Source organism: Schistosoma haematobium, chromosome 5, assembly GCF_000699445.3.
Source record: "Schistosoma haematobium chromosome 5, whole genome shotgun sequence".
NCBI classification, from domain to species: domain Eukaryota; kingdom Metazoa; phylum Platyhelminthes; class Trematoda; order Strigeidida; family Schistosomatidae; genus Schistosoma; species Schistosoma haematobium.
The window spans coordinates 18940213-19001160 of record NC_067200.1 but is presented as its reverse complement, the minus strand read 5'-3'; the positions used below and the strand labels follow the sequence as shown (position 1 = coordinate 19001160).

The 60948-nt window shown below is 38.9% G+C and overlaps 5 protein-coding genes across 7 annotated transcripts in view; all 5 read left to right on the top strand.

Moving 5' to 3' along the window:
* The first annotated feature begins 8019 nt into the window (after positions 1 to 8019).
* Positions 8020 to 13015, top strand: MS3_00000728 (uncharacterized protein). The gene has a single exon (XM_051208385.1). The coding sequence runs from the start codon at positions 8893 to 8895 to the stop codon at positions 9700 to 9702; it is 810 nt and encodes a 269-aa protein (XP_051065100.1). The 5' UTR covers positions 8020 to 8892; the 3' UTR covers positions 9703 to 13015.
* A 5706-nt stretch (positions 13016 to 18721) lies between these two features.
* P4HB_1 (Protein disulfide-isomerase) lies at positions 18722 to 26142 on the top strand. 3 transcript variants are annotated; one of them, XM_051217673.1, is made up of 7 exons: positions 18722 to 18981; positions 19018 to 19349; positions 19382 to 19522; positions 19556 to 19780; positions 21154 to 21472; positions 21852 to 22027; positions 22683 to 26142. In XM_051217673.1, exons 1-7 carry the CDS (start codon positions 18840 to 18842, stop codon positions 22794 to 22796), a joined length of 1449 nt encoding a protein of 482 aa, XP_051065098.1. In that variant the 5' UTR covers positions 18722 to 18839; the 3' UTR covers positions 22797 to 26142. The 3 variants fall into 3 exon arrangements, with proteins under 3 accessions (XP_051065098.1, XP_051065099.1, XP_035586403.2); XM_051217674.1 differs by having other exon boundaries at positions 19018 to 19522; positions 22683 to 23255; XM_035729594.2 differs by having other exon boundaries at positions 19382 to 19780; positions 22683 to 23074.
* Positions 26143 to 28827: 2685 nt separating this feature from the next.
* MS3_00000727 (uncharacterized protein) lies at positions 28828 to 33044 on the top strand. The gene has a single exon (XM_051208384.1). The coding sequence runs from the start codon at positions 29566 to 29568 to the stop codon at positions 29905 to 29907; it is 342 nt and encodes a 113-aa protein (XP_051065097.1). The 5' UTR covers positions 28828 to 29565; the 3' UTR covers positions 29908 to 33044.
* A 13945-nt stretch (positions 33045 to 46989) lies between these two features.
* On the top strand, positions 46990 to 49249 carry MS3_00000726 (uncharacterized protein). The gene has a single exon (XM_051208383.1). The coding sequence runs from the start codon at positions 47996 to 47998 to the stop codon at positions 48662 to 48664; it is 669 nt and encodes a 222-aa protein (XP_051065096.1). The 5' UTR covers positions 46990 to 47995; the 3' UTR covers positions 48665 to 49249.
* An 8144-nt stretch (positions 49250 to 57393) lies between these two features.
* The window catches only part of MS3_00009322 (uncharacterized protein), a gene marked incomplete at both ends in the record, with an annotated part of 6657 nt that continues 3102 nt past the window's right edge, over positions 57394 to 60948 (top strand). The window contains one exon of the mRNA XM_012943008.2: positions 57394 to 57508. Within this exon, the coding sequence (XP_012798462.2) occupies positions 57394 to 57508 (115 nt within the window). The remainder of the gene's footprint in view (positions 57509 to 60948) is intronic.

The window sequence follows — 60948 nt, the reverse complement described above, 5'->3', positions numbered from 1 at the left end:
ATGATATTTGCATCAACAAAAATTCCGAAGGACAATGGAAGATGTGAGAACCAGGAGAGGAGCTGACGTAGCTTCAGATCACCACCTAGTTGTAGCCAATTTAAAACTGAAGCTAAAAAAGAACTGGACAAGTGGACAAACAGCACTACAAAGGTTCAATACAGCCTTCCTTCGAGATACTGACAAACTCAATAAATTCAAGATAGCTCTCAACAACAGATTCCAAGCCTTTCAAGATCTACTGAATGAAGAAGAAACTACCATGGAGGACAACTGGAAAGGCATCAAAGAAACATTGACTTCAACGTGTCAAGAGGTTCTGGGCCTAAAGAAACACCATCATAAGGAATGGATCTCTATAGAAACACTGGACAAGATTAAAGAAAGGAAGAACAAGAAGACAGCAATTAACAACAGCCAAACACGAGCAGAGAAAGTCCAAGCACAAGCTGAATACATAGAAGCAAACAAGCAAGTGAAGAGGAGCATTAGAGCCGACAGGAAGAAATACGTGGAAGAATTAGCAACGACGGCAGAAAAAGCTGCTAGAGAAGGAAATATGAAACAGCTCTACGATACAACGAAGAAACTATCAGGGAAATACAGTAAACCAGAGAGGCCGGTCAAAGACAAAGAAGGCAAGCCAATCACTGAAATTCAACAACAGCGAAACAGATGGGTAGAATACTTCGAGGAACTCCTGAATAGGCCAGCTCCAATGAATCCACCGAACATCGAAGTAGCACACACAGATCTTCCTATAGATGTCAACCCACCAACGACGGAGGAAATTAGAGTGGCCATCAGACAAATCAAGAGCGGGAAAGCAGCAGGACCCGACAACATACCAGCTGAAGCACTGAAATCAGACATCGAAGCAACCACAAGTATGCTTTATCTTCTATTCAAAAAGATTTGGGAGGAGGAACAAGTGCCGATGGACTGGAAAGAAGGACACCTCGTCAAGGTTCCAAAGAAAGGAGATCTGAGCAAATGTGGAAACTACAGAGGCATTACACTACTGTCAATACCAGGGAAAGTCTTCAACAGAGTGTTGCTGAACCGGATGAAGGATGCAGTAGATGCCCAACTTCGAGATCAACAAGCTGGATTCCGAAAGGATCGGTCGTGCAAAGACCAAATTGCAACACTACGGATCATCGTCGAACAATCAGTTGAGTGGAACTCGTCACTATACATCAACTTCATTGATTATGAAAAGGCATTTAACAGTGTAGATAGGAGGACATTATGGAAACTTCTTCGACACTACGGAGTTCCTGAGAAGATTGTCAATATTATCCGGAACTCATACGACGGACTACAGTGCAAAGTAGTGCATGGAGGACAGCTGACAGATGCATTCCAAGTAAGGACCGGAGTCAGACAAGGCTGTTTACTCTCTCCCTTCCTCTTTCTTCTGGTGGTCGACTGGATTATGAAGACCTCGACATCTGAAGGAAAACACGGGATACAATGGACAGCTCAGAACCAATTAGACGATCTGGACTTCGCAGATGACCTAGCCCTCCTATCACGTACACGTGAACAGATTCAGATAAAGACAGCCAATGTAGCAGCAGTCTCTGCATCAGTAGGCCTCAGTATACACAAAGGGAAAACCAAGGTCCTCAAATTCAAAGCGGAGAACAGCAATCCAATCACCCTTGATGGCGAAACTCTGGAAGATGTAGAATCCTTCACATATCTGGGAAGCACCATCGATGAACAAGGAGGTTCAGATGCAGACGTAAAGGCGAGGATTGGCAAAGCGAGGGCCGCATTCCTACAATTGAAGAACATATGGAACTCAAAACAACTTTCAACCAATATCAAAGTGACAATCTTCAATACGAACGTCAAGGCAATTCTACTGTATGGAGCTGAAACTTGGAGAACTACAACAACCACAATCAAGAAGGTACAAGTATTTATAAATAGCTGTCTACGCAAGATACTCAACATCCATTGGCCGGATACCATCAGCAATAGCCTTCTGTGGGAGAGAACAAACCAACTTCCAGCTGAAGAGGAAATTAGGAAAAGACGATGGAAATGGATAGGACATACATTACGCAAATCGTCAAACTGCATCACGAGGCAAGCTCTAACTTGGAATCCTGAAGGGAAGCGGAAAAGAGGAAGGCCAAAGAACACGTTACGTCGGATAATAGAAGCAGATATGAAAAGGATGAATTACAACTGGAAGGAGCTGGAAAGGATTGCCCAGGACAGGGTTGGATGGAGAATGCTGGTGAGCGACCTATGCTCCTTCACGAGGAGTAACAGGTGTAAGTAAGTAAGATCGCGGGTTTTGAACCTTCTTGCTGTGACCTCTGAGATTATTAGTGCTGGAGGGAGCAAAAAGACAAGACATATTAACACCTAACTCATATGTAAAGATACGATGTGCCAGTATGAGGTCACCTCGTTTTAAGTGCTCATCTTTCCTACACTCTGAACACGCTTAAGCGAGTTAGTATCCTTTATCAGACATCAGCTAGCTGCTTGGATACAGTACTCTAAGTGTGGTCTTACGCACGTGGGACATAAAATTCGAAACATTCCTCTGTCAAAGCATTTGAGTGCTCGGCGAAATGACCATAATGCGCGGAAACCTTTGGCACCAGCTGCGTCGCCAATAGCAGTTGTTTTCGAGTCATGATTTATTATTACTCCTAATTTTTTAAGTTCCTTAACGCGTTAAAGATATGTTCCACCAATAATATAATGGTAACTATCACTGTCCGATTCGCATGAGCACAGTCTTCCTAGAAATAACTTCCGGGCCCCAACCTCGAGCCCATCTAACTAATTCGTCTAAGTCAACTTGGAGATCAAAATGATCAACCTCAATTTTTATTGTTCTCCAGATTTTGACATCATCCGCCAATAATAATGTTGATGACTTAAGCAATAGCATTGATTCATTAACGTAGAGAAAGAACAGAAGAGGGCCTAAAATGGTGTCTTAGGGTATACCATCTTTGACCGACTTCCATTCGGATGGCGTGCGACTAGCCGTCACTCTCTGTCCGTGGTCACATAAGAAGTTTCCTATCCATTCCTGTACGCCACCTGTCATTCCGAATTTCTAGAGCGTCTGCATAAGACCTGAGTGTGAAATCTTGTCAAATGTGTTGCTAAAATCTATGAATATCACGTTGATAGACAGACAGTTATCTAGGGTTTCTGTCCAATCCTTTCTCACAATAATTAAGTTAGCCGAGCATGGACGCTTGTTGCGAAACCCATGTTGCTTGGAAGTAAAAAGATTGTGCGGATCTGCGTGACTATTTTTTCAGGTAACTTAACGACTATGCTGGTTAGACTGACTGACCAGTAGTCTCTGATCATCCTTAAATATAGGACTGTGGCGTCTTTCTACTCTCTAGGGAGTTGGAGGAGTTGCAGGGGCATGTTGAAGAGCGTCGCCAGCAGTCTTGAAAGAAGGTCCGCATGAGATGACTGTAGTCGTGGATGCTAATCGTTAGGGACCGGTACCTTACAATAGAAGAATAGTTTCCTCGGTCACATGTACAGACCCTGTGCTTGATATCTTGGTGTGATTGGGACAAGTATTTGTAGATTTCGCCAAAATACTTTGAAAAAGTCTCAGCTTTTCCCTGATCTGACTCAGATAGTAAATCTGAAGTTTTGTGTAACAGTAACAGCAGAATACCATCACTACGTTTTGTTCGCCGTTTAACATGCGGAACCAATCGTTTCGGACAACTACGGCTGTCATACACCAGCTGTCATCCGTAAATAGCAAGGGATTTAGCTATGGTTCTTTTACATATACTCCGCATTTTTGCATTCACGCTTAAATGATGCGTGTCCTGTCGATAGGAATATGTTCTAGAAGTGTTTCCTACTTTTCAACAGCTCCCGAGTTTCCTCAATAACCCATGGAGGGCAATATGTTAGATTACATGTTGGCCATGGGATAAACGGTGGTGTTGCGAACTAGAATGTGGACTTAAACTTATACCATTCATCTCCGATCGATCCATCCGCATTGACCGACCAGTCAGCCATTGCATTTCAATACTAGCGTCAGTTAGACATATCATCATTAAACCGAACTTGTCAGTAGGTGACTTAAAAGCTCCCATACCATTAAAACCTATGTATTTCGTGTAGTTAGAAAAGGTTTAATAGTGCACGTGAATTCGTGATGACCAAATTAGATTTTACGAAAAGATCCGGTCACCTTACGGGATACATAGTGCATTTCTCGGCTTATCAACACTATCCAACCTAGTCACTTTAACAACAAGAATTTCTGAAGATAAATGAATTTATTTTTCATCTCAAAAATATTATCTGTGTTTTCACCGACGTTGTCGCTAAGGCACTGATTAATAAGCTGCCACAGTACAATAGGTTGTGAGTATCCAGACCCAAATACACACTTTTATAAGCTGGTGCAAACAAGATGGTTTCTTTGCACTGACGCCTCGATGGTAAGGTACGTATCAGGCTTTTTGGATTTCGTTCGCCGATTGCGACGTTTAAAACCAAACTTTATATGTTATTACATAGATTTCAATTAATTGTTATCCATAACCAAAAGATTTTTATGGCACTAATGACGTCATTGGAAATAATAAGAACCATCTCATATTAACACGTCTTACTGCGTTTTGCGACTGCCGATACCACGTTATCAAGTGGTCGGTCTGTTGATTGTGGGGCGAAAATTGCAAAATTAGAATCCATAGAAGGAAAGAGGACAAATGTTGAAATAAACAATCTGATTGAACAAATAAATAAATGAAAATATCAGAACACGAAATAAATAGATCTCACAAGAAAACAGAACTTCACCTACATAAAACAAGAGACAAACTCAGCTGAGGAATTCAATATTAACAGCGACTTATTTGTAAAAAAGTGCGTAAAAGATGTCACAGAAGTTCAGTTCTTGACAACGCTGTTGTCCACAACGCCTATTGAGGTCAATATCATTAACGAAGGCTTACGAAACCGCTTATTTCAAGGGTTAATTTACCTCTACAGTTCACTTAGTTGTAATCTATCAACCGGTAAACGATGGCATATAGGTAATTCTTTTTCATATTAGAAGCATTTTGAGAAGTCCTAAAGCTGTATTTTGTTCACTTAATCCTACCCTATATATAACTGACTTAGGAACTTTCGAATGCAGTCATCAGTGAATCATTTGATTTGAGACATATTTGATTTATCCATCGCCTTGACTATCTTATAAAGTGTCGAGCGCAGATAAAACAACTTAGTTCCGAATAACTTTAAAACAGGATGGTCATCAATGATTAAACGTGTTAATCTCTCCTTACGATTGTGTAACTACTAGTTATAAATGTAGTTTTTGCGTTTTAAGTGAGAAACCTGAACTGTGGTTGGAAAAACGTCTCTCAAGACCTAGAGTAACTTAGTTAAGATGACCGAAATGTTGGACGTAATTCATCGATTAGACCATAGTTGTTGTTAACCGTCCTTCTTCCAGGTTGGTTGGTGCATTATACGCCGTATTTGGAGGCTTGTATAATCAGGGTGTAGTTCGTTATTAGTACTGTTGTAACAACATACATAATTTCGAAATTATGGATTTGTCATGATGTGACTACCTTTCGTGGAAGTTACATCATCGTCCACACTGACTCATTGTATCGTGACAACAATATAGCCCTTAGCACTTAGGAGGAACATATTTTGGCTGAGCATGGAATGATATATTTAATGTGGAAATTTATGGGTTACGCAAGAATGACCACCCCATGCCAACAGAGTGTATTGAATGTTCCCGCGTACACCATTGTTGACCTTCTCTTTGTGTTAGTTGTTGAATATAAAATTCTCCATCAATTATATGCTAGGCTACAAAGGTCATATAGTCAGGAACTAATGTCACCACAAGCTCATTTGTTGGAATGTGTTTGAGCACAATCTTATGAACTTGAAAAAATCCACGGGCCGGTTATAGAGATAAGCCATGTATAAAACAATTATTACGCGTATACCCAACTGACCTACAGTGGCAAAGGCCCTTCTTATCTTTGTAGAAAAGTCTTGTATGAGCCTGTCACAGTTTCGCATTCACTTTTGAAGGGACAGGAGGCTAAGTAGCCTGTGTTAATGGTGATCTCTCAGTTGATTTAACTTTCTTTTGAAAGGGACGACATATAGAACTTCAATCACATGTTGAATTAATGAATTCCATTCGTTCATGATTCTATGGGAAAGTTGATAATCATCTGACAAGTGATTTGTTCTAGGCTTGTGAACTTTTTTTAGAATATCCTTGTAAATTCTTTCTTTCGCAAGACAAGAAAAATGAGGACATATCATATGCAAATTTATCACTAAGCAGTTCGAAAACTGTAATCAATTCGCCTCTGGTTCTTCCATAAGACTATGGAAATAGGTTTAGTTTAATCAGTCGAGCATGATATTGGACCTTTGCTATTCAAGAAATCAGCCTAGTTGCGATTCTTTGAACCTTTTTCAACAGCTCACTGTCTTGTTCTGTGTATAGGGTAGCTGCTTGTATGCAGTGCTCGAGTTCACGACGCACAAATACGGTATGCAAAGTCTAAAAGGTTTTAGCATCAACATAGATAATAGCCCTAAGTATTAACCATATAGTTCTAAAACCTTTGGTGGCTATCACATGACAGTGTTTAGCAGGTTCTAAGTCTTAGCTAACGATGACTATCAAGTCATCCTGTGTCTGGGCAACAGGTAACTCAATGTTATTCATCATGTACGTATCTGTACCTTAGCGACCAATATACACCTCAATGCACTTGAAATTATTGGTCGGCAACTGCCAAGTTCGAGACCATTCAGTTGATTTCTCCAGGTCATTTTGAAGCCCTAAACTATCACCTTTACTTTTTATGTCTCCATATCTTGACATTGTTCGTACATAACAAAACCGACGGCCATAAGAAACTAGAAAATTCATTAACATACAAAATTGTCATAGCCTAAAGCCGCCAATCAGAAGCACCGAATTATCGATCGAACTAAGGACGCGTAAATTACGTGCGAGCAACTCAGAGTCCTGATTGGTCCTGCTTTCCACCTAGCCCAGTCAGTTAAGTCCAGAACACCAATCTCAGGCCCTGCAATATGAATCCTTGTATTTCAAACATACTCGATTGATATACCAATCAAACAAACCACAACGTAGCATAAAATAAAAAATAACATTTGTACAAAATTTGACCAAATGTGGCTATGAATGTGGGAGGTAGTGACTAATAGGTAGGGTATAATTCACGAATGGTAAAACGTATAATAACGGTTCATATGTCAAAATAAAGTTTATAATAGGAGGAACATAAATATGAATAGTTTAGTTATTTAACAATTATACGATAAAAATATACGCTAGTATTGGCCCATAAAATGATCCCAAAGTTATCATTCATTATGTTTATCAGGACTTAACACACCTCCCCTTTTTAAAGATCCGGTGTTGATATGTGGATTTTAAATTTTTCATGTCCTTTTTTTGGGGTGGGGAAGTATATTCTGCAAACAGCCGGAAACGAGCGATAACAAAAAACACAATTCAAGACGTATATTTGAGTATGGGTACGTTAGATCCCCAGAACTCATTTGAAAAGGATCTAATTTTGTAATTTTATTTAGAAAATTTGAATTTCTTTATTTTCGCGTCAAAGGCACTCTTGTCACCTTCATGTCGTATTTCACACTGGGAAATATCTTAAACGCTATTGGTCCGTTGGTATGCTATTTTGTGACACTCTCCAAGGACGGTTTTGTACTGTATATATGCGTTTTGAATTGCGTTTGTTGTTATCACTCGTTTCTGGCTGTTTGCAGAATATACTTCCCCATTCCAAGCTTGGACGTTTTATTCTAGTTAGCGGGGCTGGGACACATCAATAACTAGCTTACTGGTCTTTGGTCACCGAGTCTTGTTTCTCGATCGCAGATTAAGTGAACTCGTGATAGCTTCAACCCTAGCAAATTTGGCGACGGTGGCTTCGGAAACATGGATTCTTCCAAACATGAATTATTACTCGAGCAGCAGATAAAGCTTATTCATATGTTAGCAGGTACAAAGTTTACGCCAAATACTTAACCAAGCAGCTCTAATCCTACTACTATTGCACCATCACTTGATGGTATCGCTAACAGTATCTCCGAGTCTCATTACGATCCGGAATCCAATGTCACCTTTGATATGTGGTTTCGACGTTACGAAGACTTATTCAGATTTGACTTTGCTAATCAGGATGATGCTTAGAAGGTATACTTGCTGCTTCGAAAATCGGGTTCTAGTGAACTAGACAGGTATTGCAACCTAATTCTGTCTCTAAACCCACGCGGTCGCTCATTCTCGAACACTGTCCAGTGATTGAGCCAACAATTCGGAAACAACTCCTCACTATTCAATACGCGCTATCGATGTTTGAAGCTCACCATGAACGAAGATGCTGATTTTTTCACACATGTGGGTATCGTCAACCGAGAATGAGAACGCTTCCGATTGAAGTCACTTACTGAAGACCAATTTAAAGCCCTCGTTCTCATCAAAGAAGTTCATTGACATTAGAACACGTTTGCTAAGTAGATTGGACCAAGACCTAAAACTAACTCTTAATGATATTGCAAACGAATATCAACGTCTAATCAATCTACAGCGTGACACTACGATGGTCTAACGTGGTGGTTCGGATCGTACCGAAGTTCATGTAGTCCAACAACCACCCAACTCTCATAAATCTGCCTCAACGATATCTAGTTCAGGTCAACAGACAAAAACATATCCTCCTTCCCCATGCTGGCACTGCAGTGAATGGCATTTTGTTCGAAGCTTTCCACATAAACAACATCGGTGCAGGAAATGTAATGTGATGGGTCATAAAGATGGTTTTTGTCGAAAAAAAGCCGTGCAGCTCCAGAGGTGCCAGCGAGCCTACCCCTAGATTTAACACGAATTCGTTGAGTCTAATACTAAGCTGTAAGAACTCAACCCCAGTTGAGAGGAAATTTATTACCCTTAGTATTAATGGGCGCCCATTTAGATTGCGAATAGACAGTGCATCTGACGTAACAATTCTCTCACGAACATATTGGATCAGAATGGAGAGACCATGCACGGTGCCAACAACACACAAACCTCGAAATTCATGGGGTAATTATCTACGTTTGTTGGGACAACCGGATTGCAAAGTTTCTTTTCACGATCCGACGTTTACCGGGGTACCTTACATCACACCAGTTTATATTAATCTACTTGGTTTAAACTGGTTTGACCGACTACATTTAACTGACGTTCCGTTAAGCACCGTATGCCATCTAGTGAAACAACCTCATGAACCTGAAGTATATTCAAAAGAACTAATGGTGGAGTTTTCAACCATTTTCCAGCCTGTATTGGGTCAGCGAATTGCTATGAAAGCAACACTTCGGCTGAAACGTGGAGCTAAACCTGTCTTCCGTCCAAAGAGACCAGTGTTGTACGCAGCGTTATCGAAAGCTGACGAAGAACTCAACCGCCTTCAACTTCAGAGAGTTATTACACCTGTTTCTTATTCTGCACCTATTGTGGTTATTAAGAAGGTTAATGGCACAATCCGAATATGCGCAGATTTTTCCATAGGTCTTAACGCAGCTCTTGAACAGCACCATTGCCCACTGCCAGTCACTTCAGATGTTTATGATGTTAAATGGTGATAAGTTCTTTGCAAGGCTGGATCTCGCTGATGCCTATCTACTAGTGGAAGTGGCTGAGGATTCAAGAGAGTTACTTACCACAAATACTCAGCGCGGCTTTTTTCAGTACAATCGCCTACCATTCGGTGTTAAAACAGCCCCATCTATTTTTCAGCAGCTAATCGATACCATTCTATCGGGTATTCCGGGGGTCGCAACTTATCTCGATGATATCTTAATTGTTGCCACATCGTTATAACAGCTTCGAGAACGCACGACAGCTGCACTACAACGCGTAAGCGATGACGGATTCCGATTACGCCAAGAAAAATTCCGGCTTTTCTTGAAGTCAGTTGAATACTTAGGATTCATCTTTGATACCACAGGTCGCGGACCAGATCCTGAGGACATTCGAGCTATAAAACTGATGCCGACTCCCACTAATATTTCTGGGCTACGATCATTCCTGGGATTAATTAGTTACTATCCAGCTTCAGTTCCGTCGATGCATGACATACGCGCTCCGCTAAATCATCTTATGAATAAGAATACCAGCCGGAACTGGACAAAAGAATGTGAAGCTGCATTATGCTAGCTGAAAACAGTCATAAGCTCTGAACTATTACTGACGCACTACGATCCGTCCATGCCTGTCATTGTCGCCGCAGACGCTTCAGCTTTTGGACTTGTGTTTTCAGTACGCCGTTTCCACAAATTCTTGTACGGTCGAAGATTTACTCTTCTCATTGATCACGAGCCTCTTCTCACAACTTTCGGTTCGAAATCTAGTGTTCCAACCCATTCTGCAAACCGTCTCCAGCGATGGGCTTTGATACTTTCGGATTATGATTTTGACATTCAGTACGGGCGCGCTCAACAGTTTGGTCAGGCTAATGCCTTGTCACGACTTGTCAGCGAACACCATACGGCCGGTGAAGATGCAGTTATTGCCTCCCTAATGACAGACGACCACGTGCAATGTAACCTAACATCCGCTATTCGTGCTTTGCCAGTCTCAGCAGCTGAAACACAATCTGAATCCAAGAACGACTCCATCACAAAGGAAGCGATGAAATATGTCAGCAAGCGGCCAAGTGTAACGCGAAAGTACTGCCGGTCCCATGGCCACAGTCTGAGTATCCCTGGTCCAGGATACATGTCGATTTCGTATATCAGGACCTACCAAAAATGAACAAAGATGAACACGAGATAACTGGAAAAATATGTATCCAACATTTGTCATGATGTAACTGCCTAGTCTATAAGAGCTTATGCGAAAGGCACATCATTGCCTACTCTGACTCATCGTATCAAAATAATCACTAATATATAACGGAGGACACAATAAGACTGAAGATAGAACGATATATTTGATATAAATAAAGGTGACGAGTTACATTGAAACGACCAAGTTTGCAAGGCTGAATCATGCCATCCGATTGAATTGAATTAATTCTTCCCGGCTTCTTCATTGTTGGTCTTCTCTCCGCGTCAAATGTTGAACATATATTTTCCCAGTTATCTCGTGTTTAGCTTCAAGGAGTGTGTAATTAAAACCCAACGTCACTCTACTACTCTCCCACCAGAATCAACGTGACGTCGGTTCGATACCATATCGAGTGGGACTGTTGAGCGCCGAAGTTTACCAAAAGAACAATAAGAATCGTCCGGGTATCGATAAGCTGAAAAATAAGTCAAAAGGAAAACGGCAACAACTGATCGAAAAATATGTGTAATAATTTCAAAAATTTTGATTTTATTATTAAAACGCAAAAAATGGAAATCTAAGTGAAGATTGCTTAGGAGTTGAACAGAGTGGGATTATAATAATTAGGAATGACTTCGGGATGAGATATACTTAACAGCTTTATACTACAACATGCAACTATGAAAAAGTCTGTTGTTTACAGGCGAAGTACATTAGATTCAAAAAATTATTCAGCATTTCTTAGTTCAAATTATCTTTGCCACAGATTTATAAATATTGTAAGATCCATTTTGAATGCTTTGTGTGTTTGTGAAAATCCCTCCATGTATACACTTGCACTTTGTTCCTATTGATCCCCTTAGTTGTACATTGTTAGTTTTTTGATTACATTTGAATCGTTAATATTTGCATTTTATCATAGCTTTTATTTTATTACGCCTTCACTAAGTTTTTGTGCTTCTTCCCGAACTGTATCTGCGTTGTTTTATTTGACGCTTGTTCTTGGCAGCAGCCATATTGATTCGCTCCTCCTTTTGTATGTGATCTATCCAGTCAGGATAGAGTAGCGTTCACTGTTGTAACTGGTAATTTTCCCACATCTTTTGTTAACTTTATTTAATGTTATTTAGATTTTATTGATAGAACAATTATTGGTTGAATAGCCGGGTGGTAATATTTGTTTAGGTAACGATTTACATATAAATTTATGGTGAATTATAGAACCGCTATTTACCCGATTACTTGTTTTGATTTTGACGGGCAAAGGCGCGTGTCTAACGTACCTGGAAGGCTATTCAGCAGTCCAAACCATAGATTGGATCTTACAAATATCGCTAGGCTAACTTAAACAGCTTCTTATGGAAAGTTTATAACTCGTCATATTTCTAACTGAAGTCCTATAAGTCATCCCAACTTCAAAAATATTTTACATCTTGGCCAAGTTTTTCTTGTTTTTTCTGTTCCTCATCAACCTACACGTTAACCTAGCTTATAAATGTATTTTACTATATCATCTTTGCCGTTTAAATTTAACAACAACCCGTACTCATGTTGAGGCTGAACTAGGAAGCTTTTTATCCACACTAATAAACTTCCTCTGACCCCGATATTACTTAAAATATGTAGCAGTCGTTTGTGAGAAACTTTGTCAAAAACTTTGCTAAAGTCAATGTATGCTACTTCTCTAGGTAACCTGTGATCTTTTAATGAGCACCAAATTTCACAGGCTACTAATAAGTCAGTGAGACAAGAATAACTCGTTCTAAAACCATACTGCTTTCTAGAAAGAACCTGGTTTCCGAAGAGATACTTTAATAATTTATGGATAGTCTTTTCTAAAATGTTAACAGCCACGCTGGTTAAGCTTAGGGGTCCATAGTTCTCAGGTTTCATACGTTTTGTGAATGTGGAACTTACTACGGCGTTCCTCCAGTCTTTCGGTAATGGATGGGTTAAAGATAGACTGTAACTTATGCTTAATGAAATCGCGACGAAATTTGAAAGTTCCTCTGGTAACCTAGGATGCAATTCATTGAATCCCAGTAGATGAAGGAGGAGATGACACAAGTATTCAGTGTTTGACAACGCTTCTACCAGCAACACCTAATATAATTCGTAACCACCAAGAGAAATCAAAAGACAGAGTCGAGGAGATCGGAAGAGTGTATTTGGTGATTACAAATATATCGGAATTCTCTGATCTAATCTGGCTAGCGATTGCGGTTGATGTTGAGCACGGCGTTGCCACACGTGATCTGGTGCGGATGCCTGACCGAGCGCCTTCAGCTAGATGAGTCCACTAAAACATATGGTCAGCATCCAATGTCGAAAACTTACAGGGCTATTTATTTTGGGGATTTATTCACCGCTACAGATCACTCCCCCCCCTAGTGGGTTAGTGATGACCCTAAGACGTGGCCAGCCAGAAGTTTAAACCCAGCGAGTTTGTCGTTGGTAAACACTCTTCTGATAGCTTGCAAGGATTAGCAGCGTCTGGTCGTCTTTCCTTACTATATGGGACCGAGGTACAACATAGTAAAAAAAGAAAAAGTATGATGAAAATTTCGACTCCTCATAAACGTTTTCGTTCTTTTCCAGCCGGCCTGGAAAAGAAAATGTAAGTGCATGTCGAAATACACTCGTATGTGCGTAAAAACAAAATGTCGGCGAAAAAATTGGAATCTTAACTAATTTACACGTAATATCGATAGAAAAAAAATTTGTTTTTTTGTTTTGTATTTTTTGGAATAAAAAATAAAAATATATAAGCATATTAAAATTGTATTTTTTTAAAAAAAATATATATATCGTAAAAAGAAAGATCGAGATAATATTAAATATCTAGTAGTGCCTTACGTGCAATAGTCGTTTAAATGCTCTGGAAATCTAACTCTTCTTCCAGAACGCGTCGTTTAAAGTTTGTTTTCAGATACATTCGGAGTATCATCGCCAGTGTTGGTTGTCGGTTGAGGAATTATGAGTGGAGTCGTGTCGTTCGATTGTACCGTAGGAGAATCGACGTAGATAGGATTTCCTTCTAAATACGCTGCTTTGAGGCGATCGATGCTGATGCTACCGTTGGTTCCGTTCTTATCGATTATATAGTACTTCGGTTGGCGTTGAAGAACTTTGAAAGGTCCTTCGTATGCTGATTCGAAAGATCGTCGATGCGAGTCTCGACGAACGAAAACGTGTGTACTATATCGTATGTCAGGTTGAACGAAAACATCGGTGGATTGTGGTCGAGTGGAAGCAAGTTTAACTGAACGCATTGCGATTGTAAGCCTGTTCGTGTAGGAGGTTAGATCTATGTTCATTGAAGAGGACGAAGGATCCACAAATTCTCCTGGAAGTCGAAGTGTCGTTCCATAAACGAGTTGAGTCGCAGTGTATCCAATGTCAGCTTTCACTGCATTGCGGATACCTAGTAAGACGAGTGGAAGAGCGTCGGTCCACTGTGAAACGTTTGCAGCTGATAGTGAAGCTTTTAGTTGTCGGTGAAAGCGTTCTACCAACCCGTTTGCTTGTGGATGGTAGGCAGTCGTCCGGAAGCGAGTGGTTCCTAGTAGTGTGGTCAGACGACGGAAAAGTTCAAATTCAAACTGACGTCCGCGGTCTATAGTGATGGTTGAAGGGCAGTCGAAGTTTGCTACCCATCGTTCGACGAATGTGCGGGCCACTGTTTCAGCAGTGATGTCCTTGATAGGTACTGCTTCTGGCCATCGAGTGAAACGGTCTACGCAGGTTAAGAGGTAAGAGTATCCATTTGAATCTGGTAAAGGTCCTACCAAATCCAGATGAACATGATCGAAACGAGCATCGGGAGTTTTAAACGAGCCTAAGGGACATTTATTGTGTCTGATAACCTTGAATTTTTGGCAGCTTACACAGGAGCGTGCCCACTCCCTCACGTCTTTATTCATGCCAGGCCAGCAAAACCGTTCTGCTATGAGCTTGATGGTTGCACGAACACCTGGATGAGAAAGTTTGTGCAATGTATTGAAGACATTGCGTCGATAATGTTTCGGCACGATTGGGCGATCCCTACCTGTAGATGTGTCACAAAGTAAGGTTTCCTTACCTGTTCCCATCTGTTTGATGCGTAGTTTAAGGGTTGTGGACGATAACTCGTGCTGAAGATCAGTGTCTTCTTTTTGAAGCTGGGCGAGCTTAAGAAGGTCGATTCCTTGGAAACTGTTCAAGGAAGTTATTCGAGACAAGGCGTCTGCGACTAAATTGTTTGCTCCAGAAACGTGTCGAATGTCCGAAGTAAACTGCGAAATGTAGTCCAGTTGTCGAGACTCACGGGGAGAGTACTTGTCTGAAGTAGAGCTTAGAAAGAAGGTGAGTGGTTTATGGTCAGTGAAAAGAGTGAATTCACGACCTTCAATGTAGTGTTGAAAATGTCGTACAGCACAATACATAGCTAGGAGTTCCCTACCGAATGTGTTGTACCTCGATTCAGTGTCTAGCAACCGTCTAGAGAAAAATGCTAAGGGTTGCCATGAGTTGTTAACCCATTGTTGTAAGACTCCTCCGATTGCCGAGTCGGATGCGTCTACTGCGATACTAATGGGTGCTTCGGTGTCCTGATGTGCGAGCATTGTTGCTTTAGCGATCAGTTCCTTACCTGTGGAGAATGCTTTTCGTGCGGTGTCGTCCAAATTAATGGATTTCGCATTTCCACGAAGTTGGTCGGTCAGAGGTTTCATAAGTAATGCGCATTTCGGTATGAAACGTCTATAGAAACTTACGAGGCCGTTAAACGTTTGTAATTGCTTGACGGTGGTCGGTTCTGGGTAATCCAGAATGGCCGCCACTTTGGTTCTAAGGGGTCGGATACCTTGAGCATCTATAGTGTGTCCTAGGAAGTTTAATGAGTCGGTTCCGAATTGGCATTTCTGAACGTTTACAGTTATGCCATGTTTTTGTAACCGTTCGAAAACAAGATCCAGATGCTTGAGATGTGTTTCTCTGTTCGGACTTGCAATTAGACAGTCGTCAACATACGCGTGTACGAAGTTGAGACCTCGAAAAACGTCGTCTATGAATCTTTGGAATGTTTGAGCAGCGTTCCTTAGACCGAAAGGCATTCGCAAAAATTCATAGAGTCCGAAGGGAGTAATGATGGAGGTTTTCGGAATGTCGTCAGTAGCCATAGGGATTTGGTTATACGCTTTAACCAAGTCGATTTTCGAAAAGACAGTTGTACCTTTCAAGGTAGCTGTCAAATCGTGAATGTGGGGCAACGGGTAACGATCGGGAATAGTTTTCGCGTTCAATCGCCAATAGTCACCAGTTGGACGCCAATCGTTGCTGTCCTTTTTAGGGACCATGTGCAACGGAGATGCATATGGGCTACTTGACGGTCGTATGATTCCTAAGTCTATCATATGGTCGAACTCGTTTTTCGCCAACCTCAGCTTTTCAGGAGCTAGTCGGCGTGCTTTAGAAAATACAGGTGGTCCTGTAGTCGTGATGTGATGTGTAACGTTGCTGGTTACACATGGTAATCTCGGTTGCGTTTGTTGTATCTCAGGATACTTGTCGAGTAGTGGCTGATAGAGTGGGTCTATCCTATGCTTAATTGTGACTGGGGATAATCTACAGCCGGAAGAAGAAGTTACGCAAACGGATAAATTAGTGTTTCCGTCTACTAGCCTCCGTTTGCGCGTGTCGATGATCAGATTATGGTGTTGTAGAAGATCCATACCAATGATTGGCATAGATACATCTGCAACAACGAAAATCCAGTGGATGGGTTTGCGTAAACCCACGTTAAGGTAGACGTACCTTTTGCCATATGTAGCGATCGGTTTTCCGTTTGCCGCCTGTAAGTTTAGAGGCGATTCGTTAAGCCGGTCCTTAGGATTCGCTGGGAGAACGCTAACTTCTGCGCCAGTGTCGACGAGGTAGCGAACTCTCGTTGTCACATCTGTGACGTATAACAGACGGCTGTGTTTGCCGGCTACGGTTGCCGTTAACGCGTGCCGGCTTGGAAGTTTCCCGAATTGTTTTTCGAATCAGTCGGCTTCGTGTTGGGAAAATTGCAGGGTTTTCTGCAATTTCTGGAAAACTTTCCATACTGGTTATGATACCAGCACCAGTCGGGGTTATCTGTCTCTCGTGGTCTAGAGACAGATCGCTTACGAGAAATGCTTCTACGTGGTGTGCGCGATCTCCTACGGTCGGTACGAAGACTAAGATAACGCGTGAGTGTGTGACATAAGTCGGTTATATCATTTTGAGTCGTTTGAGGTTTTTCTTTGACTGAAAATACCTCGGTAGTAGGTTTCGTAATTTCTAGAATACGGTCGGCAGATTCAGCTAGCTCGTCTAGGGAGTTGTTCTGGAACGAGGCCAGAACTGCTTGCACCTGTTGGGGGAGTTTTGACAAAAAGAGTTGTTTGAATAGACCTTCGTCGAAAGTTCTTGGGCCTATAACCTCTCTCATCCGTTGCAACATGTCTGTCGCAGAACCGTGTTGCAGGTTGATGTTATTGAAGAGTTGATCTAACCTTTGTCGATCGGTTAGGTCTCCTCGTTTGAGAATCGAGCGTTTTAAGATTTCGTAAGGTTCGGAAACATCACTAGTAAACATACTAGGTGTTACGTACCTATTGAATTCGCGCGGTAGTGCCTTGACTACTGCGAGGAATTGTGCACGTGTGTCGATCACGCCGTGCTCGGAGAAGTCGGCTTCTGCGTAGCAAAACCAGGCTTCGATGTTGTCGGGCCAGAAAGGCATCAGTTGGAACGAAGGTGGGGACAAGGTCTTAAGCTTGAGTACTTTAGGTGTCTGTTCAGTCATGATGAAATATGAAGTACGATAGTGAACGAGGGGAAAATATATATATATATATATCCAAGACGGAATACGAAAAAAAAATCACAATGTTTAAAAAAAATAAAAAATAAGGCAATGATATATAAAAATCTCAAAAAGGAACAGACTCACAGTTGCAATAAGGTGTACCAGATCACGACGGTCTCACCAATGATGATGTCACAGGTATTCAGTGTTTGACAACGCTTCTACCAGTAACACCTTCTAATATATTTCGTTCCCACCCAGAGAAATCAAAAGACAGAGTCGAGGAGATCGGAAGAGTGTATTTGGTGATTACAAATATATCGGAATTCTCTGATCTAATCTGGCTAGCGATTGCGGTTGATGTTGAGCACGGCGTTGCCACACGTGATCTGGTGCGGATGCCTGACCGAGCGCCTTCAGCTAGATGAGTCCACTAAAACATATGGTCAGCATCCAATGTCGAAAACCTACAGAGCTATTTATTTTGGGGACTTATTCACCGCTACAAAGGTTAGAAGCGTCACCGTTGTTGTTAGTAAGGCCATTGGCACCTAGGAGTTGGCAAACTCGAGTTTTGGCTTGTCGAAAGGTGGCTTAGTTACGGAATAAGCGTTTCGTATTCGCATAAAATCTATCGATTAGTTTTACCTGACACTAAAGCTTGTCTTCTCTCATTGTTCTTGTGCTAATGTTTCTCATTTGTTTGCATTGCTTGTATGCGCTGCTGTTACCAGTGCGTTTGTATAACACACACCAGTGCCTTTTGAGGCTTAGAAAACGAAGAGTGCTGTTCTTGATGACTGTAGGTTTCTTGTGGATTTTGTGGACCGTTTGTGGAACAGACTACCTTGTAGCACATAAGGTCGTGTGCAGTAAGCAATCCTAATGAGCATCTACATCAAGTTGAGGGTGTACTTCCAAGTCCACCTGCAGTGGATTGTCCTAAAAATCTGAAACCTCCAAAATGGTTTATTGGTTATGTAAATGAAATTTTGCCTGAAAAATGTTTCTTTTATTCTAGTTGCAACCACTTGAAGCGTGCTAACAAAATCTTGGAAATTGAGGATTGTACAAAGCTTATATGTTGTGTTTGTTGAAATAGCCAGGTAAGCAAACGTGTCATTGCTACGTACAACTATGAAGTTATCCGTTGCCATCGTTGTTGTTTCCCTTGTTTTGGCTGCGTCAGAAGTCACTGAAGAAGATGATGTGCTTGTATTAAATAAAAAGAACTTTGATGATGTCATCAAGAACAATAAGTTTGTTTTGGTTGAGTTCTGTGAGTTGGTACACTTCATTTGATTGATTTATTTAGATGCTCCTTGGTGTGGTCACTGTAAGGCTCTTGCCCCAGAGTACAGTGCAGCAGCCAAAAAGTTAAAGGACAAAGGTTCACTAGTCAAACTTGCTAAAGTGGATGCTACTGTCGAAGACGAACTTGCGTTCAAACATGCTGTCAAGGGATATCCGACTTTAAAGTTCTTCCGAAACGAACAACCCATTGACTTTGGAGGCGAAAGAGACTCTGACGCAATTGTAAACTGGTGCTTGAGAAAATCCAAACCTCCCGTGGAGTATATTGAGTCATTAGATAGTTGTAAGCAATTTATCGACAAGGCTACCATTGCAATATTGGGTTTTATCAAGGTAATTAAACGGTTGTTGAGCTTACTTTTCAGGATACGGACTCCTTGGATTTGGCAGATTTCGAAAAAGTGGCCGACGAGTTAGATGATGCTGATTTTGCAATAGCTAACTCCAGTGATATTTTGACTGAGTATGGTATCACCCAGACACCAAAAATTGTTTTGTTTAAAAATGTAAGTTCATATTTAACTGCTTGTCATTTACAGTTCGACGACAATCGTGTTGAATATACGGGAGAAACACTGGGAAATTTAAAGCATTTCGTACAGGTGGAAAGTGTCCCTCTTGTGTCAGAATTCTCTCAGAAGACCGCTGGAATTGTATTTGGAAGTCCAATTCAAAAACACATCGTCTTCTTTCTCTCAAAATCAACAGACCACTCGGATCTCGTTGGTAAGCTGACGGAAGTTGCAAGACAATTCAAAGGCAAGGTAATTATTTGTAGGGATCATCTGGTGAATCCTTCATAGCCATGCTGATAATGTTTTACATAACCTTTCGTTGTATTAGGAAATGTATTCCTTATCAAGTGTTTCCTTCATCTAGACGCAATGTCAAACTTTGAGGCGTAAAGGCTTTTGTTATCTAGTGTTTTAATGTTCCAACCCAGCAACACCGACCCGTGATACCTAATAATGTCTCTAAATTGCAGTGTCGAATCACATTAATTTGAAAATCTTCTTACTTAAGCAGGTGCATATAGGGAAAGGCGCTTCTAAATTAGGTAAACATTTCGCACAAATTAATATTTAATTAGTGATTCTCAGTCTGTCATTACTTACTTAGTTCTGGCGGTAGTTATAACCCCATTAATTTTAGCAGTAATAAAGTTATGATCATCCACGTCTCCCATGCAATTTATCGTCGTATGTACAGAATCATAAATAGTACATATTTCCGAAACCTTAATAAAGTTTTATGCTCTGGGATAGTCTTCAAATCATAAGTGTTCTTAATTTCAGGATGGTCCAGACCATACATTCTATTTAGTTACTTTATCACGAGTGTCTTAATATAATTAGTGATGGCATTATTCACAGTCTTAATACATTTTGACATTGTTAACGCATTTCACACTAGTAATCTTGCTTAGTGTATATAGAGTACTGTCGGGTGATTCAGCAGTAAACAAATATACCCAGGCTAAACTTTTCTAGTATATGTGATTATCTATCATATGATGGTCTACCAACAAGTTTGATAAAGACAACTCATTTTTCAAGACATTGCATGATCAAGAACTTATTTCCTGAAATGTTCAAAGGTTGCTAGGAAGACAGGCTCCTGACTGCTTTTAGGAAATTATTGATACCGATTATCTGGGGAGTGACATTTTTTCAGGAATGCAAAATTCACTACGAAGAAACATGGACTGTTCAACTTAACTACAAGTAAGGCATGGCACTTGCAGATTCGTCATTCAATGATATGTACCAGTCAGAAATAAGCTAATTATTCGTTATCACGAAGTGCCCTTCAGTGGAGTCTAAGGGTAGATGATGAGTATTCAATTACCAGTACTACAAAAAAATGCTTTTTAATGGTTAGTGTGTCAATGCATACGTTTTTCTCATATTTTTTAAATTCAGATTCTTTATTTGAACCGACCACAAAGTATAATTATATTTTGTCTTCACGCTTCTTTTTGTCACTACACTCGTGCTTTAGGATCAGCCCGTTCAGTAATGAGAAGTTATTACGTCTCTGTCCCTCCTATAGCTAATGAAGTTTACATAGTCCCCTTTTAAAAGCATCCAAGAATTCTTAAATATGAACGTGTATTGTTTTTCTTTTTACTTTCTAGCTCCATGTGGTATACGTCGACGTTGATGTCGAAAACAACTTACGTGTGTTGGAATTTTTCGGGCTTTCGAAAAATGATGTCCCAACTTACCGAATTATCGAACTTGGTGAAGAAACAACTAAGTATAAACCAGATACTAACGATTACTCTGTTTCCGCAATGTCTGATTTCGTTCAAAGAACAATCGATGGGAAAGTCAAGCCTTTCCTTATGAGTGAAGAAATACCATCAGACCAAACAGGTGCTGTTAAAGTTCTTGTTGGGAAAAATTATAACGATGTAGTTAAAGATAAATCAAAAGACGTGTTCGTCAAACTGTGTAAGTACTTCATTTCAGTAGATATGTTGTGAACTCATTCACCAGTTTAATCACTATTTTGTTTAAAATCTTGACATTTACTAAATGATGTATTTTTTCAATTTACTTGATTATAAGTTCTTGAAATAACTTCACGTGCTTCGGTGTCAACCTTTGTGTTAAAAACCCAATAAATACCATTCATTGAACTCGAGTCACATCTTTAGGTTTCTTGTCTTTCACTATATCTTTCAATTTTACGTGTTTTCCGGTCGAAGTAAATAAACTGAAATAATATGTAAGAAAATAGCGCATGTCTTTAAAATATTATACTTTAGCAGTGTATAAAACATCTGTTTAACGACTAAAAGGATTTTTTAATAACTTTGGAAACTTTTAGATGCTCCTTGGTGTGGCCATTGCAAGGCTCTTGCTCCGGTTTGGGATGAATTGGGTGAGACTTTCAAAAACTCAGATACGGTGATCGCAAAAATGGATGCTACAGTTAATGAAGTTGAAGATCTTAAAGTTACCAGTTTTCCAACTCTGAAGTTTTACCCCAAGAACTCGGATGAGGTACGTAAATATTGACCTTAATAATCATTCAACAAAATATCATTTTCAAGGCCAGTGTCGAATGACTTTTTTCCATTGCATTTCTTCGTTAAGCCTTAATGTCATAGGTGATGAATCGAAAGCTGCAAACAGTTCTGTTACCTGAGGTATCGTGTTGCACTGTGATCATTTCTGGCAAATATCTTGTTCTATTCTGGATAATAGTTCTGATGTATTCACTACATACTTGCATTCTGTTTTTTTCAGTTGGTAGTTTTAAGATTTCGATTAGTTTTTTCCTCAAAACATTTCTTCGTTGTGTTCAGTGGATATACTGAAACACTCCTCTGCATAAATGAATCTTCGATACTGTCCAGAACGATGATGAGAGGTCCTCAATTCAACTATCTAGCTCGGAAAATTCACTAGCATCAAAAGGAGCCACCTGGACTTCGAATCTTCATTTCAAAATGTTAATGTTATCGAACTATGGATTTTTGTTTCAAGAATCATGACGCTCAAATCTGTATCCGATAGCCAGTTACTTCATAGATTACCACTAAGTCACCTTATCACGGGGAAACCTAGTTTTTCAAAACTTATAAATACTTAATTAACTTTTATGTTTTCATAGCTCGAACGAACTAAAAATTACTTCTCATTTTGAAATTTATAGGTTATCGATTACACAGGTGATAGATCTTTTGAAGCCCTGAAAAAGTTCGTAGAGTCTGGTGGTAAATCCAGTGAAGCAACTAAACAAGAAGATCAAATAAAGGATGAACTCTGAAGCTGCTTCTCAAATGGCTTTATTTTGCTTTTGTCCTCATATCCCTTTGCTCTAAAGATCTGTTTTTTTTTTTCATGTATGTTCAAAAAGCAATGAGCTTTAGTTTCATTTGTCCATTACCTAGTTGTTTGTAGGCACATATTCGTTCATGAAGTGCCCTTTGACAGTGCATTTCTGTGAAAATGTTCCCCAAGTTTTTTTTTGTACCATCTTAATTGTTTTTCTTTTTAAGCATTTTTGAATTCTGCTAAATTAAACTTGTTGTATTTATTTGTAAATTCAACTTGTATAGTAAACATGGAAGGATTTATGCTACATTTAATCTTTAGATATTGCAAATGCTACATTAGCTTTTACTAAATAGCATAATTAAGGTGTATTCGTCGGGATTGACATTTCAGATGGATTGTAAAGTCTTTTATTATAGGTGCTAATACTCATTCCTCTAAAATCAGTAAATTGATATCTCTTTTAAAAGAATACTCGCTTCATTGGTCATTCAACCAATATTTTTGAGTAGTTTCCAATTTCCTAGACGGTTAGAATTTGTTTATGTTCCTTTCCTTGTATCATTGGTGGGACAACAGAATCCTTAATTGAATTAATTTGTGTTCCACTCAGGTTGATATTGCTCAGTCGCACATAAAATGAGTGATGTGCATCGTAATATTTAAAACTAAAGACATTTGATAGCACTGTGACTCGTAAGTATTTGTACATGCTGTTAGGTTTGAAGATAATGAATTTTTGCGCATAAGTTGTTCATATATTAGATGGATGCTTTCCGTAGAAGTATTTGGTAGGTTTGCTTTTTAGTATCAGCTTCCAAAGACCAAGGCATCAAGTAACTTGATGTATCTCACTGATGACATATGCCAGGATCTCACGCCCACTGAGGCTAAGTTCAAAATACAGGCTTCTAGGTATTGAGTGATATTAGTTAGTATCTTTGTGCGAAGAATAAGATGAATACTGTTCGGGATGTTTACGGTTAACATCAGATCCGTAGAAACTTATTGTTCAAGGTTTCAGATGACACGGTATAATTAGAGGTGATAGATGCACAGGAATCCGAAGTATCATTTATAGTGTTAATTGTGAAATTAATGTATAATCATTCTTGTAAATGGAGCGAAAGGGAGTGTAAACTCATGACTTCAGAAAATGGAGGGTCAATACGATGTATTACGCCACTGCAATTAATTTAGAACATAAACGCAGGGCGAAGTAAACAGCTCAAATGCAACGTAGAATGTTTTGGAGGTTCAACAAGGTACTCCAGCCTTGGGAGCAATTTCGTCCGAATACAGGTCTGGTTCCGTCTCTTGCATATACACAACTGCTATCCGTCCTCAGGAAATTCAAATAGGCTCTCGACAGTCAAGTTCCTTCTCATTGACATCTCCAAATGACCGTCATTGCATTTCCTTGAAGGCATGCTCATCAAAAGACCCAAGCGAAGTCGGTGTTTCATAAATATGTTTGTTTCCCACCCTTGTAATATTTATTACCCTTTAATCTGACTCAGTCACGATTTAAAAAATCCCTGGTAATATGATTTGGAGTATATGTTGTCCCTTTTCCAACCAGTCAGTACTATTGGTTAAGATTGTGAGTCGCTGATGGGAATCTGGGAAATGAATGAACCTAGGTGCGCTTTTTTTTCTTTATAGGAATTTATGGAGTTTAAATTATTAATGCAGTAATACCAAGATCCCTACCCCAGTTACAAAGAATTTCGGTCTATGTTGGTGAACGTGCAGTTTTCCTACGATAGCAACGTAATTTTAGTGTTGTTTCGGTTTTAAAGTGATCCTAATGTGATATCTGCTATCCAGCTTATTTTTTGGTAAGAACAAACAACCGTATTATTCCTTCATTGTGCTGGGCCTATTTAAATAGTCCAAACTAATTGCTGTACATGCCTTCGTGTTACTAAGTATGTAGGGTTTGGACGTTGTCAATGATGTTCAGCCACTATATATATAAACTGGTAGTAAGGAATATATCCATGAAGAAGATACCATTCACAGTATTATAAATAAATCGTATCTGAAACAATCGAGAATTTCTACCAAATATCACTACAGATCTTGCTAATCAGTCAGAGGCTCAGTGACACGAGTTGGTCGGTAGATTCATCGTAGTTTGTTAACAAAGTCAATATTACAATGTTAAGCCTTAGCTCGAGATCTTATTTGTTTGAACACAAATATTGGTACAAGGGGTCACCAGATACGTAATAATGAGGATAGAAAGAGAAAAAAATGTAAGGTGCGTGTAAAAAGAACAATAACGACCACAAATTAGTGTAAGGTAGTGTAATAATAATAATGGGGGAAATGGAAAGGTACAACCAGAAGAAATCTTTCAGTTAAGGAACTTACAACCACTTCTTATGAAGAAAGTAAGAGGAGGTTACAGCAGGATCGCCACTGGCTTCTATTCTAAGCCATATCTGATAACGTCTTTAGCCACTGTGTTGCACCATCTCTCGGACCCCAGTCAGGGAGTCGTGAAGGACCAACACAAGCCAGTCCTTTACAGCTTTCTTTCATGCCACGAAACCATATCATATACTGACCACATCTCCGCATTTTCCAACCAGTCCCAGAGTCGGCAAGTAATGCACGACGAGGAATTCTCTGGGACGACATTCGTAGAACATGTCCAAGCCACCGAAGTCAGTGTTTCAAGATGGTGACACCAATTGCATTATCGTCTTTGTGCCCGAAAACACGATGCCGAACCTCTGCATTACCAACATGGTGGTGCCACTGGATGTCAGCAATCCTTCGGAGACAACGATGATCAAACACAGAGTCGTCTAACGTCCTCAACTCGGAGAGGCCAGGTTTCACAAGCATAGAGCAAAACTGCTCTCACGGACGCGTTGTAGATCCGACCTTTTACAGCCAGACTGACATCACGAAGGCGCCAAAGATGGCCCAGATTGGCATAGGCCGCTCTGTCTTTCACTATACATGAATCGATCTCATCACTCACACCCCCACCAGCTCTTATGCAGCTACCCAGATACACGAACTTCTCGACTACTTCTATCTGCTCACTACTCAGGGTGAGTACAGGATCAGGGTCCTGCCAGTCTTGTAAAAGTGCTATGCTCTTAGAAGGTGCGAAGCACATACCATACCTACGGACACTGATTGCGGATTGCATATCTTGGGGATTATCGCACAGTAAGACAATATCATCCGTATACTAAATGTCGAGAAGTCTTTCTCCCGGTGATAGATCCACCCATATTTTATAAGTGGTGTGTGATCTTACTTAATACAATAAATTGGTTTACATTATCTGAGCCTTCATTCATTACAGTGCTACATGAACAACGTGTTAATGACTTGGATTTTTCATGTTCTCATCAATATGCGTTAGTATTGTTAATAAAAATTTGTAATAACTGATTTTTATATTTATCAATTTATGAATTGTACTTTTGAGATGGTAGATTTGTAGCTTATGTGAATGATTTTGATTAAGTTTTATTGCCTGAGCTGGATGGTCGTGCTGATGATGTCATTTAGAAGAACAATGAAAGCTACACGACCAAAGCATCCAGCTTAAACAACAAAACTCCACCAAAATCGTGCGTTTTTAGTGAAATACTTGTAGGTCATTCACTTCCTAGAATGCTAATTAACTGATATGTTTAAAATTTCTCATATAACTTGTGATAAATTTCAATTAAAACTAGTTTTAAAGGAATATTTATCCCACAATAGGACAAAACGGCTGTCCAGTGCTTCCAGGTTTTCAATGGTGGTCTGGCCTCAAATGAATCATGATCTCAACTATTAAAATTACTATAATAACTACGAAAACCCCTTCTGATATTAATCAACATATGCTCACTAGTGACTGGCTTCAAGAGATATTTCTTGAAGTTCTAGTAAGATGCAGTGACCAGTGGAGTTTAACCTGGTCTGTTGTGAGATAGTAACTCACTGATGATATTGGTGGATGTGTCGCTCAATTTCGTGGATAAGTTGAATTTAGACATCAATATCGTTGGATGCCGACCGGCTCCGTGGTCTAGCAGTTAAGCGCGAGACCGATAGGTCCTGGGTTCGAATCTGGCGAGGCGGGATCGTGGATAAACGAATACTTTCGTAGAACCTAGTGGTCTATATGACAAAGTACAGAACACATATGAAATAAGAATGTATGGTCAAAGGATCCTGTAACTGAAATTTATGACTAATCGAAAACTAACAGTCCTATTTATTTATTTATTCGAACACAAAAATGTTGGTACAAAGGGGCACCGAATACATTTGATCTATGTGTTGACTGTGGGACTGCCCGGGTGCCCAGACCGAAGCAAGTGGTTTTCTTAGGGGGCTACACCCGAATCATTCGAACTAAAGGTTTGATCCACAAGACAGTTGAGCAACATTATGAGATGCAGTCCAATCCTCAGCAATTGGTTCATAAGCCATTTGTTCCTTCAGTATACTGGAGCCCATGTTCACAACTGGTTTGGAATCAGGGTTTTCTAACAGCCCGGTTAAAGAACCGGACATTCACCTTTCGTCCTCTCAATTTCGTGAAAAAACACCCCCCGTTTCAAGATAGCAATGAGTAGGACTTCTCGGACAGTGGCTGTATATGCATATCTATGTGACAGGATTTCGAGAGGGAGAGCTGACTCTTCCAATCCTCAGCTGTACCAGGTAAATGTAATCATAAACTAAGAAATTCTTCCAGTTTTAATATACGACAAATGTACATTATTTGAATACTTGAATAATCAAGAAACATCTTTTAATTTGGTTAAACTTTCAACAATTGAAGTCATTATGATCAGATTTGTTAAATTAACCATTAGTCATTTAGAAATATTATAGTTATTCCTGGAAGTTTGCCAAAAACTTAATACTTCATTTATTAACTAATACCAACTAATATCAGAAGGGGGTTTTGTGGAGATTTTAAAAATTTCACTGATTGAAATCATGAGTCAATTGAAGCTAGACCACCATGAAAAAACTGGAAGCACTGGACGGCTGTTTCGTTCTAGTATGGGACTCCTCAGCAGTGCCCACCCACGATCCCGCACCCGGCGAGATTCGAACCCAGGACCTTGACCAACTAGACCACTGAGCCGACATCCAATATTATAGTTATTCCTGAAAGTCGGCCAAAAATTTAATACTTCCTTTATGAATTAGTATAAACTAAGCTAGATTTTAATAATGTAGTTCACATACAAACAAAACACATATTTCTAACCAATCAACAGAATGTACGTGTAATATATAGTTTCAAGGTCAATGTGCGTAGACTTCCGCTGACTTTAAATAAATAATAACTGGGTCCATATTTTATTGATTTGACCTTAAACGGTTATTTAGATAAAGTGATCTATGATGGTGTATTTTCTACTAGTCTGAATATCTAAATTCCATATAAATCGTGTTATAATGTGTGCTATTGATGTTGTAGTCTGATTGGGATTACCAATTGTAGCGTGGCGTCGAGTTGAGATTAACTGTGAACACCGCTACCAAGAAACACGTGCCAGATAAATCAGAAGGCGAGGGTTGGACGTAACCAAATAGATCCATAAAATCCCCAAGAAGCCAAATATCAGAAGGCAATTAATGGACCAAGTCGATGTTTATTTGCTGGCGATCTCGTGGCATCGAAAGGATACCGAGATCGTGCCAGGATACAACCTTGGTTACAGAACGTAACCGAATCCGCGCGAAGTTACAATCAAAGTGTAAGTAAAAGAATGGAAGCACAAAATAGCTGTCATTAGCACAGTCAAACAAAAGCACGTTAAAACAAACACTGGTACAGTTGGTTATAATAATAATTGTTTTTATTAAACCAGTCGTGTTCTCGTGATAAATGTGAGTCACTACAATGTTAACACAGATAAGTAATATCCCGAGCTCCCAATTTCGGGGAAGCCGCTATAGTGGATTTTGGGGAAATGGCACAAAAACCCCAACATTTCCTCAGACCTGGGCAAATTTCCCAATATTTCCCCAAAATTCCCCTTTGACCTTGGTCAAGGTCACTTGACTTTGAGGATTTCGCCAAACTTTCCCCAGAATTCCCCAAATTTCCCCAAACATTGGTGAAAGTTATTTGACTTCAGAAGTTTCCTCAAAATACCCCAAACTTGGGAGCTCGGGATGTATCATCAATCAAAAGTGATGTAGCGGTAAATAAATCCCCAAAATAAATAGCTCTGTAAGTTTTCGACATTGGATGCTGACCGCATTAGTTTTAATGGACTCACATAGCTGAAGGTGCTCGGTCATGCATTCGCACCAGATCACGAGTGGGAACGCCGTGCTTAACATCTACTGCAATCGCTAGCCAGATTAGATCAGACGATTCTCGATATATTGATAGTCATCAAATATATCTTCCAATCTCCTCGATTCTGTCTTTTGATTTCTCTTGGTGGGTACGAGTTATATTAGAAGTTGTTACTGATTAAAGCGTTGTCAATCACTGAATACCTGTGCCATCTTCAGTGAAATGTCTGACGATAGAAGGTTAAGAATGTCTAAAGAAGGAGAACGAGAACAAAGAATGATTGATATGAAAACGAAGGAATAATGAAGTTTGAGATGATTGATTGACATTTTGCAAATGATATATTTACTTTATGGTTATCATATTTTACTAAGCGATCCTATAATTGTGCATTCAAGTACATTTGATTGTCCCCGTGTGTGATCTCGTTCATTACAGTAGTAGTAGCAGCACTCATAATACTAATGGTATGGTGTATGCTACTGATATTGACAGATATAAGAAGTATGTATCATTAATCGAAAGTGAAATGTCTGGTGGTAGAACGTTGAGAAAATCGAAGAGGAGAGAACCAAAAGAAATAAAACGAGACAATTCACTGATAAATAATAATTCGGATGAAATAACATGGATTGGTACTGCAGTGTTACCATATTGCCATGGTACAACAGAAGAACTTCAAAAAATCTTAAAACAACACAGAATTAAGGTATATTACAAAACAACGAACACATTTCGAAATACTTTCGTTTACTTACAAGAAAAACTCTCCTTTATGTCAACAGTGAACTGTGTCTTCAAATTACGATGAGTTGATTATGATGGCTTCTATACTGGAGAGTCATTTCGTGAAATCTTGACTCGAGCTAATGAACATCTTAGGTACACAAAGTAATCACCTAATAATCCTGTAGAACTGGATAGACTTCAGAGATGTCAGCAATAGCAGTTCACGACATTTTCAACAACCACCAAATCAATATCAAAAACATCAAAATATTACCAAAACGCTTTTCGAACTACAAAGAAATGAGAGTAGCTGAAGCATTCCATATAATGTTTAATCCTACCGCTCTCAATAGAAAAGAAGGCCTCACTATCCATCCTTCTTGGACTATCTATCCTAGCCACCTAGTCTGATGTTATTCACATTTCACACAATTATCTTACATACAAATTAAACTCTATCTTTTCTAGCCATAAAGGTCACACATGTTTTTCATCCCTGACTCTGCACACATACACACAAATTAACATACATGTCGCTAATAAATCATCATGACCGAAATGACATGACATTGATTCATTCAGACCTGATTTTTTTAATGGTCGCATATTATATTCTCGCGTTGTTCCCTAGTACTATTTCAACGTGGATTAATTTTGATTTGATCATTTATTCTCTGAAGAAGTGTCTTAAACTGGGTGACGAAACGTCAGAAGATCTAATTTTTCTACTCATTTGGATATTACAAATATAATAATTTATTTATGATCTTATACACATCGATAAAACGTCCCATTCGACGCTTCAATAACTGAAAGATAGTTTTGGAAACTAAAAAAGAATGTCCACGTTCTGAGTGAATATTAGACGGATGAATAATTGTATAATCTCAGATTGCAGACTCTACAAATCAAATTTAAGGTTAATCTCACTCAAATAATGACTTATCCTTGTGATTGCTTTACGACTCAGGTGTAAACGACATAAAATGTGATACGAGATCGGATGTACTTCCGTGATTGCAGTAGCAATCTCTAGTGAGTCATCCGTGACAGTACCAACAAACACTCGATTGTCAGTTGAGCGCCTGAAGAATGACAGAAATCATAACAGCACAACCGAAGTTTCACGACTTATAAAGGATAAGTAAACAGATATTGCCATTGAATTCATGTCCAAATACAAAATCTGATACAAAGCCAAGTTTTCGTTATTCGTTTTGCAGGTCCCGTCAAAACTTACAGGATCCAGGAAACGACCTATTGAATTTATATAATCGGTAGTTGAGGAGGAAAAATACTGAGGATCATTTTTTCTTCGACCTAAAACACACAAAACTCACCAAGTGATGCGATGTGAGATATAAGTTTGGTATAATCAACTACCACTCACAACATTAATAGGCACATTGATTACCTTGGAGATTGGCCTGAGAAAATAATTTATGACTCATGTTAAAAAAATCTTTCAGTCTCAGGCATTTTACGTAAGATTGGCACACAAAGTGCGAAATATTGAAAGCCCCTGTCCTCGAAATCAGAAGCGTTTGGACGGTTTCGAACTCTACGTCAGTTAATCTGCACATCCATGAATTATTATCGTACCTCAGACAATTACATCCATGTTTATGGTGCACATTCACCCAAATAACAATCCAGTAATATTCAGTAAACTTAAAATAGATGAAAGCCGGATATTGGGTGTTTATAATAGCCCTTCGGGAGAAAGATAAAAACACTGGTCAACCCTCTTCGTCTAATAGACTGTGCGGATCCACTGGGTGTTCTACCACCATTTCTCCAACATATAAATTTTATGTATGGCTTCTGATTCTTATAGAAATAAGAATCATGAACCGCATAAGCACAGTATGTTCCCTTTTCATAATCTCTGATAGCACTCTCTAACGCGCTTAGGAACATGTTATCGATGTCCATGACAGGGTTCGAAACAATGCAGCTAGTAATTTGTAAGTTGTTTACGTTCATAGATTGGAGGAAAAGAGATCACTGGAGAAATATACTACCTTCCAGAAAATAAGGACTGGTAAAAACCTTTGTAACTTTGATCATTTTTATTAGACAAAACGGTACAAAAAAATGTTGATTAAAAAATACAAAAATTACCTTGCTTTCAATGATGCTCAATGAATCTTGACTGACATACCTATCCACATACAAAAATGGTCGAGATTAGCTTAACTACTGAATATACCATTAAGTACTGTAATTTTAAATACAAAAAGATAAGACGGGAGATAAATGAAATTAATATCAAAAGACGGTTTTGTGGAGATTTTAGTAATATAATAATTGAATTCATGAGTCAGTTAAAGCTGAACCACCATGGAAACCTGAAAGCACTGGACGGCCTCTTCTTCCTAGTATAGGAATCCTCAGCAGTGCGCATCCACGATCTCGCCCACAGGATTATGACCCACTACCTAGTGGTCTCACGCGCCATGCAATGTTTCCAGAATCAGAATTCCGAAAACAAAATAATCGTTTGAAAAATTTGGTTCACACAATAGAAGATGACACTGGTTGAGACATAAGTTACTCCGGAATCATGGAACACAACAGTCATTATTATATATAGATAACATATTGCGTATATTCATACGAAACACAAAATACCGAGGGATTCATAAACATTCTGAGTCGACGAAATAAAATGCCCAAACTGTGACGGAATGTACATGGGACAAATGTCTCGAGATACTAAGGTTAGAACAAATGAACATCTTAGAGCATCCATTTGACCACTGAGAAATCCAAAAGACATTAACACCGTTGGATGTCGACTCAGAGTTCTAGAGGTTAAGAATTCGCGTGTGAGATCAATAGGTCCTAGGTTCGAATCCTACAGGCGGGATTACAGATGAGCACTGCCAAGAAGTCTCATACTAAGAAGAAAGAGCCGTTCGGTGCTTCCAGGTTTTCCATGATGGTCTAGCTTTAATTGACTAGTGAATGCAACTATTACATATTTTAAAAAATCTTTTAAAAATCTCCGACCACATGTTCACACATAACATCAGGCCAAAAAATTAAACTTTGATAACACTCAAATCATTCAGGGAAGTTTAAAAATCGAAAAGATTTCTCATAGAAGCAAATAACTCATATAAAATTGCATTCACACTATTTGATCAGGAATGTAGGGTTAAGAAAATATTCTGACTTCTAACTTCTAACACCGTCCCTCTTCATCATACCAACATAGTTAACACTCAACAAAACATGATTATTTCATACTGAAGAATTTTAACTTAGTTTGTAGTGTCCAGCATCATATCACTCTCTCATGAGTAATTTTATCTTTCAAACAAACTAAGTCATTCATTCTTCTTGAGTCATATTTTGACCTTGCCGTTCTTTCGTTTCTAATGTTGATACGTGTGTATCGCTTTCCATATATAGATCACATATATTTAGTTTATTTTTGTTTGGCTAGAAATAGTAAGTCACACTTTATCAAGGTGAGTTTTCACGGTTGCCTTCATCGTTTCTTCTTAGTTTTCTTGTTTTTCATTCTAATTTTTGTTTGAGTTAATGAATCCCTGAAATAAACACATTTTAATCAATCAGGCTTTTTATTACCGTCATCGCTCAAACAGGGGGGGGGCGGGGTGGAGCCTAGATGTCATATAAAGAATCAATAAGAAGATTTATGTACATGGCATATTAGTTCGATCGCTCAACTTTAAGCCAGATCAACGGTTCACTAAAAATTACCATATATAAGTTGAGGTTTTTGGAAATTCTGGTGTGCTACAACTTTGTAAGTATATGGTTACGAAGATTGTTGAGTTTTAATAAACTCATTAAATGATCAATGTTAGACCGCCACTGAAAACTGATCAACCGTCTATCCATGATATAAGAATACTCAACAGTGAGCATCCATGGTCTCGCAACCAGGAATCTAATCTAATCCTAATTAACATTATCAAGATACTTAATACACAGAATTGTAATTGATATAAATTTCTGCATATGTAGCCACTAAGAATAGAAGATACTCGGAACTTACTAATATTTGACCGCAGATGCCATAGAAATATTGCTCACATCTGATGGGATCACTGGGTAAGTAATAGTGAGGTTAAACGTAGGGTATAAGGGAATGATGGCAAATCAGTTGATGAGGTTGTGAATCTTCGTCAACTGAGATAGTTGGGTTACTTGATACGTACGCCTGAACACCGATTACCACGACGCTCAATGCTGTCTAATGTTAGAGATGGTTGGAAGAAAGTTAGGGGAGGCCAAACCAAAACGTGGCATCAGGGCTTGAAGTCACTAACTTTTAATCTGAGTCATGTTGGTAGATGCAGACCACTTGGTCGGGGTCCATGCGACTATCGTAACCAATGGTTGGAGACTGGGTGTCATAGTTCACAATCAATCACAATGGCGTAGGTGTATACACTCTCTGTCTTACCTTAAACTATGCGATTAAAGCTGCTTTATCTTTTTTCTACCAAATAATTCTTTCTATCTGTACTATATCCTTATACACAATCCTTCTTTTATATATTAATACCGTTGAAGCAACCACTTCTATGAATCCAGTGTTCATCTTGTTGTGCTAATGGGATATAGCAACTTGGACAGATGCATATATGAACTTTGACCTACGTTGTAGCTGACTGACCGACCGACTGAATATGTAGAAGCGAAAGCGATGGGTAGATTATGATTTCTGTGTACAAAACAAAACAAAAAGATTCATGAATTTATTCACTTCCTTTAGAGTATATCTGTAATGTGTGCTACTGATGTCGACACATATAAGTAGTATATATCTTCAATCAAAAGTGAAATACTTGGAGGCAGAAGGTTAAGAAGATCAAAGAAAGTAAAAGATAACAAAGAATGAGTGATGTGGAAACAAAAGAACAGTCAAGTCTGAGAAAATTGATTGACATTTTGCAAATGAAGTATTGATTGTATGGTTCCCAGATTTTATAAAAAACGAACACAGCGAAAACGATGAAATAGTAAGGTATCATAATTCAATCTAATCTGAAATAAAAAAAGAACAGAGGCTGCATTGTACCAAGACAAAATTATGCTAAAGAAATAAACGTTTTCCATCTTTCAGGCCCCCAAATGCCCTGGTACGGCAGAGAGTGGGGGGAGTCAGCTCTCTTTCTCGACATGCTCTCACATGGCCACGCGTATATAGTCTCTGCCAGAGAAGTCCTACTTATTGCCTTCTCATGGCGGAAGTGTTGTTTATCAAATTGAGAGGATGAAAAGCGAATATCCAACGCTTTAACCGACCCAGTGGATATGGAGGATCCACCAAGGGGAGTTGGAAAACCTTGATTCCGAACCAAAAGTACGTATAGGCTCCAGTATCCTGAAAGAACAAATAGCGTGTTAATTAATCATTGGTCACCGGCTATCATGGGACTGCATCTCCTGACGTTGCTCCATTGCTTTGTGGATCAGACCTTTAGGTTTAGGGTTCCGGGTGTGGCCTCCTAAGGAAACCATCTGCTTCGGTTCCGGCACCCGGGCAGTACCACAGCCCTAACACAAATCAAGTGACTTATGTAGCGCATATGTAATCGGTGCCCCTTTGTACAATTATTTATGTGTTCAAGTTAATAAATGAATAAATAAATAAATAAATATGGTGCAAATGATAATTCGAAATGATAATATAAGACTAGATACACAAATCGTAAACGAAAATAGAAGGAAAATACAAAAGTGGGATGGTCAAAACTTAAAAAACAGTCTCATAATGGAACGATTTATCCGTTCAGTGCTTGTATGTTTTTAGTGTTGGCCTAGCTAAGGTCAGTTTGTGATTTAAACTATGAAAGTCCTAAATTATCCGTAAATTCTTCCATACCAGTAATAATCATGACACGACTCATGTAGTTCTCAGTATGGGGTTGTGGAGATTATTAAGTTATTGATTGAGATCAAGAACCAATTGATATTAGACTGCCATCGAAAACCTGGAAGTACTGGATGGCCGTTTCGTACTATTGTGAGACTCTTTAGAAGTGCGCATCCACATGCCCGCTCTCGGGATTCGAACGCAGGGCCTTCAGTCTCTCGCGTAGTTCTATTAAGAAATATTGACTAGTGGAGTTTAATGATATCGGTTATGAGACAGTTATCCACCGAAGATAATAGGTGAGCATTGTATGAGTTATACATTGACACTATTGGATGTCGGTTAAGTAATCTACATCATAAGCATTCGCTCATGGGACCGAATGGCTTATATTAGATTCCCAATTGATAGTGGATAATGAATGTTCACTGTTGAATAGTCCTATACTATTAAGAAACAGTTAACTAGTCCTCTCTAGTTTCTGATAATAGTCTAGCTGAGCTGAGTTCGTCTTTTAAATTATTAAAATAAATAAATGAATAATAAACAAACAATGGAATTTCTAATTATGGTCTAATTATGGTTTTGTTATCTCAGTAATCCATGTTATTTTGTTGTACGATCGTATGATCATATGATCAACATATTCAAAGAAACAAAATCAAACAATCATCTAAGTTCTTTGTGAATGCTTATTCATAACTATATACGATGCCAAATGAAGTTATCTTTATAGTTGGCAACATAATTCATGTGCTTGTATGAACTATTGAGGCAACTATTCAATTCATTGTATAAAATAGGTATGTATTTGTTATGAGTACATCATAAACATTCATTAATTAAAGTGACCTTAAGACAAAATTACCTACTTAATAAAGTCAAATCAATGTTATAAATTGGAGCATCAGAACCGACAAACGTAAATATGTGGAAGATTTAGCAACGACGGCGGAAAAGGCTGCAAGAGAAGGAAACATGAGACAATTGTATGACACGACAAAGAAACTCTCTGGAAATCGCCGCAAACCAGAACGACCAGTGAAAAGCAAGGAAGGCGAGGTAATCACCAACATTGAAGAGCAACAAAACAGGTGGGTAGAACACTTCAAAGAACTCTTGAATCGACCAGCCCCACTGAACCCACCCAACATCGAAGCAGCACACACGGACCTCCCAATCAATGTTGGCCCACCAACAATTGAAGAAATCAGCATGGCCATCAGACAAATCAAGAGTGGCAAAGCAGCAGGACCGGACAACATCCCAGCAGAGGCACTAAAAGCAGACGTAGCGGCAACTGCAAGGATACTCCACATTCTCTTCAATAAGATTTGGGATGAGGAACAAGTACCAACAGACTGGAAAGAAGGACTTCTGATCAAAATACCGAAGAAAGGCGATCTCAGCAAGTGTGATAACTACAGGGGCATCACTCTTCTCTCAATACCGGGAAAAGTCTTCAACAGGGTATTGTTAAACAGGATGAAGGACTGCGTAGACGCCCAACTTCGTGACCAACAGGCAGGATTCCGTAAGGATAGATCGTGTACAGACCAAATCGCAACTCTACGGATCATTGTGGAACAATCAATTGAATGGAATTCATCACTCTACATCAACTTCATTGACTACGAAAAGGCATTTGAGAGCGTGGACAGAACAACACTATGGAAACTTCTTCGACACTACGGCGTGCCTCAGAAGATAGTCAATATCATGCAGAACTCATATGATGGATTACACTGCAAAATCGTGCATGGAGGACAGTTGACAAAGTCGTTCAAAGTGAAGACCGGTGTTAGGCAAGGTTGCTTACTCTCACCCTTTCTCCTTCTCCTGGTGATCGACTGGATCATGAAGACGTCAACGTCTGAAGGAAAGCGCGGGATACAATGGACATCTAAGATGCAGTTGGATGACCTAGACTTCACAGATGATCTGGCCCTTCTATCCCAAACGCAACAACAGATGCAGGAGAAGACGAACAGTGTGGCAGCAGCCTCAGCAGCAATAGGTCTCAATATACACAAAGGGAAAAGCAGGATTCTCCGATACAACACAGAATGCACCAATCCAATCACAATTGACGGAGAAGATTTGGAAGATGTAAAAACCTTTACATATTTGGGCAGCATCATTGATGAACAGGGTGGATCTGATGCAGATGTGAAGGCGCGGATCGGCAAAGCAAGAGCAGCATATTTACAACTGAGGAACATCTGGAACTCAAAGCAACTGTCAACCAACACCCAGGTCAGGATTCTCAATACAAATGTCAAGACAGTTCTACTGTATGGGGCAGAAACCTGGAGAACTACAAAAGCCATCATCCAGAAAATACAGGTGTTTATTAACAATTGTCTACGCAAAATACTTCAGATCCATTGGTCTGACACAATTAGCAACAACGTACTGTGGGAGAGAACAAACCAGATCCCAGTGGAGGAAGAAATCAGGGAGAAGCGCTGGAAGTGGATAGGACACACATTGCGGAAAGCACCCAACTGCGTCACAAGACAAGCCCTCACATGGAATCCTGAAGGTCAAAGGAAAAGAGGAAGACCAAAGAACACATTACGCCGGGAAATGGAGATAGACATGAGAAAAATGAACAAGAATTGGATGGAACTAGAAAAGAAGGCCCAGGACAGAGTGGGTTGGAGAATGCTGGTCAGCGGCCTATGCTCCATTGGGAGTAACAGGCGTAAGTAAGTAATGTTGTTATAAATTAGTATGAACAATTAAGAAGTTATTGTTAGTAAGTAGAGTTAGAGTTATCATCATTATCAGCTGATAATATCTATCATGTTAACATGCTATTTAATGAACTTTGTACCGAAATCGATACAGTTCATCGGTTCATCCATAAATTATGATCTCGTCCACATTTCATTACTTAATTACTTACTTACGCCTGTTACTCCTCGTGGAGGAGTATAGGCCTCATACCAGCATTCTCCATCTAACTCTATCCTGGAAAATCTTTTCCAGTTTCTATTCATCCTTTTGATTTCTGATTTCATTTCTCGACGTAATGTATTCTTCGACCTTCCTCTTTTCCAATTCCCTTCAGGATTCCAAGTTATCACTTGACTCGTGATGCAGTTTGGTGATTTCCTCAATGTATGTCCTATTCACTTCTAATGTCTTTTCCTAATTTCCTCTTCAGTTGGAAGTTGATTTTCTCTCCCTCACAGTGGGATGTTGTTTATGGTATCCGGCCAACGGATATTACTAGTATAGAGGTTGTGGAGATTATTAAGTTTTTGATTGAGATCATGAACCGATTGATGTTAGACCATCACAATTGAAAACCTGGAAGCACTGGACGGCCGTTTCGTCCTATTGTGGGACTCCTCAGAACTGCGTATCCAGGTTTTCAATTGTGATGGTCTAACATCAAACGGTTCATGATCTCAATCAAAAACTTAATAATCTCCACAACCCCTATACTAGTAATCAACATGTGCTCACTAAAGACTAGCTTCGTGAGGGAATTCTCGGAGTTCTAGTGAGAAGCCGTGACCGGTGGAGCTAATCCTTGTCGGGTAGAGACAGGTATCTACCTCAGTACAACGGAAGTTGGTCGCGCAATTTCGTGGATTGGTTGATGTTAGAAACTATCACTATTGGATGCCGGCTCAGTGGTCCAGTTGGTTAAGCGTTCGCGCGCGAGGCCGAAGGCCCTGGGTTCGAATCCCGCTCGCGGGATCGTGGGTGCGCACTGCTGAGGAGTCCCGCAATAGGACGAAATGGCCGTCCAAAGCTTCCAGGTTTTCAATTGTGATGGTCTAACATCAATCGGTCCATGATCTTAATCAACGGATATTAAGTGTCTTGCGTAGACAGCCATCTAACTCCGTCTGTAGCTCTTCTGGAGTTACTGCCGGTTCCAAGCCCGGGTAAAGGAGGAGGGTTGGGCATGGGGTTAGCGTCCCCATCCCGTAGAAAACTAACCCGCTAAAAAACGCTTACCAGAAAAAATAATTCAAACCAATTTAACTCTGCCCTGGGAGTTAGAAGGTCTTCATTTAAAAGAATTATGACGCTTAATGGTAAAAGCCGAGTTCCTTCGGAAGCCACGAGGCCGATGCCCCTTCTAACAACCAGAGCAACAATTTTTATAGGTACATGGAACGTTCGAACAATGTGGGAAACCGGGAAGACCAGTCAAATAACAACGGAAATGAGGAGATACAACTTGGCAGTACTTGGAATCAGCGAAACCCACTGGACCCAAGCTGGACAGAAAAGGCTAGCTACGGGAGAGATGCTGCTATACTCCGGTCACGAAGAGGAAAATGCTCCACACACTCAGGTAGTCGCTCTAATACTGTCCAAAGTAGCACGAAATGCACTTGTGTGATGGGAGTCTTACGGATCCAGAATCATCAAAGCATCATTCAAAACAAAGAAGGAGGAGATCACAATGAATATTATTCAATGTTATGCACCCACCAATGATAGAAACGACGACATTAAAGATCAATTCTACGAGCGGCTGCAGTCAATCATAGAGAGATGCCCAAGAAAGGACCTCACCATTCTGATGGGAGATCTAAATGCCAAGGTCGGAATAGACAACACTGGATATGAAGATATCATGGGGCGACATGGACTGGGGGAAAGAAACGAAAATGGAGAAAGATTTGCAAATTTGTGTGCATTCAACAAATTGGTCATAGGAGGCACAATATTTACACACAAGCGTATACACAAGGCTACATGGATCTCACCGGACCACACTACAGAGAACCAGATAGATCATATTTGCATCAACAAAAAATTCCGAAGGACAATGGAAGATGTGAGAATCAGGAGAGGAGCTGACGTAGCTTCAGATCACCACCTAGTTGTAGCCAATTTAAAACTGAAGCTGAAAAAGAACTGGACAAGCGGACAAACAGCACTAAAAATGTTCAATACAGCCTTCTTTCGAGATACAAACAAAATCAACGAATTCAAGATAGCTCTCAACAACAGATTGCAAGCATTACAGAATCTACTGAAGGAAGAAGAAATTACTATGGAGGACAACTGGGAAGGTATCAAAGAAGCATTAACTCCAACGTGTCAAGAGGTTCTGGGCCTAAAGAAGCATCATCATAAGGAATGGATCTTTATAGAAACACTGGACGAGATCAAAGAAAGGAAGAACAAGAAGACAGCAATTAAAAACAGCCGGACACGAACAGAGAAAGTCCAAGCACAAGCTGAATACATAGAAGCAAACAAGCATTAGAGCCGACAAGAAGAAGTACGTGGATGAACTAGCAACGACGGCGGAAAAAGCTGCTAGAGAAGGAAATATGAAACAGCTTTAAGATACAACGAGGAAACTAGCAGGGAAATACAGTAAACCAGAGAGACCGGTCAAAGACAAAGAAGGCAAGCCAATCACTGAAATTCAACAACAGCGGAACAGATGGGTGGAATACTTCGAGGAACTCCTGAATAGGCCAGCTCCAATGAATCCACCGGACATCGAGGCAGCACACACAGATCTTCCTATAGATGTCAACCCACCAACGACGGAGGAAATTAGAGTGGCCATCAGACAAATCAAGAGCGGGAAAGCAGCAGGACCCGACAACATACCAGCTGAAGCACTGAAACCAGACATCGAAGTGACCACAAGCATGCTTTATCTTCTATTCAAAAGGATTTGGGAGGAGGAACAAGTGCCGACGGACTGGAAAGAAGGACACCTCGTCAAGGTTCCAAAGAAAGGAGATCTGAGCAAATGTGAAAACTACAGAGGCATTACACTACTGTGAATACCAGGGAAAGTCTTCAACAGAGTGTTGCTGAACCGGATGAAGGATGCAGTAGACGCCCAACTTCGAGATCAACAAGCTGGATTCCGTAAGGATCGGTCGTGCAAAGACCAAATTGCAACATTACGGATCATCGTCGAACAATCAGTTGAGTGGAACTCGTCACTATACATCAACTTCATTGATTATGAAAAGGCATTTAACAGTGTAGATAGGAGGACATTATGGAAACTTCTTCGACACTACGGAGTTCCTGAGAAGATTGTCAATATTATCCGGAACTCATACGACGGACTACAGTGCAAAGTAGTGCATGGAGGAAAGCTGATAGATACATTCCAAGTAAGGACCGGAGTCAGACAAGGCTGTTTACTCTCCTTCTTCCTTTTTCTTCTAGTGGTCGATTGGATTATGAAGACCTCGACATCTGAAGGAAAACACGGGATACAATGGACAGCTCAGAATCAATTAGAAGATTTGGACTTCGCAGATGACCTAGCCCTCCTATCGCGTACACACGAACAGATGCAGATGAAAACAGGCAATGTAGCAGCAGTCTCTGCATCAGTAGGCCTCAGTATACACAAAAGGAAAACCAAGGTCCTCAAATTCAAAGCGGAGAACAGCAATCCAATCACTCTTGATGGCGAAACTCTGGAAGATGTAGAATCCTTCACATACCTGGGAAGCACCATCGATGAACAAGGAGGTTCAGATGCAGACGTAAAGGCGAGGATTGGCAAAGCAAGGGCCGCATTCCTACAATTGAAGAACATATGGAACTCAAGACAACTTTCAGCCAATATCAAAGTGACAATCTTCAATACGAACGTCAAGGCAATTCTACTGTATGGAGCTGAAACTTGGAGAACTACAACAACCACAATCAAGAAGGTACAAGTATTTATAAATAGCTGTCTACGCAAGATACTCAACATCCATTGGCCGGATACCATCAGCAATAGCCTTCTGTGGGGGAGAACAAACCAACTTCCAGCTGAAGAGGAAATTAGGAAAAGACAATGGAAATGGATACGACATACATTACGCAAATCATCAAACTGCATCACGAGGCAAGCCCTAACTTGAACTCCTAAAGGGAAGCGGAAAAGAGGAAGGCCAAAGAACACATTACTTCGGATAGTAGAAGCAGATATGAAAAGGATGAATTACAACTGGAAGGAGCTGGAAAGGATTGCCCAGGACAGGGTTGGATGGAGAATGCTGGTGAGCGGCCTATGCTCCTTCACGAGGAGTGACAGGCGTAAGTAAGTAAGTAGGCAGCTATTTATGAATATTTGTATCTTTTTGATGATGGATGTAGTAGTTCTCTAAGTTTCAGCACCGTACAGTAGGACTGTTTCGACTTGCGTATTGAGAAGTCTGACTTTGATATTGATTGATAGTTGTTTTGAGTTCTATATGTTCTTCTTAGAAATATAGCAATCACATTAAAATTTCAGTTAATCCTAACAGTTTAAAAATGATACCATCGGTTATTGTTGTTTTAAGATGGATATCAATGCTAATAATTTGTTCAATAATTACCTTCGTAATAATAATATTCACTAATAATCATGAGTTATGACTTTAAATGGAAGACTGAACATGATTACTGTCAGAGATAATTTCACGACATATTAAATCTCTGTATATTTTGAACGAAGAAAAGGGTGTACCTAAACATATTAACGATATGTATCGCTAAGTCTTAAACAAACCACCATCTTTTTTCCCTTATAGTGTTCAGATCAAAGCAAGTGGTTTCCTTAGGGGGCCACACCCGAAGCCTTCGATCTAAAGGTCTGATCCACAAGGAAGTGGGGCAACGTTAGGAGATGTAGCCCAGTAATCAGCAATTGGTTCGTACGCCATTTGTTCCCACAGAATCCTGGAGCCTATGTGCATCACTGGTTCAGAGTGAGGGTTTTTCAACTCCCCTCGGTGGATCCTCTGGGTCCACCGACCCGGTTAAAGCACCGAACATTCTCACTTCGTCCTCACAATTTCGTAGAAGCACCACCAATACGAGAAGACAGTGGTTGTATATGCGTGTCCATGTGAGAGAATCTGGAGAGGGAGAGGTAATTCTCCCCACTCTCGACCGTACCAGAGCATTTAGATGAATGAGTGGGAAAATCACATTAGCTTTGATGTGAACCGAAATATAGTGTAGCGTAGTGATCACTGATTGTGTATAGAAATAAGAGACAATCTATTATAAAAATTATTTATTCGCAGATTTGATCTGTTCATGTTCCGAAATTACCAATCAAATCTATGTACTCACTACCTTATCGAGATGGAGGTGTTTTTACGAAATTGAGAGGACGAAAAGCAAATGGGTATGGAATATTCACCTAGGGGAGTTAGAATACTCTGATTTCAAATCATTGGTGCACATGATCTCTAAGATCATGAAAGAACAAATGACGTAATAATTAATCATTGGTCACCGGCTACCATAAGACTGCAGCTCCTGACGTTGCTCCACTTCTTTGTGAATCAGGCCTTTAGGTTGAGGGTTCAAGGGTGTGGCCTCCTAAGGAAACCATCTGCTTTGGTTTGGGCACCCGGGCAGTATCCCAGCCCACACATATATAAAACACACGAAATAAACAATACCATATAATGAGAATGACATTGAATTTCAGGGGAAACTTGATTATCATCTATCCAATAACTTGAAATTTCAACTCTTCACATCATTCTTGTTCATATAATTTCAAGCAAATCAAATCATTCTGGTAAATAACACTATAGAAATATGATTTTAAATGGAACTTATAATGAGACCATTCGAATGAATCACTAATGAATCACAATCTTGCTATGTCTTTAGATGCTAATCAATATCTTGTGCTAAGTTCATCAGACAGAATTCGGACTATGATAAGTCTATAATTTATAGACGATATTTGAAAGATATAATAGTGATCTTTAGAAACTATGACCAATGACTAGCGTTGAACCAGGGTTATATATAAGTGTGAGGAATTAGAGTCAAGGCTTAGAGTTAGGGTTTACATCAAGGTCTGAAATTACCTATAGTGCCTAGATACCTGCTTGTATTTTTGGATGTGGATTAGTAGGATGAATGCTTAACCAACCAAGCTTATAGCAACTCACGTACAATTCGATTAAGACCTTTTGTTAACTTATTTAGCGGACAGAGTCATACGTACTATAACAACTTATTGTACCTTTATTATTGTTGTGCTTGTATGAAATATGTATGCTTGAACGTTTGCTTACAGCCTACTCATATATTCATTCTGCTAGCTTTATTATTAACTGCTTAATTGACTCGATGGTTCATCCATTTCCTTATATCTATATCCATGTACATTCAAACACACATACTACTCTACTCTTTCGAGTCTCTGACTCAATCAGTTGCCTCTCTGCTTTGTGGTCTGAGTTATCTACCAATAAAACTGTAGTCGCTGCTTCTCTTTGCCTTTTGATTTCAAACACCGTTGAAGATTATATGGTGACGGTTACGAGGGTGAGTGGTTGACGAAGTACAGCCACTACAGAACTGGTAACCCCGACGTGCAAACAAGAAACGACTTTCGACGATACAATGAAATTTCGAAAATTCAACACACTCCGTCTCAATTTGGATTATCACATGGACTATAATCATAACTGTGGATTTATTATACTACTATTTTAATTACACGTACATTATTTCATAAACATTATTGGACGTGACGATAATAATAATAATAAATAACGATTATTCACGAATAGTTGATATACTGGTGCAATTTAGTAAGTCTGTTCTACGTTATAAATTGTACCATTTGTTATTATCATTGTTTTTGTCCATGCATTTTTCTTTATGACAGTTACATTATATTCGTGTGCCATTTAATTTTTCTATAAACATGTCTTCCGAAAACACTGTGCCAAGTTTACAGAAAACCCCGTTCGTGAGGTCTCTTAATCTTTCTGTCCCCACTTTTTTTGAAGTCACCGACCCAAAGCTTTCGTTTATTAGACTTGAAAATTATTTTATGGCTAATTTACAAAAAAATCAATTCGGCGTCGCAAGCAGACTCCTTCCAAATGAAGTAGCAGATAGCGTACAAGAGGCGTTAGCGAAACCTGACGCTGAAAAGCCATACGACGTGCTAAAGCAAGCAGTAATGAAAACTCTCTCTCTCTCTAAGTGACCAACAAGCTGTTGAACAGCTTCTTAACCAAGTACAGCTGGGGGATAGAACTCCATCACAGCTAAAAACGCATATAAAAAGTCTGCTGAGAGATAGGCAAATAGACAATAACCTGTTTTATCAACTGTGACTTCGCCGACTCCCGTCAAATGTACAGCAGATCCTAGCCGTCGGAGATACGGACGCCGATATAGATAACATAGAAAAAATAGCCGATAAAATATACGAAAGAACCAAGCAAACAAGCCCTCTGTTACACAGAGTGACGATAGATGATAGAATTAGTACTTTACAGAAAGAGGTAAATGTTTTGTGCCGCAAGCTCACAGAATTAACACAGAGCGAAATGCCACGAAGATCATCACGAGATCGCTCACGCGACAGAAACCCATCAGCTTCTAGACAACGCACAGCTCCCTTGATATGCTGGTATCACCAAATGTACGACTATAGGGCTAGGAAGTGTTTATAACCCTGTAGATTTAGCATAACAGGTAAGCGTTACCCACGATTGTCAATGGTGATGGCATCAACGAATATAATGCCTGCGAATAGTCGCCTGTTTTACATACAAGACCGAACAACAGGCGCGCAATTCCTAGTTGATACTGGACCGGAAATCAGCGTAGTACCTCCAGTAAGCGAGGAGAGAAGAAACGTTACTGCGTCACTAGTACTCAGAGCAGCGAACAAATCCGATATTAAGACATAAGGCAAACGGAAGTTGTCCTTAGATTTCGGACGAGGCGATTCGTACCGCTGGGACATTTTGTAATAGCTGATGTATCAGTGCCCATAATAGGCATCCATTTCCTATGTAACTTCGATCTGCTAGTAGACTTGCGGCGTCACAGACTTATAAATGGTAGTCACACCGCTTCGATAAGAGGAAAACTCACGGAAGCCGTTTCTATGAACCTAGTGAGAGATAAAATCCGCGGTGATCCATATAAATTGTTGTTAAAGGAATTTCCCGAACTCGTGAAAGTAACATACAATAAGGCGGATCTCAAGCATTCCATTCAGCACCATATCATAATGAATGGGCTACCAATTAATGCAATACCAAGAAGATCAGACACAAAAATACTAGCGATTGCAAAACAGGAATTCGACAAGTTGATGAAGGCGCTACTGTCTTCTCGAAGATTGACTTAGTTAGAGCATACTATTATATTCCTGTTGCTCCACAAGACATACCAAAGACAGCGGTAACGACCCCATTTGAGCTGTATGAATTTCTAAGCATACCTTTCGGACTGACTAACGCAGCGCAAACCTTTCGACGGTTTATCGACCAGGTCATCAGAGGTTTACCTGGAGTATACGCATATATCGATGATTTACTAGTAGCCAGAACCACTATGGATAAGCATGTACAACGGCTACGACAATTATTCATGCGACTGCGAGAACACGGCATTTCCATAAACATTGAGAAATGTGAATTTGGGAAGGAATCCTTACAGTTCTTAGGTCACGTTGTAACTTCTCAAGGCATTACACCAATAGCAACAGAAGTCCACACCATCAGAAATTATCCACTACCCGACTTATGGAAGAAATTACGACGATTTCTTTGGTTAGTAAATTATTATAGACAATTTATTCCGAATTGTGCGGCAATATTGCAACCATTAACGGATGCATCACGGGGACACGCCCGGACATTCCATTTATCACCAGAGGCGATACAAGCATTTGAGCACGCCGAAAAAGCACTAAACAAAGAAACGACACTAGCTAAACGAAAGAGCGAAACACCGTTAGATATCATGACAGATGCATCGAATGTGGCGGTAGAAGCCGTCTTACAACGGTTAGTAAACGGCACATAAGAACCGCTTTCATTCTTTTTCGAATAGACTGGATCCTACACAAACAAGATATATTACTTTCGGAAGAGAACTGCCAGCAATTAACTTAGCAACAAAACCTTTTCGACATATGGTGGAAGGTATAAATTTTTCTGTTTACACAGACCACAAATCACTTACGAAAGCATTAAGCGCAAAGCAAGACAATTATTTCCCTAGAGAGATCCGACAGCTAGACTTCAGTCCACAGTTCACGTCCGACATACGATACATTAAAGGACAAGAAAACGACGTAGCCGACGCACTGTCAAGAGCAAAGATAAACACGCTTATTGCAAATAGAATCGATTATAACGGTCTGGCAAAGCTACAAGAGAGAGACATTGAATTAAACAAGCTCAGATCCGATGATACGACATCATTAGTGTTCGAAGACGTGTAGTTCGGTAACACGAAAGTAATATGTGATACATCGACAGGCCGACCGCGACCATTTATCCCGAAATCATTGCGACTTAAGATATTTGAAAGCATGCACAATATATCACACCCGGGAATAAAAGCCACGATAAAGCTGATTAGTGAACGATTAGTATGGACAAACATGAATCACGATGTGGGTGATTGGACGCAAGCATGTATGAAGTGTCAAAAAGTCAAAATACATCGTCATACTAGCTCCGCAGTGGGTCCATTTTCTCACCCAGACACTAGATTTGAACATATACACATCGATATCGTAGGACCACTGCCTTTTTCGAATGGATACAATTATATCTTTCCACAATGGCCTGTAGCGATACCGATAAAAGACACCTCAGCCGAGTCAGTAGCCAAAGCCCTAGTTGAAAATCGGATTTCTTACTACGGCGTATCAGCGACAATCACAACTGATAGAGGAGCTCAATTCGAAAGTCGACTCTTTCAGCAGCTTACAGAACTCCTCGGTATTAAACGTATCCGAACAACATCTTACCATCCAATGGCAAACGGAATAGTCGAATGCCTGCATAGGCAATTGAAATCGTCTCTTACATCTGTCATGGTCAACAACGATTGGTCTAATAAGTTTCCTCTAGTAATGTTAGATCTAAGAGCAACAATTAAACAGGATATGGGATGTTGCCCAGCTGATTTGGTATATGGAACTACTCTACGTTTACCCGGAGGATTTTTCGCTTCAGGTAAGCGTTCCGACTGATGTAGCCAACTACGTGCAACGCCTCAAGAAGCTCATGAACGATTTAAAAATAACACCTTCCAGACCACAACAACGACGAGTGTTCATACCGCAAGAACTACATAACAGCACTCACGTATTCATCAGAAGAGATAATGTACAACCACCTTTGCAACCGAATCACGACGGTCCATTTAAAGTGATAGCGAGGACAGATAAAACACTTACCATAGAAAAAGCTGAGAAGATAGATGTAATCAGCATCGATTGAGTGAAATCAGATTTCATCGATAGCGATATTCAATCAACAAGTACAAACTCCCCGAAGATGGTCAAACCAACAAAACACGAGTCTCAAGAATCAACGATGCTAACGCAGCAAAAAAAACGGGACTCCGGTAACAACAAGATCTGGCTACAGAGTAAGACGGCCTCAACGCTATATTGCTACGATTTTCTATTGGTAATTTTCTACTATTTTAAATATTAATTATAACACTTCCACTTCATTGTATCCATATGGATAATTAAGTTCAACTGACTACTTGAGAGAGAACGCAAGAGTTAGCGAGAAAATATATTGGACCACTGAATGACATGAACAAATACTCATTCATACATATATACCAGTTTATCCTTAGGAAAGTGACTCATTGACCTTCAGTTCACTTCTGATTGTCATTGACGAACCTCTTGCCATTTCTGATTGGCCCTCTATTATCAATACTAATGACAATAAGTCACCATTTACGTGTATTACTTAAATGAAATCAAAAATTATTTAAATTCACTTGATGTTGTTTTACTTTTATCTTCCCATTGTTGTTTAGAACTGCAATTGATCAGTCTTTTGTTGACATATGTGCATACTGTGCAGATTGTCTTGACATTGCCTTAACTCACAACCTTTTTAAGTAAAGATGGATAGTGGTTAGCAATGGAATCCAGTTTGACGCAAATTTCGCCCTATTTGAGATTCATCAACTGGATGTACTTGCATCTCAGAGCTGATGTTCACACTGAAACTCGAACCCAATACTTTTCGCTTCAAACGCCATCGCATTCTCTACTTAGTTACTGAGTTCTGATAACCACTTGCTTGTGCGATGGGGTGAATTTTAAATTCACTTGGTATTGTTTTACTTGTATCTTCCCAAAATAAAACAAAACGAACGTCCTGGTTTCAACTGCTAGCTACTATCTATCTTTGCTTGAAAGTTTTTTATAGTTAAATTACGTTAAATGAAGTCAAATACTGTTACGTTCTGATAAACATAATGAATGGTAACCTTGAGGTCCTTTTATGGACCAATATTAAACGTATATTTTTTATCGTATAATTGTTAAATAACTAGACTGTTCATATTCATGTCCCTTTTATTATAAACATTAATTTGACCCATAGACTATTACTATACATTTTACCATTACCCTGTCTATTAGGCATTGTTTCCCACATTCACAGCCACATTTGGCCATATCTTGTACAAATGTTATTTTCTATTATATGCTACGTTGTGGTCTATCTGGTTGATATATAAACTCAGTAGGTTTGAAATATAATGATTCATATTACAGAGGCTCCGATTGTTGTTCTAGACTTAACTGACTGGGCTAGGCAAGAAGCAGAACGGATAAGAACTTTAGACTGTTTGTACAGGTTTTATATATCCTTAGTCCGATCGATAATTTACTGCTTCTGATTAGCGGCTTTGGGCTATAACAAATACAAAGAAACAATACTTGATAGACAGAAATTCTTTTAACTTGTATACATTTCATAATGACTTATATCAAAGTATATCATGTCAATAATGGCTGGTCAACTCGTTGAAAAAATACTTTAACACGTGCTTGTCCTTACACGTATTATACAATATATATATAGAGAGAGAATGAGATCATTATCGGATCTTTTCTGTTCAGCTGAATATGACTTTGTTTTAGTTTGTTGATAGTTAAATTCTATAGTTAAGTCAAGTTCATTAAGTAATAGACTTTATAAAGTACACTTATAAATATAAGTAGTATAGCTTAAATTGTAACTTTTGTCAAACTATAATTTCATTATTATGATAATGAAAGATATTTGTGTATTATATAATTAATGTTTACAAATCATTAAAGGTCAAATCACATAGATGGTATTCTCTAATGTTGAATACATAAAACACATTCACTAGTTTGATAAATATAGGAGTAACATAAACAAATATGTAATAACTGAACTATCACTAAATCAATATTAAACCATTATGTTGTAAATGTAACATAGCAACAAGAACAAAATTTATCCTATTTTAAAATTAATATCAGATGGGTTTTGTGGAGATTGTAATAATTTCAATGCTTAAGATCATGAGTCAGTTGAAGCTAGACCATCATGGAAAACCTGGAAGCACTGGACGGCCGTTTCGTCCTATTGTGGGACGACCGTCTAGCTTCAACTGACCCATGATCTTAACCATTGAAACTATTTTAAAATTAACAAAATGTCACTCTTATCAAATGAAAAGAAAGAGGTGATCCTTGAACTTGACAAAGTTTCTGAGATGATGCCAGTTTAATAGGCCGGAGGTTAAACGTTCGCATGAGAGACTGATAGCTCTTGGGTTTGAATCTAGGTCTTGAGTGCTGTTAGAGGTATGAGGGCGGTTATCACTTCCCGGTTGCCCACACCGTGGAAGGGCTCTTCTGGAGGTACCTGAAAAAGGAAATTGGATTAGAGGTTGTCTTAGTGACCGGAGAGCGTGACCGTAGTGCCCAAGGGACAACTGCTTGAGGTCGGTCACACACGACCTTGTTATGGGTAATTTTTGTGTTAGCTCCGTGCTCGTTGAGACCTTACCTCTGGAGACGGATTTCTGTGGGATAAGGCGAGGTGTGCAATTTTATGGTCGACCTTTTCTAACCCCACCCCTCGCTGTGGGAAGGCAACACCGCTGTCATGCTGGTTGTCTAAAGGAAACACCTTACTGCTGTCACACCTCTGTACAGTCAGCAGTACGACTTCGCCTTCGAACCTTGGGTTTGTTGCTTTTAGTCTTACCGCTCTTCAACCGACCTGTCTGGTATGGTAGGACCGTGAGGAATGATTGTTCCAGCCAGTATAGCTCGGTTGCTTTATCACGATAGGGAAGCCCGACCATCACGTCAAGGTAGCAACAACGGTCGAGGGTATGAATCTCACGAAGTGGGATCGTAGATGAGCACTACTGAGAATTTCCATACTAGGACGAAATGGCCTCCTAGTGTTTCCAGGTTTTCTATGATAGTCTAGCTTTAATTGATTCATGAATTCAACTAATTAAATAAATATGTGTGATTATAAGGTAAAATTATTATATATACTTAGTGATGAGAGCAAGTTCATGGCAGATATTCCATACAAAAGATACATTTGAATAAGATGATCTTCTTGATGACATTAATATTATGAAAAAGACTGACTTTTGATTGGAATTCTCTTTCCATAAATGTAACTTTAACCGAAACTGTGGATTTCCTTTGTGACTCTATATATACAAAGTATTTTCTCTCTTTTCACTATTCAATCAACACTGTTGAAAGAATTACTTTTAGTATATACTGCAAAAGTTCAATCCACTTTTGAAGGTGAATATTTACAACAAGATTATGGTGTTGCTATGGATAGCCTTCTGAGGCCTCTCTTAGCTGATGTATTTATGTCATATGTTGAAAATATAAAAAGTGAGCTCATCAATGAGATAACTCTGTATAGAAAATACATGGATGATATATTAGTCATATGTGATAAAGATTTTGATGTTGCTCATTTATTATAGAAACTCATTAGCGTACAGAACGATATCGTATTGACCTACAAGGAACAAAACACTAACCGTTTGCCCTTTTAAGACATACTTTTGAGTTGAAGAAAGGATGGAACTGTAATGCAGTCAGTTTATAGGAAGTTAACCTGAACTGATCAGTATTCAAATTTCCACAATTTTTATCCATTGCAACTCGGGCGAGGCTTGGTTAATTGCCTCTTTAATAGGATTCGCAGAATATGCTTCACAGACTAGTTGAAGTAGGTGCAAAACTACTGACTGATATACTAATATCAAATGGTTATCCACTGAAATTTATAGATAGGTGCAAAAGTAAGTCAACACCAAAACCTCTCTTCAATTCTATTTCGAAGGTAACTGTTTATATCTCTTTACTATTTAGAGGTGATCTAGGTTCAATTGACTTATGATCTCAACCGTTGAAATCACTACAATCTCCACAAAACCCCTTCTGATACTAATCAACATATGGTCACCAGTGACTGGCTTCAAGAGGTATATCCTGGAGTTCTAGTGAGAAGCAGTGACCAGTGGAGTTCAACCATATCGGCTGTGAGATAGTAACTCACTGATGACAACGGTGGATGTGTAGCTCAATTTCGTGGATTAGTTGAAGTTAGAAATTAACACCGTTAGATGCTGGTCAGCTCAGTAGTCTAGTGGTTAAGCGCTCACGCGCGAAATTAATAGGTCTTGGGTTCGGGTCCCGCGAAGTGGAGTCGCGGATGCTCACTACTGAGGAGTCCCACAATAGGATGAAACGGCCGTCCAGTGCTTCTCGGTTTTCCATGGTGGTCTAGCTTCAATTGACTCATGATTTCAACTATCGAAATTACTATAATCTACACAAAACCCCTTCTGATACTAACATGATTTTAAGACAGAGACTAAATGCAGTCATCGAGAACACACACTACTCTACTAAACTAGTTGTGATTGAAAGGACTAAGTTCATGAATCCAAATACACTTAGACAATGCACACATACATTAAGAAGAATAATTGAAGAATACAATAAAGGGTTATAGAACATATCCTCAGATGGGTTCAGAATCAGTTAATGTCAAACGTTCCAATCAACATGTAAAGTAAAAGAACTATTATTATTATTATTATTCTGTACTGAATTATCACTCCCTCTCATAATTGTCTAACTCTTGATTTTGACTGATTCTGGTCACTAACTTCAGTCGCTATCGTAACCGTGATATAGCTTTCTATTTTTTTTAAAAAAAAATTGTTGGTTGAAACATCGGTTATAGTTGCGTAGTATGCAGAAATCTGTTATTCAACTTACACACACACACACATACGTAGGTTGTTTATTGGCAAATAAATGTAGCAACATATATTAATATATATATGTATATAAACCTATATGGTTTATAAAGACGACAGAATAGTTTCATTAGAATCAGTAAGCAACTGTGAATAACAAACATTCTTCTGTACATATTTACACATTTCAACAGTTCCAAGTAAGTTCTTTATTATTATTATCATTATTATTATCCATTCGATGATTATTAGTGACTTTATAGTTAGATTCATAAGTCAATTAAAGCTAGACCATCATGAAAAACGTGGCAGCACTGGAAGGGTGTTTCGTCATAGTATGAGACTCCTCAGCAATGCGTGTCACGATCCCGCCTTGCCAGATTCGAACTCAAAACCTATCGGTCTAGTACGCGAACGCTTAACCTGTTGACCATTGAGCTGGCCGGTATTCAATGGTATTAATATCTAACTCATGAATTCAACTATAAAATTACTAAAAAATCCACAAAACCCCCTTTCTGATTATTATTGTCTAAATATTTTGCCAATACAATTTATGTTATTTCTTGTATCTTATTCTACGTTACATTAAAGTGTTCTCTTATACAATTTTGGTCTGTTCAAGAACACAGTAATTTATTCTGAATCTAACTATTTATTATATCCTTTTCATCCATGATTTCCAATGTATAGTAATTCAACACCAAAGATAGTCTTTCATTATCTTTCAGATTATTCAATGATTGTCTAACTTTGAGGTCTACGCTGACTATCGTAATCAATGGTCGAAGACTCCGGGTGACATGGCTCAAAATCGATCGAAATGGTGTAGGTGTATACATTCTTTGTCTTCTCTTAAATCATGAAATTAAAATTACTTTATACCTTACCTTCTACGAACTAATTCTTTCTTCCTGTATTATATCCTTATACACAATCCTTCTTTTATATATTACTACCATTGAAGTAACTACTTCTGTGAATTTGATGTTCATCTTGTTGTGCCAATGAGGTGTAGCAACTTGGACCGATATATATATATATATATATATATATATATATATATATGCCTGGTCCTACGTTGTAATTGACTGACTGACTAACTTCAAATGAGTTTGTGATGTTAAATCTAGCAGTCAAGATCGTAGATACGTACTGCTGAAGAATCCCATACTAGGACGAAATAGCAGTTCAGTGCTTCCAGATTTTTCATAATGGTCCAGTTTTAATTGATTCATGATCTCAACTATTGAAATGATTAATATCTCCACAAAACCCCCTTTCAGATAATTAACAGAAAATGTTCTCACACATATGAATGTATGATATGGTACATGTCTTGAGGGATATAATCTGTACTTAAATGTGATTGAAAAGAATTTCACCTACCAGATACTACTACTAAATAGTGAGATTATAATTTATGAACGAACTAATTAGATATAAGATAACTGAATCTTGGATTTTGGCATGAAATTCATTCATTAATTTGGTTAAATATGATTTTGACATTTAGGCTGATGTCAGTTTGTGATAGAAATTGTAAATCATAATTCTCATTCCTAACATACTGATTCATAACCCTTATTTAGCTTTAGTGAGTAGGTGGACAATTTCAAGGTCACTTTAGAGTCGCTTAATGGTCGTCCATGAATTATCGTCTCATTGTTTAAACTTCAGAAAAATTGAGGGCATCCTTAATTAGTTATATCGATTAATAGATGAAATGTCGTCTACTCAAATCAACAATCCTTTTTGATGATAACATAATGGATAGTAATGTATATTATCTTCGTTAATAAAATAGTAAGACGTGAACAGTAATAATGGAAGCACTGGTGTTCAACCGAGACTGTTATGAGATAGTAACTCACTGAAGACATTGGTGGATATGTCGCTCAATTTGTGGATTAGTTGAAGTTAGACATTAACACCGTCGGATATCGGCCAGCTCAATGGTTGACAGGTTAAGCGTTCACATGCGCGACCGATAGGTTCCGCGTTCAAGTCTCGAGAGGCGGGATTATGGATGCACACTGTTGAGGAGCAACGTAATAGGACGAAATGGTCTTCCAGTGCTTCCAGGTTTTCCATAATGGTCTAACTTCAGTTGACTCATGAATTCAACCATTAAAATCAAATATATGTGTCTATAGAAGCATAGAAAAGATTGTATCACAAATTGATTCAAGACTCTTATTATCAAATGGGGTTACGTAATAATCAGGGGGATTAGAAAAGAATAGGAGGACGGAAATAATTTATGGGTCAGAATTATGAAACATAATTGTCCATTTAAGGGAATAATAACTGATTACGGTTTGAACTTACGAAACACTAACTTTAAAAATCAAATAATAATAATGACCCAAAACATACCACAAAAGTGAATTAGGGGCAAGGCAGGATGAAAGGTTAGACGTATTGGTTTGGCACATAGAGTTCGGGCTTGTGTTGGTGGATTGCCAATGCCTCAGCAGTGTATGAGTTTTTAACTCGACCTCCCTACTATTCAATTCCTTTGAATGTGTAGATTATTTTAAGAGAAGATTCCGTCGGAGTGATTTGTCAATATTTGATTATATGCTCCTGTATTGAACTAGTAATAATGTAAAATGCGTTTAGAAAGTGGTCGTTTTGTGCGGTCAATGTAAGCTACCCCACATATTTGTGAATTGGACAACTATCTTTCATAATTCTGATCTGTAAATTATTTTCATCCTTATATTCTTCTCTTAGCCTTTGATTATTACATAACCTCATTTGATAATAAGAGTCTTGAATTATTTCGGTGACCTGCTTAAATAACTGGGCTACCTATTTCTGTTATCTAGATATTTCAACAAGTTATGTGTTTCCTTGTTTATTTTAACTCATCATTATGCCTATTAGTCTCATAACCTATTCAGGTATGTTTATGAAAATGTGGCATCAATGCTTGAAGACACTAACTTCTGGTCTGAGTCATGTTGGTAGATGCAGACTATTTGGTTGAGGTCCATGCGACTATCATAACCAATAGTTGGAGACTGGGTGTCATAGTTCACAATCAATCACAATGGCGTAGGTGTATACACTCTCTGTCTTACCTTAAACTATGAGATTAAAGTTGCTTTATCTTTTTTTCTACCAAATAATTCTTTCTATCTGTACTATATCCTTATACACAATCCTTCTTTTATATATTAATACCGTTGAAGCAACCACTTCTATGAATCCAGTGTTCATCTTGTTGTGCTAATGAGATATGACAACTTGGAACGATGAATATATGTACTTTGACCTACGTTGTAGCTGACTGACTGACTGATGTTTATGAAGAGATTACATTCCACTGTACAAGTTACAAAATAGACTCATCAGATACATCATGGTTACTGGCAATATATATATCGTAAAGAATAGACATTATTCAAATATCGATTCCTGAACTGTTAACATCTAAACTGTTGATCAATCAATATTGATCGTCGCGATCGATCAATAAATAAGAAAAAAGAAACTATTTCGTCGAAGGGAAAATTTTCCTCTTTGAATTCTGGTTGTTGTTTTTTTTTATTATAATTTTTATTTAAGGATACAATGAGTTCACTTTAATTATATTGTATAACCCTAATGATCATATTTATTTTCATAGAAATGAAACTACTCATCATAATGAATATTTTATCAGTAGTATATAATGCTCAAATATTGTCAAATCGATCTCCATCTGTTGATAGACCTAAAGTTCAAAAATCATCTAATGGACTTACTGGCATTGGAAATACTGGTAAATTGTTGTTGTTTTGATTATTACTTCAGTTATTCCATGGAATGCATTTGTTTTTTTATTTATTCCATCATCATATTAACATAACTAATACCATAGATTGTATTATTTCAATGATGAACTAGTATTTTAGTGAACGAGAACACAAACGATGACAATCAAATGTGTTTGAATACAAAATTACAGAATCTTTTAGTCAAATCTAAGAACCATACATCCAGTTGACGAGTCCCGAATAGGACGAAACGAGCATTAAACTGAATTCCAATTGCTAAACACTATCCATCTTTGCTTATAAAGCTTATGACTTAAGATAATATCAAGGCAGTCCGTACAGGATGCCCATATGCTAATAAAAGAGACTGATCAATTGCAGTCCTTAACAACAGTAGGAAGATACCAGTATACCAACACCAAGTGAATTCATACAGTTAATAGTTCATTTGAAAAATGTCAGTCAACTGTCTCAGACTTGATTGTTCTTTTGTCTTCACATCAATTATTCTTAGTTCTAGTTCTCTTTTCTTTGATCTTCTTTATCTTCTGCCGTCAGATATTTCATTTTCGATTGATGATATACACTACTTATATCTGTTGACATTAGTAGCACATACAATAATATGATTTATCTGAGCATTTGAATTATTAACTATTAACAGATTATAATGACACTGAAAGTTTAAAGCACCTGGTTTGAACTTATTACCTAAATGAACACTCAATCCGATTTCCCAACAGCTCATTAAAAAAACCCAGGCTAAATCTACACAAAAGTAAAAGGAGTAGATTGTATGAAGAACTCTTCACTATAAGCTTAGAAAATGTACAGAAAGACAAGAGTATTTAGATGGTTACACACGGTTTTAAGCTTCTGAAAATTTCTGGAACTTTAATAACTATAGTAACAGCCATAGGTCAGTATCCAATCAGAACTATGGAACGTGGTTCTGTATTTTCTAGATATGTTTGCAAAGATTCTATCCAATACTAATTGGGTAAAGCGTTTTCTGGAATTTTTGAACCCCTATGAACTTTGACGAGGGATATTTTTGTAACTCTTCCAACATATTCAGTAACATTATTTTCGAGATCATGATATAAATACGAACACATGAATATTGGTACAAAGTGGCACCAAATACGTATGTGCCACAAAAATCACTTGATTTGTTTGTGGATTAGGATACTACCCGAGTGCTCAGACTGAATCAGGTGGTTTTCTTAGGAGGCCACATCCGGAGCCTTTGACCCGAAGTTCTAATCTACAATGCAGTGGAGCAACATCAGGAGATGCAGTCCCATGGTAGCCGGTGATCAATAGTCGCTACATACGCCATTTGTTCGCTCAGCATCTTGGAGCCCATGTGAAACATTGGTTTGGAATCAGGGTATTGCTACTCCCCTATGTGGATCCTCCATACCCACCAACCCGTCTAAAGTTTTTTCTCCTTTCAACATCGTAGACAACACCCCCACCACGAGAAGGCAGTGAGTAGGACTTCCCTGACAGTGGTTATATACTCGTGGCTATTTGAGAGCACTTGGAGAGGGAGAGTTGACTCACCCCACCCTCGGCCGTACCAGGACACTTGGGGGCTATAATGATTTAGTAATGACATGTATGCGTTTTTGAACAACTGTAAGCAGATGTATAAAATATCATACATAATGGAATTCCAAAAGACTAGATGAGAGTGGAAATATTTCAGATAGATATCTTACGCAAATACCTTGACACAAAACACTTGAGAGATAAATTTAAAGGAAGACTGTTTTAAAAAAATGCTACAAAATACAACTATTCTCAATCAAATGAAGTGTATGGTTTGTTCATCTTAGTATCGTTTCACAACGAGATGCAGGTACATCCAGATGACGAGTTCCAAAGAGGACAAAACACGCGTCATCAAACTATCCGTTTTTGCTTATAAAGCTTATGACTTAAGGCAATATCAAGGCAGTCCACACAGGATGCACATATACCAATAAGAAACTGATCAATTGCAACCCCAAACAACAATGGAAGGACACAAGCAAACAACACCAAATGTATTTAAACTTCACCTCATTGCACAAGCAAGTGGCTATCACGACTCAGCAGTAGCTAAAGTGGATAATGCAACGGCGTTTGAAGCGAACGGTATTGGGTTCGAGTCCCAGAGTGAACACCAATTCTGAGATGCAGGTACATCCAGATGACGAGTCTCAAATAAGACGAAACGTGCGTTCTTAATTCCACTGTTAACCACTTTCCATGTTTGCTCATAAAACTTTTGACCTAACACCATATCAAGACAGTCCACACAGGATGCGCATATGCCAAAAAAGACTGATCAATTGCAGTTCAAAAAAAATGGAAAGATACAAGTAAACAACACCAAGTGAATTTATATAACACAATATTGTGAATAAAACTTTCCATAAATAGACTGAATAAAACAAAAAATCAATGGAGTTCAGCGCAGACCAACCCCACAAAAATGATAATATAAATAAACTGTATACTTTTCAATGTTCAGTTCATCATTATAAGGTGAATGTAAAGAATCTAATAGCTTGTCAACTAATTCAAAGTAAAACATAAGAGAACTAATCTGTGGAGTGAAGCACACTACTGTTCAATTCAATATATGGTTTGCAACTAATTCTTGAACTAAACAGTATTATTTTAATAGTTGGATTCATCATCGAAAACCTGGAAGTACTGAGCGACCGTTTCATCCTAGTATGGAACTTCTCAGCAGTGCACATCCACAATCTCACATGTGGGACTCGAACCCAGGGGCTATCGGTCTCGCGCGCGAACGCTTAACCTCCCGATCACTGAGATGACCGACATCCGACGGTATTAATGTCTAACTTCAACCGACCTATGATTTTGCGTCACCCATGAATTCAACTATTCAAGTCACTACAATCTTCATAAAAAACCCCATTCTGATAAATAGTAATACACAAACATCAGTATAGTTGTCATATCCCGATAAGAATACTGAATGGTAACTCTTGGGATCCACTTATGGACCAATACTATGCGTACACATTTATCGTATAATTGTTAAGTAACTAAACTATTCATATTCATATCCCTCTTATTGAGATTTATTTTGACCTATGAAGTGTTATTATACGATTTACCATTCTTGAATTATGCCCTGTCCATTAATTACCACCTCTCACATTCACGGCCACATTTGGCCAAATCTTGTGTAAATGTTGTTTTCTATTTCATGGTACGATATGGTCTGTTTGTCTGGTATATACATCCAGTATGCTTGAAATAAATGATTCATATCTCAGAGGCTGAGATTAGTGTTCTGGACTTAACAGTCAAGGCTATTCTGGAAGAAGGACCGATAAGTACTCTAGACCGCGCGCACGGATTTTAGACGTCATTGGTCCGATCGATAATTCACTGTACTCGAATTGGCGATATCATT

Bases quoted from the DNA above. Each gene is read 5' to 3' on its own strand.
- MS3_00000728 (XM_051208385.1), top strand. From the start codon at position 8,893: ATGGTTTTTGTCGAAAAAAAGCCGTGCAGCTCCAGAGGTGCCAGCGAG.
- P4HB_1 (XM_035729594.2), top strand. From the start codon at position 18,840: ATGAAGTTATCCGTTGCCATCGTTGTTGTTTCCCTTGTTTTGGCTGCG. The intron at 19,350-19,381 runs GTAATTAAACGG...CTTACTTTTCAG, and splicing joins CAATATTGGGTTTTATCAAG to GATACGGACTCCTTGGATTT. The intron at 21,473-21,851 runs GTAAGTACTTCA...GGAAACTTTTAG, and splicing joins AGACGTGTTCGTCAAACTGT to ATGCTCCTTGGTGTGGCCAT.
- MS3_00000727 (XM_051208384.1), top strand. From the start codon at position 29,566: ATGGTGTATGCTACTGATATTGACAGATATAAGAAGTATGTATCATTA.
- MS3_00000726 (XM_051208383.1), top strand. From the start codon at position 47,996: ATGCACAATATATCACACCCGGGAATAAAAGCCACGATAAAGCTGATT.